At 58.4% G+C, this 67454-nt stretch overlaps 5 protein-coding genes across 8 annotated transcripts in view; 3 read left to right on the top strand and 2 right to left on the bottom strand.

Moving 5' to 3' along the window:
- The first annotated feature begins 353 nt into the window (after positions 1-353).
- Positions 354-9252, top strand: NDST1 (N-deacetylase and N-sulfotransferase 1). Its single transcript, XM_009481334.2, has 14 exons — positions 354-863; positions 1492-1974; positions 2201-2288; positions 2517-2671; positions 3609-3794; positions 4131-4259; positions 4436-4618; positions 4852-4948; positions 5103-5226; positions 5739-5913; positions 6149-6319; positions 7903-8012; positions 8920-9022; positions 9133-9252. Exons 1-14 carry the CDS (start codon positions 354-356, stop codon positions 9250-9252), a joined length of 2634 nt encoding a protein of 877 aa, XP_009479609.2.
- Positions 9253-32271: 23019 nt separating this feature from the next.
- SYNPO (synaptopodin) lies at positions 32272-45810 on the top strand. Its single transcript, XM_075715767.1, has 3 exons — positions 32272-32746; positions 41857-43754; positions 45055-45810. The coding sequence occupies exons 1-3, from the start codon at positions 32272-32274 to the stop codon at positions 45808-45810; spliced, it is 3129 nt and encodes a 1042-aa protein (XP_075571882.1).
- Positions 45811-49122: 3312 nt separating this feature from the next.
- On the top strand, positions 49123-53662 carry MYOZ3 (myozenin 3). Its single transcript, XM_009486386.2, has 6 exons — positions 49123-49303; positions 49719-49873; positions 50144-50218; positions 50320-50467; positions 50746-50917; positions 53500-53662. Exons 1-6 carry the CDS (start codon positions 49123-49125, stop codon positions 53660-53662), a joined length of 894 nt encoding a protein of 297 aa, XP_009484661.2.
- A 2053-nt stretch (positions 53663-55715) lies between these two features.
- Positions 55716-63904, bottom strand: RBM22 (RNA binding motif protein 22). Of its 3 annotated transcripts, none has more exons than XM_075714994.1 (11): positions 63814-63904; positions 63024-63077; positions 62040-62069; positions 60859-60991; positions 60469-60569; positions 60127-60299; positions 59357-59557; positions 58681-58845; positions 58174-58262; positions 57500-57631; positions 55716-56803 (listed from the first exon to the last, which is right to left on the bottom strand). In XM_075714994.1, the coding sequence occupies exons 1-11, from the start codon at positions 63865-63867 to the stop codon at positions 56673-56675; spliced, it is 1263 nt and encodes a 420-aa protein (XP_075571109.1). In that variant the 5' UTR covers positions 63868-63904; the 3' UTR covers positions 55716-56672. The 3 variants fall into 3 exon arrangements, with proteins under 3 accessions (XP_075571109.1, XP_075571110.1, XP_075571112.1); XM_075714995.1 differs by lacking the exons at positions 63024-63077; positions 63814-63904 and adding exons at positions 61331-61503; positions 62861-63008; XM_075714997.1 differs by lacking the exons at positions 63024-63077; positions 63814-63904 and adding exons at positions 61331-61507; positions 62861-63008.
- A 1424-nt stretch (positions 63905-65328) lies between these two features.
- DCTN4 (dynactin subunit 4) overlaps positions 65329-67454 on the bottom strand; it is a 13028-nt gene continuing 10902 nt past the window's right edge. For both annotated transcript variants that reach the window (XM_075714920.1, XM_075714921.1), the window contains 2 exons: positions 67181-67278; positions 65329-66447 (listed from right to left, as the gene is read on the bottom strand). In XM_075714920.1, coding sequence (XP_075571035.1) covers positions 66234-66447; positions 67181-67278 — 312 coding nt within the window. In that variant the 3' untranslated portion in view covers positions 65329-66233. The remainder of the gene's footprint in view (positions 66448-67180; positions 67279-67454) is intronic.

The raw sequence follows: 67454 nt of genomic DNA on the forward strand, positions 1-67454 counted from the left end.
GCCATGCCCGTGTGCCCGCCGCGAGCCGCGCCGAGGCCGCCCGCCGCCCCCTCGCCCCGCTGAGGCCACGGGGCTGCCGCTGCTGCTGCCACCACCGCGGGGATTTCAGCTCGGCAAGGGGACTCTCGGTGCGTCTGCCATGGTGACATGAAGCGGACAGCGAGGGACGCCGGACTGCTGGAGGGGAGAGAGCCTGCACAGGCGGCCTGCTAGTATTTTAATTTATTAGTAGCATTCAGTTTTATTTTACCTATTTTTTTTGATTGGTTGGTTGCTTCTTCCCCTCCCCGGGGCTCGCGAGGGGAGGGGGCGGGCAGGGGAGAGGGGCCCCACCTCGCCCCGCGGATGCAAGGATGACTGTGCTGGCCAGGGCCCGGCGGGGTATCCGGCAGCTCTCTCCGCAGGTGGTGTTGCTCCTGCTCTTCGCCTTCTGCCTGCTCAGTGTTTTCGTCTCTGCGTATTATTTATATGGGTGGAAAAGGGGCTTGGAGCCCTCTGGGGATGTGGCGGGGCCAGACTGCGACGAGCCCAAGGTTGCCCCTTCCCGCTTGCTGCCGCTGAAGACCCTCAAGGTGGCCGATTCCTCCCGCACGGACCCCTTGGTGCTCGTCTTCGTGGAGAGCCTCTACTCCCAGCTGGGCCAGGAGATCGTGGCCATTTTGGAGTCGAGTCGCTTCAAATACAGGACAGAGATCGCCCCAGGGAAGGGGGACATGCCCACGCTGACTGACAAGGACCGGGGACGCTTTGCCCTCATCATCTACGAGAACATCCTCAAGTACGTCAACCTGGATGCCTGGAACCGGGAGCTGCTGGACAAGTACTGCGTGGAGTACGGTGTGGGCATCATCGGCTTCTTCAAGGTAAGGGGGTGTGTGGGGCGAACCAAGGCCCTGTGGCCAGGCCAGGGGTGAGCGGGGGGCTCTGGGGTCCCGGTGCTCTGCAGGGGCTGTGCCCTGCCCTTGCTTTCTGCAAGCAGCCCGAGCTGGTGTGGAGCCGGTCCTCAGCCTAGCATGGGGTGCAGGCTTCTCACAGATGGCACCATCTTAGCCCCCTCCCCATGGAAGGGCTGTGTGGCTCCTGGGTGTTTTGGGGGTAAAAACACACCTCTGGGACCAGTCCGGTTGCTTTTATCATCCTGTTTCCCAGTATTGACCCTTGCTGGGGTTCAGCAAAAGCATGAGCAGGTATTTTGCTTGGCAGCCCCCTGCCCTTCTCCTGCCCAGGGCTCACAGCGCAGGGCCTTTGCAACGTTGTATGTGAGCAGTATTGGGTGTGCAAGGGGGACGAGGCTGCCCCATGCTCAGGAGAGGAAGCGGGGGGACCCAACACCTGGATCTCCGGGGGTGGTGTGCTGCCTAACCCCTCGCCATGGCCATTGGTGCCCCGGTGAGCCCCTGCCTGCACAGCCAGGCTGGGTACTTGGTGTGTCTTTCAACGCCTCCGTCCTCGGCATCCTGTCTCCTCCAGCTCCTGTCTCTCCCTGTGCAGGCCAACGAGAACAGCCTGCTGAGCGCCCAGCTGAAGGGCTTCCCCCTCTTCCTCCACTCCAACCTGGCGCTGAAGGACTGCAGCATCAACCCCAAGTCGCCCCTGCTATACATCACACGCCCCAGCGAGGTGGAGAAGGGCGTGCTCCCGGGGGAGGACTGGACCGTCTTCCAGTCCAACCACTCCACCTATGAGCCAGTCCTCCTGGCCAAGACCAAGTCGGCGGAGTCCATCCCGCACATGAGCGTGGACGCGGCGCTCCACACTACTGTGATGCAGGACCTGGGCCTCCACGATGGCATCCAGAGGGTGCTTTTTGGCAACAACCTCAACTTCTGGTTGCACAAGCTCGTCTTCGTGGACTCTGTCTCATTCCTGACAGGCAAGAGGCTCTCCCTGCCCCTTGACCGCTACATCCTGGTGGACATCGACGACATCTTTGTGGGCAAGGAGGGCACGCGCATGAAAGTGGAAGATGTCAAGGTGCGGCTGTGATGTCCTGATTGTGTGGGCAGGGGATGTGTGGGGCTGGGTGCTTGTGCCTGCTCTGGGATGCTCCAGGGATGAGCTTTCCTGCCCCCAGAGCATCCCCTGGCCCCATGGGAGCCCCTCTGCGAAGCTCCTGGGGACACGGGTCCTCGCCTTGGTGTGGCAGCCATCCCTGTGGCCGCGTGCTGAGGACATCTTGCTTTCTCTCCTCCCCTCCCAGGCACTATTCGACACACAGAACGAGCTGCGCACCCACATCCCGAACTTCACCTTCAACTTGGGATACTCAGGGAAATTCTTCCACACGGGTGAGGAGGGCAAGGGTGTTGCTTTGCCTGTTGGTGCCATACAGCTGGTGTTGAGCCACAAACCAGTGCTCAAAGAGGCTGAAGTTGGGGCTGCAGGAGGGTCCTCGGGCATCCCACCCCACTGCCCCCCATCACCCGGTCACTGAGAGGGGCTCCCCCTCCCTCTGCCCCAGCTGCTCACGCGTGGCTCTGTGTGCCTGGCGGTGACAGCAAGCATCATGCCCGCAGGTACCGATGCTGAGGATGAAGGCGACGACCTGCTGCTGTCCTATGTGAGGGAGTTCTGGTGGTTCCCCCACATGTGGAGCCACATGCAGCCTCACCTCTTCCACAACCAGTCGGTTCTCGCTGAGCAGATGACATTAAACAAGAAATTCGCTGTCGTGAGTAAGATGCCGCCGGTGGGGGTGCTTGTGGTGAGGGGAGGATATGGGAGAAGGGGGGCAAAGAGGCAGCAAGCTGCCTGGGTTGCCTGTTGAAGGGGAGACATCATCCATACACGACAGCTGAGCCTAGGGTTGCGTGCTCAGCCCGGCGTGGGTGGATGGTGTGCTGGGCGATGATGCAGGATCCTGGAGCGGTGGCCATGTGCCGGGAGGCTCCTGCTGATGGAAACTCCCTCTGCAGGCCGAGCTGTCGGGGACATGTTTGGTGTATAAAGGCAGGCTCTGACCTTCAGCTTGGTAAGGGGTTGTCCATCCTCTTGGACCATCCTTTATCTGCCCTGGATAAAGCCAGCATTGAGACCAGATCATGCTCTGATCGACTGGTTTGTTCACAGCTGTCTTGAATCCAACCCAGTAAAGCCAGACCCAGTGATAATAATTCAGTCCTATGGCCTAAGAGAGGGATCTTCAGGCTAACTTGAATTCATTGTCTGATAATTAGAGGTACTTAATTAGAGAGAGACTGGACCGTCCCTACTTGGGATGGGCAGTTGTCCAGCTCCGAATTTCCAGGCTGTTTTATATCTACTGATATAAACCAATTGACAGTCCTGTGTAGATGTATCTCCTCGTTCTCCACAGAAAAGCTTTGCTGCTGTTGTTTTGTTGGTGACAGCAGAAATGGCGGGGGTGAGGATGGTCCACGTGAAGCAGAGGAGCGAGCGTCCACCCAGCATGTCTGCTGCTGGGCTCCCTTTCATGGAGACAGCCCTGGTTAGGAGAGGATGTGCAGGCACAACCCTGCCCTGGTTGCTCTCCAGAGGCACGAACTGACTATTTGTGTAGTTGGGAATGGGCAGTCCCCTGGGGAGAGATTGGTTTGGGACGTTGTGGTTTTGGGGTCTCCATGGTCTCCCTGCTCTCTTCTCTGCAGGAGCATGGCATCCCCACTGACATGGGGTACGCCGTGGCCCCCCACCACTCGGGCGTCTACCCTGTGCACGTGCAGTTGTACGAAGCTTGGAAGCAGGTCTGGTCAATCAAAGTGACGAGCACAGAGGAGTACCCCCACCTGAAACCTGCTCGCTATCGCCGTGGCTTCATCCATAATGGCATCATGGTAGGTGGCCAGGCTTTATCTCTGGTGTTTCTCTCCTCTGCCTCCCCACCAAAACCCAGGACCTCGGCGGGTGGTTTCTGGGCAGCTCAGATGCTTCAGTTTGAGGGGGCTGTTGCCCTCTGCTCATCCTGCATGGGGGAAGCTCATGTGAGGACAATTTTTGGCTTCTCCATCTGTCCACCTCCATCCCTTGTGGGCATCAGGATTCAAGTCAAAGGTGGTGAGAGGTAGTGGAGCCAATCCTGAGCTCTGAGGGGTTGAGGACCCCCTTTTTGTTTGGGAGGAGGAAGGGGACCCAGCCCTGGGTGCTCCATCCATGTCTTTCTCCTGCCTCAGGTACTCCCCCGGCAAACCTGCGGCCTCTTCACACACACCATCTTCTACAATGAGTACCCCGGTGGCTCCAGTGAGCTGGACAAAATCATCAATGGGGGTGAACTGTTCCTGACTGTGCTCCTCAACCCCGTGAGTACTGCCCTCCGGCTGCCCAGGGACAGACGGACAGGTGTCTCTTGCAGAGCCATCCCCCAGTGCCACTCTGGGCAATCTCCCCAACATCCTCGGCCAGGGTGGGAGCTGTTTGCATGGGATGGCTGCTGGGTGAGGCTCTGCTAACCCCTGCTCTGTCCTCTCTGCTTCAGATCAGCATCTTCATGACCCATCTGTCCAATTATGGTAACGACCGCCTGGGCTTGTACACCTTCAAGCACCTGGTCCGCTTCCTCAACTCCTGGACCAACTTGAAGCTGCAGACGCTGCCGCCCGTGCAGCTGGCACAGAAATACTTTCAGATCTTCTCCGAGGAGAAGGACCCACTGTGGCAGGTACCCCTTGTGCCTGGAATGGGGGGAATAGGAGGTGTTTCGCCTCTTTGTGGTAATGTGGGCGGTGCCAGGAAGGAGTTTGCCCCATAGAGCTGGAAATAACCCCAGTCTTTGCTCTGCCCGCTGAGCAGTGTGGCCTCCATGTGCGTCTGCTCGGGCTGGAGGGGGCTGAGCAGTGGTGCGCGGTCCCTTACAGGCTGCCCTGTCTCTAATCCTCCCCTGCTGTATTTCAGGATCCCTGTGAAGACAAGCGTCACAAAGACATTTGGTCCAAAGAAAAGACCTGTGACCGATTCCCAAAGCTTCTCATCATCGGGCCTCAAAAAACAGGTGCTTCCCTTCACCCTCAGTGCCATGAGCATGCTGGGAGGCTTGCCAGGTCCCGCGTGCACCCCCAGAGAGCCTCTCTCAGCCCTCCTGTCTTGAAGCAGAGCTCGGAGGGAGGTTTGGCCCAATTCAGCTCTCGCTTTCTGTCTATCCGAAGGAACGACTGCCCTTTATCTCTTCTTGGGGATGCACCCGGACCTGAGCAGCAACTACCCCAGCTCAGAGACCTTTGAGGAGATACAGTTTTTCAACGGACACAACTATCACAAGGGCATCGACTGGTAGGTCTCCCCGCCGCAGGGGCTGAGCTGGGAGCACCAGTTCCTTCGGGAACAGGAGCAGCGGTGCCGCGGGGTTTTCCATCAGCCTCACAGCCGCCAGGCTCTCAGTGGAGGGTACCTGGGTGCTGCAAGGCGGGATGAATCTTGCACAGGCTCTGCCCTTTGCTCATGCACTGCCTTCAGGCCATCACACTGCCATGTTTTATCCCCGCGATGTCGTCCTGAAGGCAAAGGCCACTTGCCAGGACTGAAAAATGCCCTCGGCAGAAGCTGGGTGCATGTGTGTGCATCTGCTACCCCCCTGGTTTTGGGGTCTGTGTGGGGTATCTGGTGAGGCCTGGCCCTCCAAAATAGCTGGAGGGAATTGTGGAGCCACAGGCTGTGTGTCAGACCTGGAGGGACCCTGCAGGATTAGTGCATGGTACAGAGTGTCTGAGATGTCACCTGGAAAGGGGAGTTCTGGGAACATCTCATGGTGCCCGTCCACCTGCCTCACGCTGTGCCTCCCCCAGGTACATGGAGTTCTTCCCCATCCCTTCCAACACCACCTCCGACTTCTACTTCGAGAAAAGTGCCAACTACTTTGACTCAGAAGTGGCTCCCCGGCGAGCTGCGGCCCTGCTCTCCAAGGCCAAAGTCATCACCATCCTCATCAACCCTGCAGATCGAGCCTACTCCTGGTATCAGGTGAGCTCTGCCCGCCTCTGCCTCTCCCCTGGCTTGGGCAGCCCCGTGGGGCAGTGGGCCAGGGGCGTCCTCTGTCAGCTTGGTTTGCGTAGTGGGGTGGCTGCGGGCGCTGCACTTTTTGGCTGAACAAGATGTGTGAGGACATGGCGTGGTGGCCTGGGAGCCATGGTGCCTTGTGGGCAGCCCAGGATTTGGGTTGCCCTGCAAATAAACCTGCCTTGCTCATGCCCGACAGCACCAGCGAGCTCACGATGACCCAGTTGCCCTGAAATACACCTTCCACGAGGTGATCACAGCAGGACCCGAGGCTGCTCCGAAGCTCCGGACCCTGCAGAACCGCTGCCTGGTGCCGGGCTGGTACGCTACCCACATCGAGCGCTGGCTGAACAGCTACCATGCCAACCAGGTAGGGATATGAGCACCCCACTCCTACGGTGGCAGCACCCTGGGGAGCCCCCCTCGCCCAAGCAAGAATGCACAGGGAAGAGAGCTTGGGTCCCAAGTCAGCTGCGAGGGTGCTCCTGTGGGAGCTGCGTTTCTTATACCTTAATAACCACGGAGAGAAGAGTAAAAGTACTTGGGAAAGGTGCACAGGGCAGATATTATGCAAGAAGGAAACCCCTGTACTGTGAGGTTGTTGATGGCCACACCTCAAATACTGTGTCCAGTTCTGGGCCCCTCAGTACAAGAAGGACATTGAGGTGCTGGAGCGTGTCCAGAGAAGGGCAACAAAGCTCGTGAAGGGTCTGGAGAGCAAGTCTTATGAGGAGCGGCTGAGGGAACTGGGATTGTTTAGCCTGGAGAAGAGGAGGCTGAGGGGAGACCTTATCGCTCTCTACAACTACCTGAAAGGAGGCTGTAGTGAGGTGGGTGTTGGGCTCTTCTCCCGAGTAGTTAGTGATAGGATGAGAGGACATGGGCTCAAGCTGCATCAGGGGAGGTTTAGATTGGATAATAGGAAAAATTCCTTCACGGAAAGGGTGGTCAAGCATTGGGACAGGCTGCCCAGAGAGGTGGTGGAGTCACCATCCCTGGAAGTGTTCAAAAAACAGGTAGATGTGGCACTTTGGGACATGGTTTAGTGGGCATGGTGGTGTTGGGTTGATGGTTGGACTGATGACCTTAGAGGTCCTTTCCAACCTTAATGATTCCTAGTTTTTACTTTCATTATAAATGATCCAGCCACCAAGCCAGGAAACATGAAATTACTACTGTACCCTTAATTGGTTTAGTGGTGGACTTGGTAGTGTTAGGTTAATGGTTGGACTGGGTGATCTTAAAGGTCTTTTCCAACCCAAACAATTCTATGAATCTATGGACGAAGCACAAAGTCCTTGTGCCGCTCCTGGGCAGGTAGGTCCTTCTGCTGGTCTTCTGGCAAAGAAGGGTTGAAAGGGGGCCGTGGGGTGGAGGACTGTGGGTGGCTCTGCAGGGGCACCCACTGCTTGCCCACGACTCTCAGCCACAGACCCCCGCAGGGCTTCCCTGTCTGCTGTCACCGCGGCATCGAAGCAGGACAAAAATAGCGGGCAAAGCTGCCCGTGGTTGGAGCTGCCTGCAGGGGAAACGATGGCTGGGTGCCAGCCCTGCTGTGACCCGCACTGTGGAGCGCTGCTGGCAGTGTATGGGCTCAGTCCCTGAATGATTTTTCTACTGCCGTTTAACCTTATAAAGTCTATTAGTTGTCTGCTTCTGGCATAATTGCTGTAATGCAATCCTGGCTGGCTGTGGGTTGCGCGGCCCTGAGCCGAAGCTCTGATGTTGCCCTGGATGGATCCTGATCCTGGCTTTTATTTGCATTTAATTTCCCAACACCCAGTGTAAGTGAACACATTATGGGGCATGTTAGCATTCAAAATGGGACCCTGCACAGGCTGGTGGCAAATTTGGCTCCAAGATGGCAAAAGGTGCGGTGAAGGTGGTGGTGTGCCCCAGGAGAGCAGGGCTGGGAGCCAGCGGCACCTCACCGCCCTGCCTTGCTCCTTGCAGATCCTGGTCCTGGACGGCAAGCTGCTCCGAACGGAACCCGCCAAAGTGATGGAGACGGTCCAGAAATTCCTCGGCGTGACCAACTTCATCGATTACCACAAGACCCTGGCGTGAGTCCTTCCCTGAGCTTCTCCTCCCTCTGACCTGCCCTTGCTCCCAGTGCAGCGGGGTGCCCCTGGGGACACCCAGCACTGTCCTGGGACAGCCCCCAGCCCTGGGGCTCGCCCCAGAGCTGCTGCTGGTTTTGATGAGATCAGGGTTTCACCCGAGGCTCCTCACCTGAGCTTTCACAGCAGCTCCTCATTGCTGTGACCTGCACTGGGGTAGCTGCAGTCAGAAATAACGTTCAACAAGCACCTCGCTTTGCTGTGCTTATCCAGGCACCATGGTGGGGATGGTGGTGTCACCCCAGGCAGCCCAGGAGCAGCTCTGGGCTCCTGGAGCGGAGTTCAGGGGTGCATTCATGCCATTTGTGATAGTGTTGAGCCCCAGCACCCCGGCTCCTTGTGCATGCACTGCAGAGAGCAGCTCTTGCTGCTGGCCATGTTGCTCCTCTGCAGGTGCCACCCCGCTCTCAGCCTTCCAGACATGAAAGCCCACCATGGGAAGCAGGGGCCTCCAGAGCTCCTAGAAAAACAATAATTTACCTCTGCCCTGGGCTTGCCTGTATACTTGGCCGCTCTGGGTCTGCACCCAGGTGTCGTGGGGCTCCTGAGAGCATCCAGGCCCAAAGCTGCCACAGAAAATAATAATTAAACCCACGTAGACCCCCATGCTCCGTCACAGCAGGGCGATGCAGTGATGAATGAACCTTGGCAGGCCGCTGACTGTGTGGCTGTGTGGGGAACTTGTTGTACAAGGGGGACGATAACGAGATGTTAGCTGGGCTGCGAATTAAAAAGAGGTGGAGAGCAGCTTCCATGCAGGGCTGGGCAGCAGCAGGGCTGTCGGGCAGCGTGCTTGCCTGCGGCAGGCGTGGGGGAGCGAGAGGGGTGAGGAAGAGCTGTCGGTTCACAGGTTTGATCCAAAGAAAGGGTTCTGGTGTCAGCTTCTGGATGGAGGGAAAACGAAATGCTTGGGAAAGAGCAAAGGGAGGAAGTACCCCGAGATGGATTCAGATGTGAGTATGCAGAAAGCCTCCTGGGGCAGTCCCGAGCGGGGCCAGGGGGCCGTGCCGGGGTGGTGGGCTCAGGGCTGGTCCACCTAACCCTCTTCTCTGTTCTGTTGCAGTCGCGCGCCTTCCTGCGGGACTATTACAGGGACCATAACATAGAGCTCTCCAAGCTCCTGTACAAAATGGGGCAGACGCTGCCCACCTGGCTGCGGGAGGAGCTGCAGAGCACCAGGTAGCTGCCGCCCGCTGCCCGCCCAGCAATACCTGAGCGGGGCCGATCCCCGCGCCCGGCGGGACCTTCCTCAGCAATACCTGGCCGCCGCCTTGGAGGGGACCCCCAGGAGCGGACGGCTGTGCCGGAGGCTGCCCGAGCGGCGGCCTGGCTCTGCGGTCCCTGTGCTGCCACCTCTCCACCTACCCCACACCCGTTTCTCTTTCGTTTTATTTTTCCTTTTTAATTCCTGTTGGTGAGGTCCCTTCCCACCCCGCTCCGACGTGGGGAGGTGGCACAAATTCCCCCTTCCTCTGCCCAAAATGGGCCCTGACTCCCCTGGGCCTGAGGGCAGCAGCAGAGCCATCCCTCACCTCCTGCTCCGAGGGTGGAGGAGCCACTCTGGACAAGCTGGAGGTGACTTTGCTGAGCTGGAGCAGAGGAATGGAGCTGGTGGAGACCCAAAGCACAGAGGGATCCAGATGCGCTCCTGCCATCGGCCCCGCGGCAGGAAGCAGGAGAATTTGCAAGATTCCCCTGACACCTACATGGAAAAGCTGCGAACAAGGCAGATTTTTCTTTCAAAGACGGGCACGATTTCTTTTGTCATCTCCGTTCGTTTTCAAGCTCCTCAACCTCTTCTTCCCCTCCGTGGGCAGCGTGGTGGGACTGTGGCCGAGCAGGAGAAGGGGCCGGCGTGCTGGCCCCGGCATGCTGGCCCTGGCGCGCTCCCCGGCACGCTGCCGTCCCCCCCAAATCCCCCCTTGCGATCTTGTACACGCGTGGTGTTTCCTGTGGTAAAGCCGAGCGGCGCCTGGTGTCCCCCGGCACGGAGGGGAGCCGGCCCCTGGGGACAGGGCAGACGTTGGGATAACGGCAATTGGAAGGATGCTGAGAACTTCAAACCTCTTGAATATTAAAAGCGAAAGTATTTTAATAATGTTGGGGTGTGGGGAGGGGGGAGGGTTCGTTTGGTTCTCATTTTGCAGGGGGGTTGTTTTTCTTCGGTGCCAGAATTTGTACCTAAACCCTGAAGGTTTTACATGGTCTCTGGTTGTTACACATGACGTGGACGAAGGTCCGTGGGGAAACGGGGGGCTGTTTCCCAGCCGCAGCCGTGTCTTTATACCGGTGGTGCTGTACAGAGCCGCAGCCCCGGCTCTGCCTCTCCCGCGCCCCGTCCTGTCCCCTGGGTTTTGCTGCCAGGGTTGGCAAACGAGACCAAGCTCTCACGGGTTTACCAGGCTAAGGGCCTAAATTTCCCCTTGGATGGAGCCGCTCTGCAGGATGCGGGATGGCAGCGGTTGCTGCCAGAGGTGGACGCGGTACCCGGAATGCCGCCCTTGCCTCCAGAGTGGGGACAGGGCAGTGGTGGGGGGGACGCGGTGTTCCAGCCCGGGTGACGGAGGGGTCCCGCTGGCAGCCAGGGTTCCCACCCGGTTGTTTTTGCAGGAGCCCCTGTACCCTTGCGTGGGGCCGTGGGGGGCTGCACCTCCCTCTGCCCCTCCGGGGGGTTGTGTTGGGAGAGGCTCCCGGGCGCTGCTGTAAGGTCCTGGTTGAATCAACTGCTAATAAATCGGGGGGGCTCTGGTTTTACTTGCTGGTTTTTGCCTGTTTTTCTCCTCGCTGGCAGGATCCAGCCCTCATCCGGGGGGGTCCCATCTGCCTCCAGGGACTTTTGGGCCCATCTTTTGCAGGGGTTTGGGGAGGCAGAGGGTGTGCATGGGAGCAGCCCTCCGTGCACGAGGTGGCAGCAGCCATCTAGTCCTGGATCCGGACGCGCTGTGCAGCCGCCCGCAGCCTCCTGTTCCCAGCATGGGGCCGCAGCCAGCAGGGACAGCATCCAGCACCGACTGCGTTAGCACTGGGGCAGGGATTTGCAGGGGGGGGGCCGGGGGGATCCCCGCTTCCCTTCTCCCCCCCTGCCTGATTAGCCAGTCCCTGCCTGCCAGAGCCTGCCCACCCGTCTGCCGCCTCCCCACCGCCTTCTGCAGCCCGGCCCCTGCGAAGCGCTGGAGGAAACGAAGACGGAGCCTAATTAATCCCAGCCGGGTTTGTTTGAACCTGTCGGAGTGACAAACGATGTGTGGTGCCGCAGGAGCCGCCGGACGGAGGAGAGGGGGGCTGCGAGGGGAGAGCCGCGGGCTGCCTGCCTGCCTGCACCCCTGGAGCTGCCTGCCTGCCTGCCCACACCCCCGAGGCTGCCAGCCTGGACAAGGAGGCTTTTAATTTTTGGCCATGCTGGAGCAAAGCCAGGCCATGCACCCTACACTGTTACCCCGTGGTTCACTTCCCGGTGTCCCCAAACCCAGGAGGGAGCGGTGAGGCTGTGCCCGGGGCTGGGCCCCAGCCCTCATCATCCCCATCCAGGGGCTGCCCTGGTGATGTGCAACCCGCCCTGGCTCAGCCGAGCTGCCCAGGTGGGACCAGCTGCTGCCCAGCTTGGCCCCGAGTTAATTGCTTGTTAATTAATGGGGCCAGGAGCACAGCTCAGCCCTATGCTCAGCCCTGGGCTTCCCGGGGAGGATGAGGAGGGTTCTACCCTCCCCTGGCTGCAGGAGAGCCAAGGGGGAGGAAGGCTCTGTCCCCCTCGCCCATGGCCCGCCTTGGCACCAGTGATGTTTTCTAGCTTCTGCGTCTGCCGAAAATGTGCAAACTTGGTGAAAACTGTGCCGGGCTGGGCAAAGGCCACGGGCTGGGCAGTGGTGGCTGGCATGGCCCAGGGGGGAGCGGGAACCCTGGCCAGCGTCCCCACTTGGGGCTCAAACCCCACCGTGCCCCTAGGCTGCTCCCCCTCCCCAGATGGGGGCTGCCTGGGGCCATCCCTGCTGTGGCCCCATCCCACAAAAATGCTTGCTGGAGACCCCCAGGCAGCCCCTTCCCGGCTCTGAGCCCCCAGGGGGCCGGGGGCTGTGTGGGGAGGCAGGTGGGAGGCAGCACCCTCCTGGGGGTCCCGGAGGTCTCAGAGCTGAGCCTGAGGCCGCTCCAGGCCCTCCGCAGCCTCAGCCCGCGGGCAGGAGGGGAGAGCAGGGCTGTGGTGGTGGCTGTGGGGAAGGCTGGCATTCTGCCCGCAACGAGCCGCCGCGGGGTCGGGTCCAGCCCCGGGGGCTGCTCTCTGCACCTCGATTCATCCTGCAGCCGTGCCTTGACACATCCCGTATCCTCGGCCTGACACATCCCGTGTCCCTGCCCCAACACGTCCCACATCCTCCCTGGCTGCCTCGGGATGTGCCAGTGAATCCCCGCTGCAGGAGGGACCTGGAGCCCGGCAGTGCCCGGGCCGCTGTTTGCGTGGGGCTGGGCAATGCTGGCTGTGCCACAGCCCATCGGGCGGGCAGGGGGGGATGCGGGCAGGGAGGATGCGGGCAGGGTGGGATGCAGGCGGGGGGGGATGCGGGCAGGGACGGATGCAGGCGGGGGGATGCAGGTAGGGGGGGATGCAGGCAGGGAGGGATGCGGGCAGGGTGGATGCGGGCAGGGTGGGATACAGGTGGGGCGGATGCAGCCAGGAGGGATGCGGGCAGGGTGGGATGCAGGCAGGGAGGGATGCAGGCAGGGGGGGATGCAGGCAGGGAGGGATGCAGGCGGGGGGGGATGCGGGCAGGGTGGGATGCAGGCAGGGAGGGATGCAGGCAGGGGGGGATGCAGGCAGGGGGGGATATCAGAAGCGGGAGGGCATGGCTTGTCCGGCCAGGCATGGGGCTGGGTGAATGCAGGTGGCCTGTGGTCCTGCTCCCTGCTCCCAGAAGAGCTGCACAGGACAGGGCCCAGATCCTCCCCCCGGGTGCCTCCCAGAGCCGTGGGGTGGCTGTGGTCCTGCTCCCCCAGGCAGCCGGCGCGTGATGCCCCGTCACCCCGCAGCCACGCAGAGCCACCCGCACCACACCGACACCGAGCCCCTGAGCGCCCGGGGGTCCGTGAGGGCCGGCTCCTGCCCAGGTCTGAGCCGCTATGCCGGCTGCCGTGCCGCCTGCCGCGAGGGTCTCGCCGGGACAGGGATTTTGGCAGGAGGGCTGGAGGTGCAATGCTGTGCTCCCAGAGCTCCATCAGATCGGTTAGGGGCGTGGGAGCTGAGGGAAGAGGGAAAAGCTGAGAGATTCCTGGGTTCCTGCCAGGATCACTGGGGGGGTTTATAAGCCTGGAAGGGCAGATGATTTACAGAGCCCCGCTCCCCTGGCAGCTCCATTTGCTACTAGAGACCACAGCTGAGCCACGTACGGCACAGCCCAGGGCAGGGTGGGCATTAACAGCCCTCTCCAGAAACAGGGGACCAGAGTGAAGTTCCCAGTTCTGTAGCCTTGCTTGATTTAAAACCCCCATTTCTTGCCCAGCCCTGGGAAGGAGAGGATGCAGAGGGGGTTCACGGCGTGTCCAGACAAGGAACGAGGTGGCAGTGCCGACAGTCGGGGTGCATGCATGCCCTGGCCGGCTCCTCCTGCCCCGCTGCCAGCGGTGCCCCGGCTCCATGTGGGTGCTGGGGACACGTGGGGTGCAAACCCCCGCGGGGGGACATCATACCGTCCATCATCTACTGAGCAGAGTGGGTGGTAGGACAAGGAAAGAAACCTCTTGGATGGCTCAAAAGCCATCTCCTGTGTTGGCTTCCCAAAACGGGCGGAGGCGGGGGTGCTTGGCAGTTTTTGGGTGGGATGGGTTCCTCCTCCAAGTGCTCCCTGCTGTGTCCAGCCTTTACAGTCTGCTGAAGCTTGACATTTAAAGCTTGATTTAAATGAGACTTATTAAATCAGAGTTATTCAGTGAAAAAAATGTCTATACCATATTTTTATGTTGGGGAAACTTCACTGTGACCCTCCCCACCAAGCTAACGACCTCCTATTTCTGCTCCTTCAAAGAGGTACATGAAAGGGGCCGATTCCAGCAAGCATGAACCTGTCCAAGACCTCTGCTCTGAAAACCTAGCGAGGGAGTTGGGAAGGGGCATGGAAACTGCTGTCTCACAGGGAGAAACAAGGGTGGGTTTGCACCCTATAAATAACAGCACTGACTGTGGAGGAGCCCCTTGCTCCCCCGGGAAAGGCATCCCCAGACCAGATGGCTGGAGGTTAAAACCAGATGATGCAAATATTTCACACTGCAGCAGGATTGCGAAAGCGGCGATGGCTTCTCCTTCTTCCGTAGCCCTTTCCTCCAGGCTGGGGACCTCCTCCCAGGGCACGTTGTCACAGAGGTGGGGTGCAGGTGGGAACGCACTGGGACCCGCGTGGATGGGGAGGTGGCAGAGGTGCTGCTGGTGGGGCTCTGGCTGTGGTCAGGCTCCTGCTGGGATGATGGGACCCTCGTGGAAGGCCAGATCTGGGGCAGCCGAAAGCCTCCTGAGACCCCATGCAGTGTTACCCAGCAGTGCTGTGTGCTGGGAGGGGACAGCAGCCGTGCCAGCCCCGGAGAGCCGTGTCCCTTTGCATGACCCCTGCAGCTGCTGGGACGTGGCCTTGGCTCTCCAGCCCTGGCACTCGCTGCATCCTTGTCACGGGACCTGCAATGGGAGGGCGGGACGATGCCTAGGCAGGGGGGAACAGTGCGAGTCACCAGGTCCTTGAATAAGAGCCATGCAAAATATTTCTTCTAATGCCTCTCGTGATTTTGAAGTGACGTATTTACACTTTGCGATAAAATAATGCTAAATTCTGGTGTCTGAAAAATGTCAATGTATTTTTATTATATGTTCAACTACCCTTTTTGTAATCACAAAACAGATAGAAATCTTTTTGTATAAGTTGTACATTTATAGGTCTTGTTTTGAAGATACAAATGTATAGAAAATCTTCTGTATGCTAGAAGACATTTATACATAAGATATTTACAACGCCTCAGACTGTAAATACGAATCGCCCATTTAAATGTCACAGCCGAGATCAGAAAACACTGGAGATACAAAATAGACTTGAAATATCAAAGGACAGATGACAAAAAGATGTTTCTTCCATCTGGGAAAACTGTCTTATAACCAATTTCCATTAATCCTGGCTTTCTGGTGGCTGTAGTTAATCCAGTTCTGAGAGTGGGATTTGTTTTAAAGAGGAGACGCGGTGATGGGCAGCTCGGGGCTCTAACCCCGCAGGGCTCTGCTGGGAGCCGGACCCCTCTAGCCCTGCGAAGCTCCTGGGCTGATGCCCCCCCCGCCAGCATCCCCCTCATCCCAGCCCCACGCCCCCCCTCACTCCCCACCTGCCGCCCCCCCCCCCCGCCGTCCTGCATCCCTCCCGCAAGGCCCCTTTGTCCCTTCCCGCGCCGTGTTTTATTAAAACCAGGTGTCAGAGCGGCTGCGAGCCCAGGGGAAGCTGGGGCCACTTCCCGGGGGTCTCGGGGCAGGGAAGCGGGGGGTTGTCCCCCCACAGAGGGGCCTCAGGGGCATGTGGGGATGAACTGGGGGGCAGCTCCAGCTCCCCAAAGAACGGGACTCCCCGGGGACCCGGTGCTCGGTGGCTTTCTCGCAGCCAGAGCCAGCGGGGTCGGCACCGAAGGGGTGTCCCCATGTCTTCTGGCTCCTAATGCAAGTGCTGCCGGCTGGGAAAGCTAGAACCAGGAGGGTTTTGCACCAGTGGAAAAAGATAGGGGCTGATAAGGTGGTTCTGGTTTAATAATGCAGGGGACAGCTGGGAGGCAGGCGGAGCGAGGCCGGGTCGGGAGGCTCAGGGAAGCTTTAGGGTGAGGAAGGGCTGCGAGGTGATGCTGAGCCCTGGAGAAGAGCAAAGGCAGGCATTAAACGACGCTCCAGGCGCTGAGGGTGTGCAAAGGGCGACAAAATGCGGATGGCTCTAGCGGTCCTGGCAGCTTTTCATTCAGCAAACCCAGCTTCTAGCCATGTAAATGCAGATGTAACTTCTCTGGGCTCAGGGAGCGACAAAAATCATGCCGGTACCGGCACGTTCCCACCACTGAGGGGCTGGCACTGCCGTGGAGGTGTAACTCAATGCACATAACATATAGGCTTTAACCATTTTAATACTTTCCCTCCTCTTTTTAAGCCCTGCAGGGACTCAGCGCTGTTTGTTTGCTGGTGCAAAGCTCGCTTTTGGGATGCTGCTTGCCATGGGCTGCTCGCCTTTCCCCTGCCCGCTGGCCCCAGGCAGGGATGCTGCCTTCCCCAAAGACCTTGGAGCTGCCCAGAGCATCCCCAATGAGTCCCTGTCCTTGTCCCTCCCTGGGACAATGTCTGCAGCTCCTTTGCAGGGCACTTGGGGAGCGAGAGAGGACAAACTCAGGAGCCAAAGCTGCTAGAGGGGCTTTCCAGCTCTATGTACGGAGCAGGGAAATGTTAAAGGGTTTCCTGCTGTCACACATCTGGGTTGAGTTTCACCACTGGTCACCACAGAGCTGCTGCTGCCGGAGCCGCTGGGGCTTGGAGAGCCGCGACATGGGTCCCAGCACCGGGGCAGGCGGGGAAGGGTGCTCGGGGACGTCTTCCCCCCCTTGCATGGGGGACTCAGCGCTGCAGAGAGCCCACCTCAGCCCCCATCTTCCCAGCCCTTCCTCTGCAGCCGGGCATGAGCAGCCTGGCCCCACCAGCCACCCAAGCGTGCCGGGCTCACCGCAGCCACCCCCGGGGACCCTCCGGCTCCTCGTCCTTCCCTGCCACCTCCACCCACCCACCCTCACCTGGGTTTGCCGGGATGTTTTCTCCCTGCCATTGCTTCCATGCAAGGCATTGCCTCCATCCTCCCCTACCCCATGTCCCGCAGGGCTGGTGGCCACGCGGGCACCGTGCAGTGCCACAGCCAGACCCCGCAGCAGAGAGGGAACGAGCTGGTCCTGTCCACGTGCAATGCCACTGCTACACACACTCCCCAGCAGCACACCATCCTCAGGGCCACCGGGAAGATGCTCCTACTACCCCCGTCCTGCCCATGGAGGCTCACAGCGGGACCAGTGAGCCGAGTGGGAGGACAACGCTGCCAGCAGCCACAAAAGCCGGGCTGGCTCCTTGCCCCGCTCCAGATGTTGTGCCGGGGAGAGGCTCGGGCATCCAGCTCACAGCTGCTCGCAGCTCCCAAAACACTCCGGCTCCCCACTCAGCAAAAAGGAGGGTGAAAGTGGGGCTGCCCCTGCCTGCAGCCTGCTCGCCGGCCGGTGCAGCCCCAGCACCTCCTGCTGCTCCCAGCCTGGCAAGGGCAAGGGGGGACAGCAGCTGCCCCCTTATTTTGGCAGCGCTGGGCGAGCAGTTGCTGGGCTCCTCCTTGACATGAATTCACAGCCGCCGCTCTGTCTGGTACGCCGGAGCGTGCAGTGCCATCACTGCCGGAGCCGAGATCTGCTGGCTCTTGCAGCAAATGTCCCCAGTGGGGGGGTCCCGGCTGCGCACCCCCCGTGCAGGTGAGCAGGCTGTCCTCGGGGACCGCTCCGGTGCGGGCACGGGGTCCCGTCGGCCAGGGTGGGCTGGGAGGGAGCCCTGCGACGTGAAGGTGGGTGCAACCCATGGGTGCATGGAGGCCTTTGCAGGGGGGGTTGCAGTGGGGAGGTGGCGAGGAGCGGCGCGGCGAGCTGGACCCCCGCTCCGGGCTGCCAGCGCGGTCTCTTCCCTGGGCCACACACAGCCCAGGGATATTTATACAGGATGGGAGCGGAGCATCCAGCCCTGCGCAGCCATGTGCCTCCCTGTGCAGCCCCCAGAAAAGCCATACGGACCCAACACGAATCAAACGCCTCAGAATGAGCCAGAATAAATATTTTACGGTAAATTACCAAGGCTAATAATTATAAAAATCTGTACTTATGACCCAGAGCCAGGGGAAGATTTCCAAGCAGCTGGCGACCACATGGGCGACGGTCCCGCCGTGCTCCCCGGCCGGGCTGACGGACCCTCCCCGCTCATGGGGAGCAGGCGGGGGGCAGGGATTGGGGGGTCTGGGGGTGGGTGTCCTCCCCTGGCTCCGGTGCCGGGGTTGCTGGCGGGTGTGTGAAGCCCCATGGAAGGGCTAGAGACAGATTTCCTGCAACGGTGATTGCTGCTGGGGGTTTGGGGAGGGGGCAGCACAGGGAGGGCTGGGCTTCCCACCCGGACAGCCCCGCTCTGAGAGCCCTTGGGGTTATCTTATTGCAGGGCCGGCCCTGGCTGGCCATGGGCTGGGATCATTTTACCCGATTGACTGCTCAGAGGTGACTTTTGGGGTGCAGCCACCCCTCCTCTGCCAGCAGGAACCAGCTCTGCCCTCGCCCCCCAGCTCTGCCCATCCCCAGGGTTGCTGGGACGGGACCATCCCGGGGGGGTTTGGCCCCGTGCTCAGGGCTGGACGAGGCGTGTGCCGGGCGAACATCCCTGTCTCCGCCTCGGATGGGGACCACAGCCTAGGGAGGGGATCTGGCAGAGGGTGTGGGAAGCTCTCGCCACTTCTTTTCCTCCTCCAAGCATTAATTTGGATCACCGCAGCAACAGCGTGGGCACGCTCCTCCCCAGCATCTTTCAGCCCCTTCCCTCTCCTTGCAGGCCCTGGTGTGACCATCCCCATCACGTCTCTCTGTCACCTCGGCTGCTGCCTTATCCTCATCTCCCTCCGGAGCAACTGGAAGGAGGCGTGATTTGAGCAGCCTGGCCCCACTCAGTGCTTCCCCCTTCCCCCAGCTTTTTTCCCTTCCTCCTTGCCCTGATTCAGAGAAAAAAAATCGGCTGGATTTCAGGTCAGCACCCAGCTCTCCCTCGCTCGGCTCCTCCGGGCCGATGACTCAGTCGACGGCGGCATCCGCAGCTCCATCCCCGCTTGGCTCCGCTCCCGCCCGGCACGGCTTCAGCAACAATGGTGTTGGCCTTGAGCGAGCTTACGCAGAGCGGCGGGCTCCCTCTGCACCCGCTGGGGCTTGATTTAGGCAGAAAGCGGGGTCAGAACAGGGAGGGAGAAGCAAGGAGGGGGCGAAAGGGGCAAGCCCCTGGCTTGTCCCCAGCCGGGGGGCTCAGAAGCGTTTGCTGAACACCTGCATGCACTGAGGGCTGAAGGGGTCGTTGCTGGAAGCGGGTGGATGTTACCGGCCCTGGATCTCTGCAGGTGGGTGCGAGCATCCCGCCTGCACCCCCTTGCAGCAGCTCCCGGTGCTCAGCAGCACTGGGGACAGCACCCAACCCCTCCCCGCCCGGGGGTCCAAGAGGGGCTGGGGATGCCCTGCCTCACCCGAGAGCTTTGATCTGCTCCCGGGGGGATGTGGCTCCCAGCCCCTCGGGACCGCTACCCTCCGTCCCCCGGGACGCTCGGGAGAGCCGACCTGGGCTCAGCCTTTCCTCTGTGTTACTGAGACGTGGGCAGGCAGCGGCAGCCCTTGGCTGAGCGCGGACCTTGGCTTCCAGCGATCAACAGGAAACGGGAGATGGATTTCTCGGCAAACCGGGCTTTCCATAAACAGTCTGAGGGGCCGACCCGCGACAGCGGGAGCAGCGCAGAGCCAGGGCCGGGCTTTACAGCTGTTTATCGCATTTTTCTCTTCTTGTTTCCTCCCTGGCTCGGCAGCTCAGCGTTCCTCTTGTCCCGCGTGCAAACCAGGACCGGGACGAGTGCCATCAGATGGGCTGCTGCCGTTCCCAACCTGGTGCACCCGGGATGCTCCTGCCAGAGCGGGATGGGGACAGGCAGCATCCTGTGGGTCCTGTGCCCTGCTCAGCTTGGGTGCGAGGTGCCAAGGCCCGCCCCCCCCTTTCCAAACCATAAATCCAGCTCCTGCCAGGCTCCCTTTGCTTCAGAGCGCTTAACCCAGCTCCGTAGCATCAGGGCTGTCTGCCCCGGGCCAGCCGTTAGCTAACCAGACCTCACTGGCACACAAGCCTCCAATTTCTCGGCAATCAGGACTTAAGAAAATACAAGCTGACCCTGAGAGGTGAGAGGGGACCAGGGGGGTGATGCCGGGCTCTCCGCCTGCTTCTCATTAGCAGCAGCTTGTTCAGCGCCGTCCGTGCTCCCCCGACCAACCCTGGAGAGCTCAGCAGCTCCGGTATTTCCCAGTGATGGTTTGCTCATCTCAAACAACCATGAGATGAGAGATTTAATTGTAGAGCATCCCTCCATCCATCTGTCTGTCCCTCCTGGCAGGACAGAGCTGATCCATACCCGTGCACCCTCTGCGACCCATACCAATGTCCCCAGGCGCTGATCCTGACCCAAGAGGCAGCTTTGGGGGCTGCCCCTGTCCCCATCCCGTGCACGCCCTGTCCCATGGGACAGCGGGGACTGTGTTTTTGGGTGGTGGAGGTCGGTGCGGGGCAGGGGGGTCAGCCGGCGGCGTGGGCCCCGTTTGCCAAGCTGAACAAAGGGGCTTTCTTTCGGCATTGGCTTGGGGGGAGCATGGCCCGTCTGGAAATGAAGCCGCCTGCGTCAGAGGCAGACGGCGGCAGGACGGGGGGTTCTTCCAGAGGGCAGGAAAAGAGGCGGCGGCGGCGGCGGAGCTGTGCCGGAGCCCCCGGGGAGCTGCCGCCGGGAGCTGTGCAGGGGCAAGACCTCGGGACCCTCGTGCCCCCAGCCCCAGGTTGCCCACAGCCGGTAGCAGGAGGATGCTGGGTGCCCGGGGCCGATGCACGGCCACCGTCCTCATCCCATGATACCACCATGATGCCAGCGGTGCTGCCAGTCCACTCCACAAGCCAAGCACAACCCCCAGCTTTGCAAAATATATTTTTTTTGGCTCTGAAAGGCACAAAAATGCCCCATGGAAAGGCGAGAGCGGGCGCACAGGCAGATGTTCAAGCAAAGAGTGAGAGACCTGGCACGACACCAATTCCGGCAGGTCGGTGTCGATGGCAAGTGCCAGCTCCTGGCTCCTCCCCACCACGCCAGGTACAGCCAAAACCTGCCCACAAAAGCAAGCTGTGCAACCCACCAAAACACAAGCAGCTCTGTGGAGCCGTACAGGCGTCGCTGGCGCAGCCATCTGTGCGTGTTTTGGCACTGAAATGCACATCCTATTTCCATGTGATGGATGTGCAAGAAAATGTGTTTGCCTGCAGAGAGGGGATGTGGATGGCGGGATGGGGGCGGGAGCAGGGCTGGCAGGGGAGGCGGGATGCTCAGGTATGGGGCTGGCCAAGGAGAAGCACTGCCTGGAAACGGGCTCGGCTGGACGGAGGCTGTGTTTGGGCGGAAAGCTGCTATGTGGGTGTGTTGGTGCATGAGGACGCTGGGCCGGGGAGTGTGTTGAAACAGAAGGGTTTGATTTTTTCATTTGAAATGGCTTTTCTGATCTCTTGGAATATAAAACGAAACGTTACCAAAGGGGAAAGAAAAAAGTGGGGGGGGAAATCAGCACTAACCATTCCTTCCCACCCTGAAAAATCCCCTTTGCAGTCACATTTTTTGCTTGCTTGTTTGTTTTTCAGCCTGGGAGTGAAGCTGTGCCTCAGAGGTTCACGTGTCCCCATGCTGCAGCTCTGCCAACCCCAGGGCTGCCAGGCGGGGATGGCCTTTGGGGAGCTGGGCTGCGGGGATGCTCCTGGCCAGGGATGCGCCAGTGTGTGGGACAATGGCAGTCGCATTGCCTGGCATTTTCAGAGGAAAGAAGAAACCTCATGGACGTAGCTCAGTGCCCAAATATTACAGGAATGCAACCAAACGGTGCGTGATCCTGCAGCAAGGGATGCTCATGCCCGGGGACCACGAGCTGGTGCCCCCAAGCCCTTCATCCCAGTCCCAGTTAGCACAGGGGCAGGGGGGATGCTCCAAGGGTGATTCGTGCCACCGCGCCTGACCTGGCTTGACAACACAGTTGTGCAGTGGGAAGGTCCTGCAGGATTCACTTTTGCAGCTGTTAATAAAGACAGCAGCTTGTCTGGGGGCCAGCTCTCCCAAGGAAGGATGCTTCCAGCCGTGCGGAGCTTTTGGGGCTCCACCCTGACCTCTCTACGGGTAACGGGTGCAGGCGAGGGCTGCGGGTACCGGAGGTGCTAAGCCACGTGTGGGTCCCTGGCACAGCCCGTGCCCCTGCCTGCCCTGCCTGTCTCTGGGCAGCAGCCAAGAAGGATTTGGATCCATATCCCTATTCCCACGGAATTTAGCCCCCGGAATTCCCATTTTTTTTTTTTATTCTTTCTGGCAATACTTGGTTTAATTTGTCCCTGGTGAGGTGTCGGAACCTGCCGGGCGGCGTGGCTGGAGCCGTCCCAGCTACAGCCGCTGCTATCCCACGCCAGCCACCGCGTCCCCCACGCAGCTCTCCCCGTCCCTTCTCACAGTGCAAAGGGCACCCAGGAGTGCAGGTGCCGACACCCCCGCCCCAGGAGGGTGCTGGGCCAGCCTGCTCCAGGCATTGCCCCCGTCTCCACAACTTCCCAGCTCCCCGCCAGCCCCAGGAGCGCCCCAAGCCCCAGACCCTGCCGATTAGAGACGTTTAACATTCCTCCCAATGCCAAAGGGATATTTTATCAGCAGGTTTTTTTTCCTGCAGACTATTTTCTTTTCACGAAAACATTAAATGGCCTGAGAGATAAGGAGCAAATTTATAGCAGTTCACACTGAAGCAGCCAAGACACTGGCAAGGAAAAAATGCCTTCCCTCCCGCTACCCGCCTTCCCTCGCACGTTCCCCACCCCAGCCACTTCCTCTCATTCTCTCCAAATTCTCCTGACTCCCACGACAATCTCGGCCGCCCCGTCCCGTCTCTTCCTGCCCCGCAGCAGAGCTCGCTGTGAGGTTGCCCACCGAGCCAGAGACCGTGGCATGAGGAGGTGCCGGCACAGTCCTGCTTGCCATGGTCCCAGGGATGCTTGTGAGGACTGCCCGCATCCCGGGGTGATGCAGCCCCGTGTCTAGAGGATATACAGCCTGGATCCATCCTCGTGCCAGGGCTTCTGGATCCAGCCTGTGCAAAGCCTGCCTTGCCTTAAAAATGAGCCAGTCTAAAACCGGGTTAATGTTAACTGTGGGTCTGGGTGAGACCTGCAAGCCCTCCCCTTCCCTCCTCCAATAAAGCATCCCTTGTTCCATCCCTGCCGCTGGGAGCTGCTCAGCAAACCAGTCCTGGGGCTCACAGAGCTGTAATGTTTAACTTACCAAAATCTGCAATAAATTTTCCTAGCGGCCCCCAATCAGCTGGCCCCCATCCGCCGGCGCTGCAGGTTTATGAGCTCTGAAGACCTATAAAGGCCTTTTACTGGCTGCGTTTTTTATTTCAAATTAGAGTGTGACTGGATAAACACCGGACAAAGTACCGATTTACCAGGCACCCCGCGTAGCGCGGGGCGGGGGGCTCCGGGACAGGCTGAGCTGCAGTCCGTGGGATGGACAACGTGTCCCTTCACCCTGGCCAAGCTGGGCTGACGCCTTCCCCTGCCCCGGCTGGCTGAAAGCACCAGGGCTGGGGAAGGGGAACCAGCTTCGGGAGCCCCTGTGGGTGCCAGGGCAGGGGGTGGGCTCCACTGAAGGGCCCCAGTGCTGAAGGGTCCACCCAATCTGGGGAAAACAGAGCACATCGGCGGTCCCCTCTGTCTCAAACCCCGCTTGGAGGTTTGCCACCAGCCGATGTCTTCTCCTGCCCAGATGGTCGAAGCTAACATCTCTTCTATGGGAATAAGGGAGGGATGCAATGCCAGGGACCCAGATGTCCCCATCCCACGTTGAGGTGGCATCTGCAGGAGCAGTGCCAGCCACCCTCTGTGCGAGGGACCTGGAGGTGTCCCTTCCCTGCTGGCAAAAGTGGTGTCACCCTGTTCTACAGGCACCATGGTCTGTCCCCAGGTGCCATGGAGGGAGACGGAGGGGTGAAATGGGTGAGCAGCATGAGCATATCCAATGTGGATATTTTCCAGCCCTCCCCTGCCAGCACCTTGCCTGCTCGCTGCTCCCGGGGATGCTCTTGTGTCCTCGGGATGTGGGCGGGGAGGGGACATGCCGCCAGCCCTCCCCAGCCCCATTCTGCCACCGTTAGTCACAGCTCCATGGGACCATGGGTCTCTGCCATGTCCCCAGGATGGGAGGGATGTTTGGGGTCTAGATTGCAGGGCCGGTTCCCTTCCCTTCATGGCAGGGACACGCAGCATGTCCCAAAACCAGGGACAACCCTTTCCTAGCCTTGAGTTTGAGGGGGTTGGCTGCTGTTTTGGAGGGACAAAATCATGCAGGGGGGTGAATCTGGTGAAGCCGAGCAGTTTTCCAGGCTGTAATTAAGGGTTCCCCCCCCGGCAGGCAGGGGTGCTGGGGCAGAGGGGCCGCTTGCTGCCGCCTCCAGCCCCCCGGGACAGACACCGTGCCCTGGAGCCGAGCGTGGGGCCGTGCTCCCAGCCGCTGTGAGCGCTGGAAGCATATAGGTGGTTAATGCCTTCAGCATGTATGAAATATCCCATATGCTGGGAAACAAAAGGGGCTCTGTGCTATTAAAGTTTCATTTCCCCACTCCCCTCCTCCCGCCCCTCTCCCCGCTGTTCACCCTGCCCTGCGCGGTGCGGCTGGAGGAGAGCAGGCGAGGAGTCCCGGGTGCTGCCGGCCCCCAGCTCCCAGCTGGGACCCCGGGGTCTTGGCACGGCAGGGGGAGCGTGGGCTTGACCCCCCCAGGCTCAGCCGGAGCACATGGAGAGCAGAGAGCTTTGCTTCCCCACGGGAGAAAAGGGAAGGGGAAAGAGGTGAGCGCGGCGAGTACGAGCATCCCTGGGCTTACTGGAGTTGCCCTGGGCTCTGTGGCCGTCCCAGCGGGATGCTGGCTGGGGACGGCTCTCGGTGCCAGGACGGGGGGACGTCCTGGCAGAGCAGAGGGTGGAGGTGGGCTTCCCTGAGACCCCTGGCATGTTTTCCCCATGACAGAGGCTTTCTTGGCTCCTCGGTCCTGCCTGGGATGGGGGACCTCCGTGCCAGAATCTGGCCTGCCCTTGGCTGGGGTGGGCTGGGGATTTGGAGCGGGGAGCAGCCCTTTTCCCCAGGACCCCTGGGGAAAGGATGAGCTGCAGTGGGACTGTGCTGGAGGGGAGAGATGAGGCGGGGGAAGAAGAGGGAGAGCAGCACCGAGTAGGGGGTTTGATGGCAGCGGAGCCAGCCCAGGGAGGCAGCCATGTGCCCCTGGGCACCCCATCAGTGTCCCCTCGCAGGGACAGCCCTTCCTTGTGTCCAGACCCCTGGGGATCCGCAGGGTTTGTCTCCAGCAGCTCCCAGGGCTGCTGGCACTGGTCCCCTGGAGCTCCTGAAGGGGTTAAGAGAGGAGAGGAAAAGTGGAGAAAGAAAACAGAGGGTTGGGAGAGAGCGGCTCGGTCAGGGGCTGTTTGCACTGGCTTGGATGTGTCCTCGGCATGTTTATTCCTACTGCACAAGCACTTTTGCCAGAATGAGAGCCAGACTGCTGAGCGCACACACACGCATGCTGCTTCTGTCGCTCACGCGTGCACCGCCTCATCCTAAAATGCTTCAAAGTCGCACCCTTCCTCTTCCACCTCCTGCCCATTTCCCCCTGCTTTACAAATCGCACGGGGACCCCTCCGAGTAGCGATAGCCAGCAGCCATGCCCCGGCCTCCGGGACTGCTGGAGCCCAGCCGAGCAGCAGCGCTGCTCTCCTGCCTCGCCTGCCCCCACCCCACCCGGTCCAGCCGGGCTTGCAGCCTTGGGCGAGCCGGATGGGAGCAAACCTCATGTCCCAAGGCCACTGGCCCGCTGTGCCGCTGGGGCCAAGGCCTGGGAACGGGCATGTGCTGGGGTTTGGCTGCTTTCCTGGGCTGGAAAGAAAACACCCCCCTCCCCAGGATGCTCTTTGTTTCCCATGGACCGTCCCCGACTGACTGACCGCTGCCCGTGGGGCTTGGAGGGGCCAGACCCTGCGTTCGGGTGCACTCAGTCCCTGTCTTCTCACTGCCCTGCTAAAATGTCCTTGATTCTGGTCCTGGTGGTCCCTGGGCTGTATGCGTCCCTCTCTCAGGTCCCATCCTCTAGGATCAGAGCTGGGGACCGAGGGACTGGCCAGGGCTGCGGGTGCAGGAGCTGGCGGGGAGCTGCTCCCTGTCTCTTAGCAGCACAGTCCTGTTCCCCATGCGCCTCCTCCAGGCTTTAGGGCTTCAGGGATGCCTGGGGGGGGGTCACAGCAGGGAGGACGTGGCTGCCAGGGCTCGGCAAACTTCGGCCGAGCCGCCGGCTCTGCCATTGACCTTGCATTTACACGTGGGCAAGTTGCATGCTGTGATCCAGGCAGCCCCGGGTCGTAGCCCCTCGTTTGTCTGTTTGGGGGGAGCTGGGAGGGCTGCAACAGTGGCAAACACAGCAGTGAAATAGGGCAGTGGCTCGCACTGAGCTGGCCTCTGCGATGGCCCGGGAAGCTCGGCAGCCCCTGGACCCCAGGGGGCTGAGATACTCCGGCTGTCAGTCGCCCCAGCTCGGGTGGCCCCAAGTGCACAGAGGTTGCTTAAACTGGCTTTTCAAGCCCCTGTGGGTTTTTCTGCTTAGTTGATGGGTCGTGCTTTATGTCTGCTGAGGCTGAGCTCCCTGGGGCCGATATGGCTGTGGGATGAGCCCCAACCCCGCTGCAGGGTGAGCCCCAACCCTGCTGCAGGAGGCTGTCCTGCCCTCCTCACCCAGGCAGGTTTTTGGCACAACCGAGAACAGGTGCCCCAACAGCCGGGGGTGACCCCATCCCCACTGTGCTCGCCTCCAGGAGTGGGATTTTGTTTAATTAGCAAGCAGTCATCATCACCCCCCCAGCAAATGTTCGGCGGTATCGCTTGGGAAAGGCGTGAAGGGGCAGCCGTGCCAGCCCTCCCTCCGGCATCTGCTGCTGGAGCTCTGCGGGGAAATTTGGGTGTGGGACCTGCTGTGCCGGCGAGCCAGTGCCTGCACAGCCGGGGCCATTCCCGCTTGATGGATAACGAAGGCGAGCTGCCCGGGGCAGGCAGGGAAGTGTGGAGCGGCGGGGTTGGGAGCTGCCTGTACCCGGCACGCCAAGCCGGCTCACCGCGGCATGCCTTGGGTCTGCTTTGCAGCTGTGGTGGTGCCGGCTGTGGGGAGAGCCCTGCTGTGCTGCCAGCCGGACTGCTGGACCCCAACCGGCGTGACCCTCCCTGCCGTGCCTCCTCCCAGGCGGCTGTCTCGGCTCCGCATGTCCCAGGGCTGGAAGGAGCCTCCGGTTCATCGAGCAGCCCCGAGCGGGTTTATAGCAGCGGGGCTGGGCTTCCCCGCCCTGACTCCCACCAGCCCAGAGCTTGGTCTTTAAGGTCGTCTTGTCTCTCAGACCTCCCTGGTTTTTGCATTTTGTTTGAGCTTTGACAAAGCCAAGCCATAGTTTCATCCCTGGCTTCCCAGAGCGATCTGCTGGGGCTCCAGCTGACCGCCCTATGTCCCCAAGCAGCAGTGGCCAGGGGTCCCTGGGGATGGCCACACACCTCGGTGGCACCTTGGGCTTGCACTGAGCTGCAGCCGGGGGGACCTGGGGTCTGCAGTGCTTGGCAGACCTGGTGCTTTGCTCCCCAAAACTGCCCCGAGAAGGGCAGCTGTGACAGCCAGGCTGGGGCTGTCCTCATCCCCGGGAATGCAGCAGCTGAAGCTGAAGTCAGTCTCCAAGATAAGCAAAGGGCTGCACAGGCTGGGACCTGGCCCACGCAGGCAGCTCCTGGGGTGGTCTGGATGGGACCCCCCCAGGTCAGACAGCCCTGTTAAGGGTGATGCGGGGGAGTAGATTGACTTCTGGCCCCAGCCAGGAGGGCTGAGCAAGGTCAGTGTCACTCCGCTGGAGTGCACAGGCTGTTGTTCAATGGATGTACATCCCCATGGAGCATTGGGGTTTGCTGAAGCCCCCCAACAGCCTGGGGCTGGGAGGTGGTTTGAACGGTGGGAGGAAGGGAGCGGGTTTGCTGAGTGCTGTAACCTGACAAAAAGCACCCCTGGGAGCCAGGGCGGTAGAGCGGGGGCAAACACCCACCGGGGCTTGGCGTGGGATGTTTGTGCTGGGGTACAAAATGCATTTCACCCCAAGCCCAGCCCAGGCTGCACCGTCCTGCTGTCCAAGGGACCAGCATGGGAGCAGAGAGGTGAGCTGCCCAGGGTGACTGCTGTCCTCCCAGAACAGTGGAGGGACAAGCCCAGGGCCCAGGAATCATGCACTGGTGCAAAGAGACGCAGAGCAGTGCAAAGGGATGCAGAGCAGTGCAAAGGGACGCAGAACAGACCCTGCAGCCACATTCAGCCCTTGCTTCCAGCGTGGGGTGGAGGAGGGAGGGGACATGGTCCAGCTGTCCGGGATGCCGCTGTCCTCCCCTTCCCTTGCTCTGCTCACCGCTTAATAAAGACAATTCCTCCTCCTTTCTGCTGCTGCTTCTCCCTGCCAGCTGTGGGCAGGGGATGAGGGTGCAGGTCAGCGTGGGCACCTGGGTGCCAGGACTGGCAGCCCTGTGTCCCCACAGGCACGGGGTGACCACAGGGGTTGCATGGGGACAGGCACTCCTGAATGTTGTTTTTTCCATCCTGGTTTCCGTAAAGGTAGTAAATCAGTGCTGCAAAAGGCTTTTGTTTTCCCCAGCACGCTGCCGGCTGCTGTGCCTGCCAGCACCTGCCTCCGCTGCAGGAGCCAGGATATGGCCATCCCTGCCCGCGCTCCCAGGGCTTGCTCTGGGGACAGGGTCCGTCCTGGTCTGGTGAGACTGGGGTCCTGTCATGCCAAGGGAGGTGACCTGGCATCTCCTCTCTCATCCTGGCAGGGATTTCCAGGGAATCAATCACATCACATCCCAGTTCCCTTGCACCCCTTCCCTGGGTGCTGGACCCCTGCAAAGAGCACTTGGCCCCTGCGGAGAAGGTTTTTCTCCATCCATCCTGCACAGCGTGGCCACGTCCCTCCCATTGCCATCCCCTCCCTGCTGGGAGCAGTCCCGGTCTCCCATGGAAGGATTTTGGGGTGGCACGGGGTGACACCAAGCTGGCCCCAGCCCTGCAAAACTTTGCGGTTTAGCGGTGGGCTCCTCGTGCAGGGGGGTCACCCCACAGGCAGCTCGGCTGTGCCTCCCCCCAGCACGCAGCTCGGCAGCACATCCCGGCCAGGTACCCGGAGAACCGGGGGGGGATATTGGATTGCAGCAGATGGGAGAGAGTGCGGGCACAGGGTGACCCAGGCATGACTCTAAATGCCGCTGGGTGACAGCTACACCGCAAAGACGTCTCCCGTATCAGCTGTGGAGGCAGTGCTCCCTTAAAGAAACACAGGGCCCCCCCAGGGAGCTGCGGTTGCCTTTCGGGGATGCAGCCAACCCAGGCTCCTTGCCCCGTGCAGTGCCACGGGTGAAAGGTGCCACAGGGCGGAAGGTGCCCCAGGGAGAAGGTGCCCAGCTCCCCCGAGGGGACATTCAGCTGCTGGCACAGGAAAGGTGTGAAGATCCCCAGATGTATACATTGCGGCTGGGCTATTTTGGAAAGAGATGGAGCTGATCTTGTGACTGGAGCTGGGGACTGCAAGTCTGGACAGCAGGGTCCTGCCTGAGTGACAGCAACCTGCTGCCTGACCTGGGGGAAACCCGAGAACCCCCGCTGTGCTGGGGACAGCTTTCGCACCCCTTCCTGCCCCCGTCCCGGCTTGTTTAACGATGACGAAAACCAAGCGTTGGGCAGCGATGTGGCTGAGGACAACACAGGAAACTCGGGGACAGAGCCCAGGCTTGGGTGCAAGTCTGACCCCCTCTCTATGGCATCCCTGTGGCCGGGCCACCCGCAGTCCCCAGGGCTGGCCTGAAGCTGCACCCCATTTTTTTTGCAGCTGTGCCACCTCCTGCCCGTGCACCGTGGCTGGGACAGGACCAGCCCAGGCCACCGTGGTCCCCCGGGTCCCCCGGCTGGGTGCCGGGAGCAGATGGAGACGAAGACTTTCTGCAGGCCCTGTCTCCCTCAGGCTCGGAAGCCTGAATGCCAGCAACGCCTGCCAAAAATATTTGTGTGGGAGGTGGAAAGTTAACTTTAGTTTTCCTTTTTTCAATGGCGGGGGGGTGGCAGGGTGTGAGAAAGGCAGGCAGAGGGGCTGTGCATCACCCGCCAGAGAGTGGGCAGGGAAAGATAGCGGAGCAAAAGGTCTCCCTGCTGCCAGATTTCAGAACTTTGTGAATTGAAGGATTTCTTCTCTTTTTTTTTTTTTTTTTTTTGTCTTCCCTCCCCTGGCACCATTTCGCAGCTTCTCGTAGGGCCTCGCTGCCGCCGGGGAGCAGGAGGTGCTTCCTCTGGGGGGCACGGCCGGGCAGCAGCTTGTTGGGGCTGTGAGCTGGGCACCAGTGCCCGACTCGAGCATCCCTTGCTCCCCAGTTTGGTGCTGTGCCCTGAAATGGTCCCCGAAATGACCCTCACACCCTCTACAGCCTCATTGTGCAGACGGGGGTCTGCACAGGCGGGCGGTTGTTACCTGAGCCTGGTTTTGAGGACGTGGCTGGTGATGCTGCTCCTCTTTGCTGCACCCGGGGCACATATACCCATCCTACCCGGCCGGTCTTTGAGCAGACAGGATCAGCCCCACAGCGTTTGCTAGAGATGCACATTACCTGTAAATATTCCCTTCCTGTGCTGCTTGCAGAGCCCAAGAGCCGTGTCCCGGGGGGAAGGCGGCTACTCTGCCAGCAGCTCCGCTGCTGTTCCGCCACCGTTCCCCCGCCGCGGCGCTGGGCTCAGGCTGGTCCCCAGCGAGGCGGCAGACGCGTGACTCGGTATTTCGGCGGTGTGGGCGGCCCCATCCCCGCAATGCATCCTCAGGGAACGCCGCTGCTCGGGTCTCACCAAGGAGGGGTTTGCCTAGGGAACACCAGGATCGTGGGCGCCCATCCCTGGGACATGCCCATCTGCAGAAAACGCTTCCGAAATGGAAAGGGATGGCTTTGGAAGATGTTTTTCAGGGTGGTACGGGCTTGCCCAGCAAACTGTCAAGGCAGCTCTGGTGTAGGATGGGCGGGAATCGTGCCACCCAAGAAACCTTCTCCCTATGGATGGGGCGAGGGGGTGGGAGCGGGGAGGCGGCAGATCCGCTCCGAGAGGATCTCTGCTGACCTGGGCTGGGCTGGGGCTATTTTTGGCAACTTTCTCTTTGTCCTCATTTAAGATAAGCCAGCACCTTCCAGCTCCCACAACTTGCCATGTTTCTAAGGAAAGATGTGGGTGGCTTCCCGCAACTACTGGGGCCCCGAATTATGTAAAGGGTGAGATTCCTTTTTCAGAGAGAAACATCGAAATTTTCCCCCCAGGTTCTCCTTGCAAATCCGTGTCGAATAATTGCAGCAGAGCAAGGCAGGAGGAAGGATTTCAGAAAGGGCAGAAGATTTCCTTTGGGCATTGTCAAAAAAATGCAGTCTTGCGTTTGGGAAATGCCCGAGCGCCTGTTCGGCAGCAAAGCTTTCACTGGTTGTTTTCAAATCTGCCTTCGTTTCCAGAATAACTTTGCTCAGGACGGGAAAAGTTTTGCAGACAAGCTGTACGAGCCCCTGATGAAGCTGCAGGGTGTATTCCTGCCTGAGCTCAACCCGTGGCATTGACCTAGTGCGTTTTCTTACTTCACTGAAAAAACTTGCCGGTCTGAGCCCAGCACTGTGGCAGGGGAACAGCAGCAGAGCTGTTGGCAGAGTACCCGCCTTCCCCTGGGACACAGCTCAGGGAGGGTTTTGGGTCGAGCAGAAACCTCTTTTCCTCCTTGGCCAACTGTTAGGCTGGGAAACCCATCATGGTCCCTGTGCTGTGGGCTCTGTGGGTCTCCCAGCAGCAGCGGTGCCCAGCGGGCGCTCCCCTGGGACCCAGCCTTGCAGCGAGCGTGGCTGGGTGATGCTGCACACATTCCTCATGGCACAGAGGAAATCAGTGCATGCACAAGAAACCTCAACGCTCCCCCTTCCCTCTGCACAGGTCTTTAGATGCTGCTCCTCTGCCCACCTGGACAAGAGAAATTCCTGCAAAATCCTCCTTAGCAACGTGTGTCCTCCAGACAAATCCCTGCGGCTGGGTCTCCAAAAGCTGCCCACTCCTGTGGCGTCGTGCCTGGTCCTCCTGCCTGCAAGAGGAGTAAAGCTGGGCTTGCTTTGGCCATCTTCCCTCTCGGACGCTGCCCATGCTTCCAGGGATGCTGCCAGGAAGGAGCCAGCCCCTCGGCCATGCGGAGCGGGTTTGAAACGCCGTGGAGTGCCAGCGAAGGGAAGCAGCAAAGATGCTGAAGGCAACGCTCCGGCAGCCCTGCCTGCACACCCAGCCCGGCTGCCCCACACCCGGCGAAGCTGTGCCAAACCCGTGTGTCTGCGGGATGGCCGAGGGGGACACCAAGGGGGACACCGGCTGTTGGCAGGGGAGGGGGAGCAGAGGGGGGCAGAGGTGCCATCAGCTCCAGGATGCTCCTGCTTCCGAGCTGGTGGAGCAGGAGGGATGGACAGGGCTGCTGGGAGGGAAGGCAAGTGGGAGCTGCCGGCAGGAGCCCGGGGGGCTCAATGGGGATGCGCCGGGTCCCGCACTGGACGGCAGCAGCCTGGCCTTGGCGGCTGAGCCCACAGCCCCCGCAAAATGCCCTGGCTCTGCCCGAGGGCTGCCCCCCGCAGCAGCCAGCCCCGTGGCCGACCCCAGCCACGAGTGGAAAGTGGTGAAGATCCAACGGGTCCTCATCAACCCTGCCGGCGAGCCAAGGAAAGCAGGTAAGAGAAACCCCCTTTGGCCACCATCCCACACCCCAAAAAGCACCGCTGTGATCCCAGGGCCGCATCTGCCACTGCCCGGCACAGCGGTGGGAACGCCCAGCTTTTCCCAGGGCAGGACCTCCACTGGGTTAGAGGTCCCAGGCTCCCAGCAAGCCGCTGGGACTTATTTAGCTTGAGATGATCTCTCTGGTCTTAAAAATGAGGAGGAATCCGTGGCTTTTCTCAGGAGGGGGGTGGGAAGGCAGTGGGTGGGTTCCCGTGGTCTCCAAGAGCTCAACTGCACCCCGAGCACGGCACCAGCGGGGTGGGCTTCCCGGCCCTCACCCCGGCCGTGGGGCTTGATGGGGCCCTGCCAAAAGTGGGGTGATCAGGTCCAGCTCCTGGGGTGCTGCCTGGGACAGGGACACCTCTCCCCAGTCAGTCGGGGCGGGGATGGCCAAGCATTCTTTATGTGGCTTGGGGCCACCTCTCTTTCAGCCCCTGGTTTAAAAACTGAATGCTTTATTTCAAGCCGGTGGGTTCCTACGATGCTCTCTGCCATCACCTCGCTTCACAGCCCTGTTTCGCAGCCGTTCCTCTCTGTGACTGTCCCTTTGGTCACAGTGACACAAACACAGGCGCATATCTAGGGTTACCACAGCCACTCCTGCACCCGGACCTCCCCACCCCAGGGAGATGCTCCCACAGGATTAGACCCATCCTCTTAGAAGCATCGGACCCATTTTTAAACCCCGCTTCCACTCTTCCTTCTATTTTGTTCCTGCCCAGCTGTTATCTCAGCTGCCACGCGGCGCCGGGGCAGGTGTGTCACTGTCCCCACGGGATGGCCTTATCGGCTGCTGCTGCTCTGCCCAGAGCCTGCTTTTCCCAAAGCAGCCCCCAGGATGGGGGAGGACAGGACCAGCTGGGGATGCTCGACATCAACCTGGTGTCCAGAATCCGTCCCTCGCCTTTTTGGGGTGTCAGAAGTCCTCAAAACCAGCGGCTCCCTGAATGGGACACGGGCTGGGAAGCTCAGCCAAGGTCTTTGGCTCACTGCTGTCCCAGCAGCTCCCCCGGCCGTACGGGCGTCGTGTTTCAGGGCTCAGCACACAAACCAGACAGACCCAAATAGTCTTCCCATTTCTCACTCTGCTCTGGGATGGCAGATCTGCGGTGGGAAAAGGTCAGGCCTGACTCTGTCCAGGCTCAGCATTTTCCTAAGCCGCACCACCATCCAGCACTTTTGCTGCCAGCCTGGAATTTTAAAGTAACTCAACAGGTTTGTTGGAAAGAGTTTGTCTGTCCCGTTTCCTCCCCCTCCAAGTGAGATCACCACCAGCCACTGCCTGCAGGACCCGTCAGACTTTCCAGAGCCTCTGGGCAGGATGTTGCTGAGGGTCCTGAGCGCCGGCAGCAGCGCAGGGACCTTGCAAAAAACCTGCGGGTTTGTGACAGAGAGGTTTGGTTCAGAGCAGGGATGGCGGCAGAGGAAGGAGGGAAGGGCAGGTCCCCACGCAGGTGGCAACAGAGCTGCCTCTGCAGCAGATGTTTGCAGGAGCATCCCTGGGAAGTGCCGGAGATTTGCTCCTCTTCTTCTTAGCTGGCTGGGGGTAAAATACACCCCCTGCCCCATGCAGCTCCTGCAAGAGAAAGGGGTGCAACCATCCGCACCCAAAATCACGCAGCGGTGGTCCCGTGAGCTGGGAGCCAAGCAGGTGCCCCCCGAGCAGTGCAAACCCACCCAGGCAGGTCCCGGGTGCCCCTTTGGTCCCCATCCAGCAGCCCAAGGCCAGGCTGGCTGCTCCCAAATATCCGGCACAGCGGCCCGAGCTGGTTGGCACTTCTCGGGGCAGGCTGGGGAGCACAGGAGCCCCGGGTAGAGGCAGTGGCTGGGAGATGCAGGAGGCAGGACTGGTTTCTCTGTCTGGTGTGCAAATAAACAGAGGGTTTTGCTCCCCGGGGGCTGCCAAGCCAGCGCCAGTCTCCCTCAAAAAACAGAAAAGCACAAAAAAGCAAAGAGGGGCAGGAAGAAAGGAAATTAGAAAGGCAAAAAATAAGGCCAAGAGCTCATCCTGCGGTGTGGACAGGCGGAGGAAGGGGGTGAGGCTGGTCCCACCCGCAGCGGTGCCCGGGAGATCCGCAGCCCCTGCGGGAGCAGGGTGGTGGAGGTGGGAGGTGATGCTGGCTCCCCGGGAATCATCTCGCCCAGAGCTGTAGTCCCCCCCGTCCCCGGGAGCAGACCACCCCTGGCAGAGAGGGCTTTCCATGTTCTTCCCAGGGGATTTTTGTCCAGCTCCAAGTGCCCCAACTCTTTAGGCAGGGGGGAAACTGGCAGCAAGGGGAGGCCCTGCTTGCCCTCCAGGTAAGGTGCTGCGGGTCCCCAGCAGTGCTGGGAAGAGGGAGAAGGGGTAAGGGGGGCGTGGGGGGGATGCTCAGGGCTGGGAAAGGGAGATGTGCGCGGCAGGGAAAAGGGGGATGCGCAGGGCTGGGAAAGGGGGGGGTGCCCTGGGCTGGGATAAGGGGATGTGCGGGGCAGGGATAAGGGGATGCCCCGGCTGCGGGCTCAGGACAGACCCAGCCGGGACGGGAAGCGGCGGGGCAGGGCCGCCGGTGCCGCCGGGGAGGGGGACCCGTCCCGTCCGGTCGGTCGGGCGGGGCGGGCAGGGGCAGGGCCGGCGGGACCCGCCACCCCCCGGCCCCGTCCCCCGCCCGCCGCCCCCCCGGGCCCGCTCCGAGGGCGGAGCTGCCGCAACTTTCCTGCCCGCCGCCTCCTCCCCGGTGCAGTCGGGCTGCGAGGGGCGGCGGCGGCACCGGCACCGGCACCGGCACCGGCACCGACACCGGCACCGCGGGTAGGGCCGGGGCTGGGGAGGCGGCAGCTGCCGCGGGCGGGGGGTACCGGGGGGTGGCGGGGGGAAGCCGGCCGGGGGGGGCCGGGGCAGGGACCGGGGGGTCGGGAGGTGCCAGTGCAGGAGCGGGGGGGGGGGGGGTGACTGGGGGTGCAAGGGGGGTGCTGGGATCTGGGGATGTCCAGGGGGGCTGGCAGTGCACGGGCGGGTGGGGTGGGGGTGCATGGGGGTCCGGGGGTGCACGCCCAGAACCCCCCGTGGGGTGCTGACGGTGGGCGAAGGGCAGGCGAGTGGAGCTGCAGACAGCCCGGCGGGGAGACGAGGGCTGAGCGGCGTTTCTCCCTCGGTAAATTATCCAGGTGGGAGTCGGTTCCCTCTGCCCACACCCGAGGGTCTGGCATGGGGCGTGGGAGGCACAGTGGGGGGACGTGGGGGGACGTGGGGGTCCCCCCCGGGGCTCGGCAGGGTCGTACCTCCAAGCTCTGCAGAGCGTCTTCCCAAGCAACGTCCCCTGTCCCCCCCAGTGGGGACGTGTCCCCTCCCCTGGCCATGCCACCCCGCTCTGGAGACACGAGGTCTGTCCCTCGGCTTGGCAGCCAGCGCGATGGATCCCTTACGGGTTTTGCAAGGGACAGGCGAAGGCCCCGTTTCGTCCTGCTCCCCTCCCCTCTCCGTCCATCCCACGGGGCCAAGCCAAGCCAGATGACCTTCTCCCGCCAGGCCAGCGCCTCTGGCTCATGGCACCAGCCCGGCGGAGCTGTCACCAGGGCCCCAGCAGCCCGGGATGTGTCACGGCGAGTTTGAGCACCGGCGGGCATCGGGGGGCTGGGACTCACCTGCCAGGCGGGATGGGGTCCCTGTGGGACCCGGCCATGGGATGGGCTGGCTCTGCTGTGTGCCAGGCGCGTGGATGGCAGGGCAGCCTGGAGGAGGTCTAGCCCGGTTCCAGCCTCCTTTTGCAAAGCCAAAAGCTTAAATTTGGCTGGCTTGGGGAAGGTTCTGCCTCCACTTTTGTGGTAGCAGCAGCCTCTTCTTCCCCAACATGGATGCACGCAGGGCTGGGGCTGCTCGCTGCATCCCCTTGGCTTAGCGTGCCCTGGGAAAGCGGGGCTGGGGCAGGGGCAGCCAGTCCCTATTAAAGAGCAAAAAAAACCCCCCAGCCCCTTTCCTCCTCCCCCCAGGTGGCAGATGGGTGCCCCAGGGCTTGGTGCTTGGAGACTGCCGGGCCATTTTCAGCAGGATTTGGGTGCTGAGTGCCAGGCAAGGCTGGGGCACGGCTGCAAGCCGGGAGGAGCGTTGGGAGGCAAACAGCTCCAAATCCAGCAAAGCCCTTGTGAACAGAGCACAGAGAAAACTTGCAAGCGCATCGAATTTTCTCGCTGTGCCAGACTTTGTCACTGGCAAAGGCACCCGAGAGGAGAGGCCCAGCACGGTGCACCCTGCCAGGCAGGCGAGGTTGCTCCCACCACGGCACCCACCGCTTGAGCCACGGCTTTTTGGGTCTGCAGGACTGGCACGGACAAAAACTTCATGGAGGTTTTATGTCTGGGGTATAGGAGGGTTGGAAGCTGGGAACGAGGCAGAAAATTGTCATATTTTTATCCCTGTTTGAATCATATCTGTTTCTAGCAAGCTCGACCGCCTGTCTGTGCTACCCTCCTTGTTTTCCTAGCAGCAGATTATTTGGGATAACTCTGGGAGCTGGAGGGAAGCACGGACTTAAATGTGTGCAAGTTACCGTGCATTGCAAAAAATCCTGCACAGCTGTAGTTGGGGCAAAAGGCCAGTTGGCTTCTCTGCCAAAAAACCTGCTTACATTTCCTCGGTGTCCAAAGCCCTCAATGTTTGGGTGAAAGCACTGGATTCCCCCTCCCCAGCACTGCCTGGCTGTAGATGCGCGTTCGAGTTCGTGGCAGGGAGGTGGCTCGGCAGTGCCATGTGTCCCTCTGGAGATGGGGTTTGTCTTGGTTTAATTCTTGGTTTTGCCCGTGGGATTTTGCCAGCAAGAGGCACCGTTTGGGTTGACCCACAGCAGCCCAAGAAATGTTCAGAAAGGCAGAAGAGCGCCTGCTGGTTATGGATGGTGGCTGCTGCACTGTGCAAAGGTGGATTTGGGGTTTCTGGTCTGTGCTCTGCCTGGCCCTGGACAGCCCTGGTCCGGTGGGACATCCTGAGCATCATCCCGCAAGCTGGCCAAGGTGGGCTGCAGCACTGGGATGGCCGAGCATCCAAACCAGGAGCAGGCTAGGGATAGATTTTGGAGTCACCTGCCAGCCTTGAGTCCAAGATTTCACATGGTTTGTTGTATCCCAACGGACCCACTGGGACTCCGATACCTCTTGGCTTCTCCGTACAAGGACTTCTCACCGTCACGTCTGGTGCTTGCAGCCACCCAGGCCTGCAAGATGGAAGCTTCCAAGTTGCTGGTTTTCTTTATGTGACAACCCAGCCACATCAAGACCAGCAACTGAATCTGTTGGCTCAGAGAGCCCTGGGGTGTCTCCCCTCCCTGCAATTTGGGGCCAAATCCTCATCTTATTTCAGCTTTTGGAGTCAATGTCAGGGCAGGGTGGGCCACAAGCAGGGTCTGATACGTCCTTGTCCTTCACCATCGTTTGGGGTCAGATGGTGACTCCAGCCTTTGCCGGCTGGACTTCAGATGCCCTGCAGTAGCTCTGTGCAGGGGGACCCATCCCTTGCACGGAAAGCTGAGCTGGAAGGAAATTTTTTTTCCCCATCTGGCCAGGAGGGGAGAGCAACAAAAATGCCTTTCATCACCCTCGTCATCCTTGCTCTGGAGGAGACAGCACAGTACGTGCTGCGGGAAGGATGACTGACAGCTTGCTAAGAAGCTGTTAAGCCCTGCACTTGGGAGATGTTGCTGGACCCTGGAGCAACGGGAAACGGATGGAGCAAGTGCCTATATAAATATATAGGTAGAGATCTATAGGCTCCTCTGTCTGGAGCTGAAATGCATTGCGCCAAAACAGCACTCAGGGGCTGTTGGCCGGCTGCTCATGTGTGCCGGCAGTCCAGCGATCCTGTGGGGCACAGGGAGCATCTCCTTCCCTGGCATCCCTGGACCGCAGGGCTGGGGGCTGCGGGGGGACCCCCCCAACGCAAGGATGCGGCAGCAGAGAGGGCTGGCGGGGCTGGATTCATTGTTCTTGGGAGAAGCTGGGACATTTGGAGAGGGAAGATGTTTCCTTCCCGAAGGGCAGCGTGGTGGTGAGCCGGTGCGCAGTGTGGGAGGGAAGGAAGGAAGAGTGGAAGAGCGCAAGAAGAACCGGTCACCCTTTGGATTTTGGACTGGACTCCCGTTAATGGGCGGAAGCTGGTTTCCATTGCTGCGTGAGCACCGGGTGCCCTTGGCCGTACATAGTTTTGCTTTCGCCTCCTCCCCGGGACGCTCGGGCTGCCTTCAGCCCTGCACCCCTCCGCCTCCTCCCCAGCACCTGGACATTTTCAGCACATTGAGCTCCCTCCTGCCTGCCTGGGACTGGGGAGAAGCACCCAGGCAGAGTCCACCCGAGGCTCCCCGGCTGACAGGGGATGGCAGGGAAGGATGAAGGTACGTTCCCTGTGGCCGAGAAGGGAGCGAGGGGGGCAGGACCCTCCCCGGGTGATGGGGGTCCCTCCGGCCGTCGCGGCAGATGGCTAAAGGCTCTCGCGCCAGGTCGAATAACCTCATCCTATGGCTCAGACCGGAGGGGAGAAGGGAGGGAGGTGGTCCTTGCCCTTTGGCTGGGGATGGGATGTCACCCCGGGTTGAGCGATGATGAGCCACATTTGCAGCGATGCCCGCAGAGCTGGGTTGCAGGGCTGCAGGGTCCGTCTGTCTGTCCGTCTGTTCATCCTCTGGGCCGCGTGTGGCTGTGCAAGCAGGGCAGTGTTCAGGGTTGTTCTCTGCAATTTCCTCTGGCCTGCTGGAGGCTTCGGTGCTCTCCATTTGTGCGATAAAAATTGGATGTGAAGAGCAATTATTACCCCCCCATCCCCATTAGTATCCTGAGGGATTCACTTCCAGTGGGCTCGGGTGGAGCAGCCCGGGAATGGTGGGCACCAGCTGGGCAGGAGCAGAGGGGTTTGGAAGCATGTTGGGGATGGAGGGCCACGAGGCCATGATGGGAGCAGATGCCAGGCAGGGGATTCCAGGTTGGGGGCTCCCACCCAGGAGCACTCCCTGGCCTGGAGGGATGCCCATGCCGGGGACAGCAGCAGGGGATGGGGATACCTGGAGGGCAAAATCCCAGGGGACAAATCCCGGCGCTGGTCCCGGCTACACAGGAGTGTATCCGGCAGCTAGTCCAAGCAGGAACGGGCTGGCCAAGAGCTGAGTCATCCCTCCAGCACGGAGGAGATCCCCCAAGGCCCCTTGGTTGCTGTTAAAAGGCAGTAGCAAGAGCGAGAGGCTGTGAAATGGCTCCGCCGAGAGCTCGGCTTCTTAGGCGGCCTCGGCCTCTGAGAAAGCATGGATGCTCGCCTCGGAGCACGAATTTCGCAGACATCTGGAGCCTGTGGCTTATTTCTCAATGGCTCCTTGGCCGTATTTCTCCTCCGTTTCAGAGATAAAGGCGGCGAGGGTGACCCCGTGGAGCGGGAGCCGCGGTGCTGGCCGCCCTCCAGCCAGCCTGGCCGGAGGAAACCGCAGCCCCGCTCTGTGCCGCCGCCAAAGCAAATAGAAATGGGGCGTTAAACAATGCCGGGCGCTAACCGGGAGAGATGTTGGCCGCCGGCATCGCTGCTGCGGACGGGCTCCTTGTCTCCAGGAGAGAGTTTCCAGTGGCATCTCTGCCTCCTCTCCCCCATGCCCAGCCAAAACACTCCTGTCGAGCAGCCTGAAGGCTTCACCCACCCTCCTCCTCCTCCTCTCTGGCCCCTGCAGGGAGGCAGGGCCATCCTGCGTGCCTTGGCAGTGCTGGGGCCAGGGCAGGGAATTGCTGGGTGCTGAGGGAGGCAGGAGGGATGAAGGGTGAGGAAGAGGAGATGCCCAGCTTGCAGCAGCCCTCCTGCTTCACCGTGGGCTCGCTGGAAGGATTTGGCTTAGTCATTCATCCCTTCCCTTGCTGGTAGGCTGAGCCACTGCTGAAAATATCCTGGAAGGCTCCCAAGCGGCACAGAAGGCAAGAAAATGAGAAACACATGAAGGAAGGGATGGGAAAGGAAGGGAGGAGAAGGGGAGCGGGTGTTGTTGGTGCCCAGAGGAGCGGGGCTTGGGGCGGGTGGCCCTGGCCACCCACCTCCCTGCGGGGCCGGAGGGGGGGACACCCCATCACAGCCATCCCGGCAGCGCGTTTGGGAAGGGGCTGCACCCTTGGTGGGCGCTGGCGTGATGCTGATGCTCCACACTGGTGTCTGTCCCCGAGCAGTGGCCTCGGCGGGGCTGGGGACGCTGCCTTTCCCGCGGGTGCTTCAGGGCGCACTCATAGGAAATTGCTCACCCCGAGAAAATGCATTCCCGGCAGCTCCACATCCTTTTGGCCTTCGGGAAGGGCTGGTGCCCTGACCTTTTGGCCAGCACACGGGAAGCCCAGTGTGACTCCCGCCACCCGCTGCAGGGCTTTTGCTGGGCTTTTAGCACTTTGCTTTTAGCACTTGTGTAGGCTCCCAAGGTATGAGGTTGGTGTCTCACTGCGGGCTGTGTCTGTCTGGCCAGTCGGGATCGGCACAGCTTCTGTCGGCTGCTGCCATCTCGTGTTGCTCCATAAATCAGACCCCACATGGGGCTGGCCACCAGCTTCGCCATGAGGTTACGGCAGGCTGGCATCTCCCCGCTGACGCTGGGTTTGCTTTCCTGCCCTCTCGGGGCTAAGCATGCCGGGATTTGGGGCAAGGGGCCGGCGGACACATGCTGGCCCCTTCCCTGCCCACTGCCTCTTCGAGCCGGAGGCCAAAACCATGTGAGCTGCAACCTGAGACCTGCCGAAGCCCTTGGAGAAATTCCTTTCCCATACAGTCACAACGGCAGGACAGGAGGAAAGGTTCCTGAGTGTCCCGTGGTGTCCCCTGGGCTTTGCCGTCTGTCCCCCCGGCATGCAGAGCTGCAGCTCAGCATCTCAGCGAGGGCCGCACTGGGTGCCCATCACCCCTGGACTATGACATCTCCCCTGGCGTATCCCAACCCTGGAGCATCCCTCCTGCCTTCCCCCAGCTGCCAGGGAAGGGATTGGGATGCCGAGGGATACCTGGAGGAAGGGCTGCCAGACCTGGATGGGGAGGGCTGGGATCCCATGTCCCAGCTGAGCCCCCCCTAACCCCTCTCTCCCCTCTGCCCAGGTCTCTCCCGCAGTGCCAGCCTCTCCGAGAAGGAGCTGAAGGAGGCGAAGGCGCAGAGCCGGCGGATCGCAGCGCAGCTCACCACGGCACCTGGCCCCAGCTCCAAGGGCGTCCTGCTCTTCAACCGCCGCAAGCAGCGCATTGACGGGCTCGCCGGGGCTGGGCATGGCGGGGGGCTGCCGCTGAGCCCTGCGCCCCAGCCTCGGCAAGCAGCCATGGAAGAGGGCGAGGGGCAGGGGACAAAGCCGGAGCCCAGCCAGCCCAGCACCCCAGGAGAGGAGCTGCGGGCGAACGCCTCCCCGTGCCGGGAGCCGCCTGCCGAAACCCCGCAGGTCCCGCTTAGCATCTACCTGAAGGAGAACATGGCGTCAGCTACCACCAACAGCATGCAGGAGCAGGCTGCCAGTGGGATGGAGAGTGGGGTGGGGGGTCTCAGGGATGCGGGAGCCGCTGCGGGGCCGAGCACAGTGGCTCTTGCCCTGCCGCAGAGCCCTGAGGAGGGGAAGAATGGCAAAGTGCCCGGCGAGGTGCCCAGCACGCTGGTGGAGACGGCCACGGGGACGGCATCCCCGGCCGGCCAGCAGCAGAACGGGGCGTGGAGCCGGCAGTACTATGAGGTCCATCTCACCTTGGCCAAGCCCAAGCCTGTGAAGAACCGGACGGCCAGACCCTTTGGCACCCAGGCGTCCCCCGCCAAGGGCCAGCCTGCGGAGGGACCCCCCACCCCCGAGCTGCCCCCGCCGCCCACCTACGCGGAGACCCTGAGCAGCCCCCCGCCACTCACCCGTGTCCGCTCGCCCCCCGCCTACTCGGCCCTGTACCCGCCCTGGGAGCAGAACATGCTGCCAGGTCCCCCCCTGGTCTGCGGGGTGAGCGGACCAAACCCCCTGCCCAAAACGGGGATCCTGGAGGAGTCAGCTGCCCGGAGAGCCGGCAGAAAGTCCATGTTCACCTTCGTCGAGAAGCCGAAGCTGGGCCCCAACCCTGATCTGCTGGACCTGGTCCAGAGTGCAGACAGCAGGAAGAAGCAGAAGGAGCAGGGGGAGCCCGGTGCCGAGGACGAGCCCTTTGCCCTTGGGGCTGAAGCTGCCAACTTCGTCCCCAACAGCATGGCCAGGGGCGGGCAGCACCTCCCGCCGGCCGAGGATGCTCCGGCGTGGTCCTCCTGCCTCAAGTCCCCCACCATCCAGCCGAAGCCGAAGCCGCAGCCCAGCCACAACCTCAGTGAAGCGAGAGGGAAGGGGGCTGAGCTCTTCGCCCGCCGGCAGTCCAGGATGGAAAAGTTCATCGTCGAGGCTCCCTCCCAGCCCCAGCTGCTGCGGTCCCCATCACCCACCATGTCCCTGCCTCCCTCCTGGAAGTACGATGCCAGCGCTTGCCTGTCACCCATGGTCTCCAGACACCCCTCCAAGAGTCCCTCCAGGCCCTCCAAAACCCCCCCGGCATCTCTGTACGGTGGCAACCTGATAGAGAATGAGGTCTCCCAGAAGGAGCTAGAGATCTCCAAGCACCAGCCCTACCAGCTCCAGTCTTCGCTCTTCATCCTCTCCCCATCCAAGGGGCCAGCGAGGTCCATCCCGCGGGAGGTCCCTCCACCCAGACCCTCTCTTCCTGACGCCTACCCCTACCCCCAGCAAACCTCCTGCCCGACCTCTCCATTGCCTCCTTCCCCCGTTTGGCACCCCCCCGCTGTGCCCAGCACTGTCCAGACCACCTCCAACCCCTTCCCGGGCACCGCCGGGGCTCTGCCCCTGACTCGCAGCAGCCGTGCTGGTCCTGGAGCCCCAACCGAGGTACTGCTGGCCTCCCCGTGCCGCCTGCTGCTGCCCCGAGCGAAGGGGGGCTTCCAGGCGCCCCGGCCCTCCTACTCCACCAGGAACGCCGGCATTGAGCCGCAGGTGTGGAAACCTTCTTTTTACTACAAGTAGTGGTGGTGGAGAGAAAAACATGGGGGTTTTAGGCTTCCCTCCGCCAGCTGAGTCCTCCCTAACTGCTCACAGGTGTGCCAAAAGCCAAACCAGCCACAAAAAAGGGGGAAAAAAGAAAAGGAAATAGAAAAAAGAAGTAGCTGGGAGGCTGCAGTGCCGGGACTGTGGGTGAGACAGGCGCTGCCGAACCCCTGGTCTAATGGGAGCTGAGGGGTCCCAGGGAGGTGGCGGGAGTTGGGGGCATAGAGCCCGCAGGATCCCAAAGAGCCATCGGGAGCCTGCCCACCCCGCCGGACCGCTGGCACTTTCTCTCTTCTCTCACCTGGAAACTGTATGGAGCATCGCATCTCTGGCTCCGTCCTTTCCTTGCCTCCTGCCTTTCTAGTGCTCCTGGCCGGCAGCTGCTGGCTCTGCCCGCTCACCCGCAGCCCCTCTGTCCTGCCGGCTCCTATCGGCCTCCTACCAAAGCAAACCTGGAGGGGACACACTGCCTTTCTGCCTCACTGTGCCTGCTCCTGTCTCCTTTGCTGCTCCTTCAGGATCTGTCCTCGTCTGCTTCCATGCTGCGACTGAGAGCCACATCCCTGGGGGAACGGCGGAGCCCCACGGTGCTGGGGACACTGCGGGGTTCCTGTCCCTCCCCACGCTGGGTGCTGGAGCTGGGGATGGGCAGCGCTGCTTGGCGCGGCCGGGAGCGAGGGATGTGCCAGGCAGAGGGTGCTCAGCCCGATGCTCGTGGTCCAGCCGTGCCTCTGCCTGTCCCTTGCTCCCACCGCTCTCCCCACGGTAACGAATTGCCTTTCGACTGTGCTTTTATTTCTCCTGCGTTTTTCTTTTTTTTTTCCCCCTCTTTCTGAATACACTCTCTGCGCTGTCAGACCTGGCTCTTCTCTTTTCTGCCGGCTGGGGAGCAGCTGCCGGGCGATGGACCCCTGGGGCAGCGCAGGGTGGGGGGTTCCATGCATCACCTGGAGGGAGGCTTTAGGAAGCTGCAGGTAGCGAGAGGTCCTGGGTCATATTTTGGGCAAGGATGGTTAACTGCAGGCTTAGCCTGCCCCGACCTCCTTGGCTGGTGAGGGGGTGCAGAGGCAAATGCATTTTTAGGGAGCCCTTGCAGGGGGTGCAATGCATGAGGATGCATCCCCAGTTCCCGCAGGGCTGAGCCAGCATGGAGGTTGTCCCAGCACCAATCCTGCCCCTGTCCCTCTGCCCTGCCCCCTTCATCCCCCTGAGTGGTGCCGGCACTAACCCGGTCTCTGTCCCCCTCCAGGAAAGGCGGCCGTCCCTCCCCGCCTCACCCACCTGGACGCCCCGGCTGGCGCGGTGCCCGGGCAGCCTGGACGGCTGGGCCAGCCCGGCCTCAGTGCCCGAGCTGGACGAGGGACCCCCCATGTCCCCTCCGTGGAGCGAGAGGTCCCTGTCCCCGCTGCGGCAGGACGCTGACCCCCAGGCCAGCCGGCAGATGCAAGCACGGCTCGCCAGGAACATCATCAACGCTGCCCGGAGGAAGAGCTCCTCTCCCAAAGCCGTGGGGCCGGAGGGCTCCCTGCCCTTCACCCCCATCCCCGCCGGCACCCGCAGCCTGCCCCAGTCCCCCCGGCCGGCGCGGCCGGAGAGCTCCAGAGCCCCAGCACCGCAGGCTGCCTGCGGTGTGCTGGGGAGCCTGGGCAGCCCCTCGCCCACCCACAAAAACCCCCTGCGATCACCCCGGGTGGATGGCCCCCAATTTTGTGCCTCCCCTGGGATGTCCCGAGCTGCCTGGGCAGAGGGTCACCGGCTCCTGCTGCCAGCTGGTGTGTCCCCCAGCCCCAAGAGCCCCCTGCCATCCCCCGTGGTGGGAGGGCGGTCCCCAGCCAAGCGCTGCACCTCCCGGTCCCCCACAGATTCGGATGTCTCCCTTGACTCCGAAGACTCGGGGGCCAAGAGCCCGGGCATCCACAGCTTCAACCTCTGCCCCCGGGGCTGGACCGGCAGCCTGCGGCTGAAGCCAGGGGGGCTGCCCTCGGGGGCCCCCTGCACCTCCTAGATGAGCCAGCCCCGGCCAGGCCACCCTCTCCCTGCTCCTACCAACTCGGGCGATGCCACCCGCTGACCCCCCAACCCACCAGGAACACCCCAACCCTCGGGGCTGAGGTCCCCAAAAACCGGTGTCCCCACTCGCTGGCGGAGCTGCCACGGCCCCTCGGTGTGCCGGCGGGGTCAGGTGCCCCCCACTGCCCGCCATTCCGTGGCCCCGCTCTATTTTTACCACCCTAACCTTTCGGGGCAGGACTGCGTGGTCAGCAGGCAGAGCAGGCACCGGGCGGGAGCCAGCCCCTGGCACGGCCCGCTCCGTCCGCAGTCCCGCACCACAGAGCAGGGATGGGGATGGGTTCGGTGGTCCCATGCGAGTCCCCTGTCCCCAGCGCCGGGGTGTCACACCCCAACACCCTGCAGCTCTGCTTTCCCAGGCAGCAGGGCCGGTGCTGCTGCCTGCGGGGTCACGGTGCACCCGCCACGGGTGGGCAGTGCCGAGCGGGTGCTGCGGTCAGGGCACGCTCTCCCAGCCTCTCCCAGCCTCCAGATCTGGCTGGTTTCAACCAAAACCAGATTTTGAGGAGGAAAAGTTATTTTTTTTATTCCAGCCCCCCAGTTCTTCATTGCCTTCTTTTTTTTACTTTTGACCCCTTCTCCAAGAAATTCCCCTAAACCCTTCCCTAGTAACCAAAAAGAGCCAAAGTTATTTATTGCCACATCAAAGGGACCATTTACAGGTGCCCTCCCACCCTGCCCAGGCAAAGAGGGACAGCTCCATCCTGTACCCTGTCACTGTCCCCATCCCCAGGCTCACCCCGTCCCTGTCCCCACCCCTGCGGGATGGAGGGACACGGGGACCATCGGGTGCTGTGGCAGCCAGGGTGGGTGGGAGAAGGTGGAGGGCTGGGGGGGGGGCTGAAGGAAGTGGTACAGGTTGCAGAGGGTTTGAAGGAGGTGTCGGTGCAGGAGGCGATGCTGAGAGTGTCTCGGGGACGAGCCGGTGTCCCCAGAGGGAGCCCTGCAAGGGGCTGGGGGGCGGGCAGAGGTCCCCCAAGGGCAGCAGTGTTGGAGGGAGGCTCGGGGGGGCGATGGGGAGAGGAGGGCATCGGGGTGGACAGTTACGTGGCAGAGCCTGGGGAGAGCAGTGGGTGCCTGGGAGGGCAATGGGATCCCAAAGCATTTGTCCCCACCCGGGGGTGAACAGGAGCCGGCTGGGGTGCCAGACGATGCTACAGCAGTCACCGCAACCACCCACCCAGGGGACACAGCCTTGGTGCTGGTAAGACCAACACTGAGAAAGGAGGATGTGTTTGGGCTGTTGGGGTTCTGGCACGTTCCCTGATCAGGGAGCCCGTGTCACCCCTTCCCTTTCCTCAGGACATGCTGTTGGAGCCAGCCCATCCCTGTCCCCCAGGGTCCCGCAGCCCTGCAGCCTGCCCTTCCCAGGACACAGCCCCCCCGCTCCACCAGCCACCACGGCCCACCTTCGCCACACTTGTATATCCAGCTCAGAAATAAAGTGCCGTAATCCCACCCGGCCTGGCCTGCCTGGCTCCGATCTGTCCCCAAGGTGGCCTGGGCACACGTGGCACATGGCCACCTCCTCCTGCTGCTGCATGGCCACCATCCTGGTCCCCAAGGATCAGCCCTGCTCCGTGCTGGGGTGACGGCATCCTGCTCCCCAAGGATCAGCCCTGCTCCGTGCCGGGGTGACAGCACCCTGGTCCCCAAGGATCAGCTCCACTCTGTGCTGGGGTGATGGCATCCCAGTCCCCAAGGATCAGCCCTGCTCCGTGCTGGGGTGACAGCACCCTGGTCCCCAAGGATCAGCTCCACTCCGTGCCGGGGTGATGGCATCCTGCTCCCCAAGGATCAGCCCTGCTCCATGCCGGGGTGACAGCACCCTGGTCCCCAAGGATCAGCTCCACTCTGTGCTGGGGTGATGGCATCCCAGTCCCCAAGGATCAGCTCCACTCCGTGCCAGGGTGACGGCACCCTGGTCCCCAAGGATCAGCCCCACTCCGTGCCGGGGTGATGGCAACCAAGTCCCCAAGGATCAGCCCCACACCGTGCCAGGGTGACGGCATCCTGCTCCCCAAGGATCAGCCCTGCTCCATGCCGGGGTGACAGCACCCTGGTCCCCAAGGATCAGCTCCACTCTGTGCCGGGGTGATGGCATCCCAGTCCCCAAGGATCAGCTCCACTCCGTGCCGGGGTGACGGCATCCCAGTCCCCAAGGATCAGCCCTGCTCCACCCCCTTTCTCAGCCAGAAATAACCACTGTCCCGTGGCCGGACCTTGGCATCTGGGCTGGAGCCCAGCACGGGTCGGGGCAAGTGGCAGAGAGCCCGGGGGTGCTGCAGAGGGCCAGCCGGGGCCACCTTGTGCTGGTGGCCACAGCTTGGCTTCAGCCTCATCCCCAGTGCAGCAGGAGAGCATCTTCGTTCCCCGGCATCTGGGGTGTCACCTGGCCAGGTAGGGGAGGTGAGGTCCCACGCTGGGGTCAGCGGGTGGGTGCATGGGGCTTGGGGACGTCCCAGCCTTGGCAGTGGGGACATGGCCACCATGGGGGTCAGGTAAGGTCTCCCCAGAGGGGGGTTGAGGGAAGGATGGGGCGCAGGTCCCATGCTTGCCGTGCGGATGGTTAACGTTGAACTGGGAGCTGGCAGGGAGCTGCGTGCCAGGCAGCTGTGGCTGCAGCCCTGCGGGGACCCCCTGCTCTCCAGGGCTCTTAGGGGAAGCTGCGCAGCCCCAGCCCCAGCTGAGGGACGCCAGATGCACTGAACAGGGCCGAGCCACCGCCCCGCTCCTCACACTTGCTGAGCCGAATGCCCTGGCTGCACGGGAGGGTGCTGCTGTGGGTGGGTGGGCAGCCTGGGGGGCTCGGACCAGGGCTCGACTCCAGCTGCCTTCCAGCAAAGAAGCAACCCAGCCCAGCAGCCCCGTGCCCGTCTTGCCGCTGGCCAGGCTCGCCGGCTCCCCAGCAGGGTCAGGATTGTGGCTCCTGTACCCTTGGGACCAGCGGCTGAAAATAGCTCTGCTGAGGCAGAGGTGTTGGGGCGGGGGGGGCAGCCAGGGCTCCTGCTCCCCTGGGTGCTGCTCCAAGGGGGCTCAGGACATGAGGACACCTTGCTCACTGCGGGCAAGGACACAACTGGGGACATTTTCTGCCCTAAAGAAAGGCAGAGAAGAAAGGTGACAAGCAGGGGCTGAGGGGTGGCATGCTTTGCATATTTCCCTTCATCTATTGAAGGGAATGGAGAGTAGCATGGGGATGATGCTGGCCAGGGGAGGCGTGCAGGGATGATGCTGTCTGGAGGAGATGCTCGGCCGAAGCCTGGCCTCTCCCCGTGGCACGCCTGGGGCTGATGTGTCCCCATGCTCGGTGTCACCTCAGAGCTGCCTCTCTCTTCCAGCCAGACAGGATCCATCCCCCTCCCGCAGAGCTGCCCCAGGCGCGCAGCAGCAAGTGATGACCATCATGAAACCGGGCCCTGAAGACGGTAAGGGGGGGCTGGGGGTGCCGCCGGTGCCGGGGCAGTGCTGCCCCTCCCACCTAGGGGCCAGACCCAGCTCTGGTTGAAGCCCCCGGACCCGCTCCCCAGGGTCTCCGTGCCTGCTTTCTTGCCCCTCTTGCACTACAGCCCCAAGGGGCGGCAGTTGTGTGTCGGAGGCTGAAGGGGTCCACGTGCGGGAGCAGAAGAGGCTGTTTGAGCCTCCGGAGCTGAGATAGCTCCCCAACAATTCCCCCCAGCAAGGAAACGCCAGTCCCCGGTGCAGCTTGCGGCGTGGGTGCATGGCCGAGCTGCGTGACAGGGACCCTGGCGAGGGGACACGCTGTCCTCACGCTGGGCACGGGGGTCCCCGGTGCTGCAGCAGCCTCAACTGTGGCTGTGCGCTCTCCCCCGGCCCCCCCAGTGCCCCGGCTGGACCTGGGCAAGAAGATGAGCACGCCGCAGGACCTGATGATCGAGGAGCTCTCCCTGCGGAACAATCGTGGCTCCCAGCTCTTCCAGCAGCGCCAGAGGCGGATGCAGCGCTTCATCTTTGAGCATCCCAGTGGCTACAAGGAGGTGGGTCTGCAGCTCATCCCCCCGGCTCCGAGCGGGACAGCCCTTCCCTGGCTCTCGCAGCCTTTGCAGGGAAGCGATTCCTCATGGGGCCGGGGGTCTCTCAGCAGGGTGGCTGTGCTCAGCTGCCCGCTCCGCCGAGATGAAGGGAGAGCAGAGATGGCTTGGTGGGCTGGGCATGGAGATGGACAAGCATTAGGTTCAGCATCCATGGAAAAGCAAGGGTGCTGGTCCCCCTCTGCACCCACTAACCCCTCTCCTCACCTTCTGCAGCTCCCAGGGCTCGGGGTGGGTGGCTCACACGGCACCAAGACAGGCGGCCCGGAGGGAACAGCAAATGAGTGGATGGTGAGTAGGCAGAGGAAGCTCCAAGGTGCTTTTGACAGCCTCCTGAGTCCCGAGGGGGGCAGGGGGAGCTCCCCGCGCCCCGCTGACTGTCCCCTCCGCAGGCAGGGGAGGACGCCGGGGGCCAGCAGAGTTATCACTCCGAGCTCCACGTGGCAGCATTGCCCCAGGGTGGCCCCCCCGAAGTGCCCAAGAAGACAGAGAAAGTCTTGCAGATGAGCAAAGTCCTCAACCCCGATGCTCTGGCCCCGGGTAAATGCCGTCTACACCCCAAAGCCGACACCGTTGTAATCTCAGTAATGTGGGGCTGGAGGCAGCGAGCTGCTGCCTGCTGAGGGGTCCTCCCCAAAGCCCTCCCCCAGAGTTTTTGTGTATATAAATATATAACATACTACATTTATGTTATATATATGGAATCCTGTCCCCAACAGCAGGTCCTCCGTGGCCGTGCAAAGGCAGGGCTGTTCCCAGACCCCTCTCCCCTGCTCAGGACCTTGCAGCAGCCCACGCTGTCTCTCCCCCCCATGCAGGATACTCGGGCCCCCTCAAAGAAGTGCCCCCTGAGAAGTTCAATGTCACCGCCATCCCCAAGGGCTATCACTCCCCATGGCAGGAGCTCCTCGGTGACAAGGACAACACTGTGCATGGCAAGAACCAGCCGCCCATAAGACCCCTTCCATGGGACTTCAGGAGCTTCAACAGGTAATGCTGGCCGAGATGCAGGCACCACCAGCCTGCTCATCCCTTGGCCAAGCCCCTCAGCCTCAAGAAGCACCCACCATCCTGCCAGGGAAACGCAATGGTCCATGCCCTCTTCATACACCACAGGGGAGCAGCAAGGGCTCAGCTTGCTCTTTTCCTGCTCAGGAGGCTCCTCGGTGGCTCCTCTGCAAAGGTCCCTGCCTCCAGCAGCTCCCCAGATCTCGTCTTAGCTCCACCACGGGGCTTGCACAGGCTTAAGCAGCTTGGTCTCATGGGGTAACCCCAGGGATGACAGCTGAAATTTGGGAGGACTAATTCTCATGCACATGGTCCTGGAGAAGGAATTGCTGCTGTTCCCAGCTGGGCTCAGCTCTGGGCTGGGTGGAGGAATGGCACAGACACTGCCAAGTCTCTCTCCTAATTTCCTTAAGGTATCCAAGCAGCTGCTGGAAGCGGTGGGGGTATAAGGTTAATCTTCCCACAAGGTGCTAAGAGGTCACCAGATTCTTTCCAAACACCTGCTTGAGATTGAAGCCTCCAGGCCCGTTTCTGGTGGCTCAGTCTGGCAAGCTCCACACCCTGCGCCTCCTGTGCACCCCCAAATTACACTGGGGTCAAGGTCAGGAGCAGAGACCGCCGAGGAAAATCTCCACTCCGGAAAGGTGTTTGGTGGGGGGATTCAGGAGATGGAGAGCTGGTGGTAGCAAAGCACCAGCAGCCCAAGGTGGAATATTAAGGACTGAACTTTCAAGCTGAACATCATCCCGGGGAATCTGCAAACTGAGGTCCTGGCTCCCCTCCTCACTGAAAGCCTCTTTCATGAGGATGAAATAATGCTAGCCTGGGGCTTTGCCGTGGGGCCTGGTGAGGTGCACAGCACAAGGCTGCTGAACACTCAGGTCCCCCCCATGTTTCCCCTTCCACACCAGTGAAAGCGTGGCAGCGCACTGGTTTGCACTGGAGTGGAGCTGAGGGAGACGAGGTTAACAGAAGGGACAAGAACCCATGGGCAGCCATGGGCAAGTGTGGAGAAGCAAACAGGCTGAATTAGCTATTCCCTCAGGATCCCCTTCCCAGTTACTCGGCCATCTTGAGCTTTCCTGGAGCAGTAACATCGGAGGAGGTGCCGTAGGGGGAGAACAAGGAGCTGCTGCAGACACTTGGCTCTTTTCTTTCAACATTTAGCCATGTTCCTGCCTCAGTATTTATTTATGGACAGGGACTGAAGCAAGGGCATGTTTCTTAATAATGCTTTACCCCGTACCATTTCTCCCCTCTCACATGCTGCCTTTCTATTTAAAGTCTTGAACTGTTATTTAATACAGATGGATGCTAATTTAACACCAAGCCTCTCGCCACCTCCTCTAATGCTTCACTGAGGCATGAAGATTCAGAGAGCCAATCTGCTTTTAACTGGGCTTTTCATGATCTTCCAAGCTGTTGGCTTTTAAATCGCTTCTCAGTTCATCAAATACCAAACTGCAGAAAAACAAGCTTTTTGGAACAAATCAGCTAGCGAGAAGCCAGTGGTCTTGCCTAAAGCTAGGTGAATCCCAGCACAGCTTATGTGGGTCACAGGGCAAGTTCACCATCTCAACAGCAACTGCATTAAATCAGACTGATTTATTCCCAACTTTAAACATTCAGGCTGCGACACAAAGACCTTCGACCACCTTGCTAAGGTGTGCTGCCTTAAGAGAGAGTGAAAACCAAGCTTTGAAAAGGACTGTCTTTTCCCAAAAGGGAGAAACTTTCTGGAACAAACCTCTCCCATTTACCTTTCCCCCCTTATTTCTCCCTAGGACACTGTTGCAAAACAGTGCCACGTTACTCATGTTTGAGCAGCGCTTCCCAAAGCAAACATTCCCAGCTATGCCTCATTCATAGCTCAGCTTCCATTTGCTGCTCCAAAACCAACATTCTTGGCTTTTTGGGGGCTGGCACTCTCTTCCCCGGTCTCTTCCCACATTTCTCCAGAAAGGGATGACAGCTCTTGCCCCCACACTGCTCCTCCTGTTAGTCATAGTTCAAGAGAAGCTGTCCCAAAAGGCAGACTGGAGCCAGGGCCAAGAGAAAGACATTTGCCTGCACATGTGCTAGAGCAATCAGGAGGCAGCACTATCAGCCTCAGCGCTCTGCAGAACACGTTAGCTGCAGACAAGTCACTTTCGAAAGACCAGGGGGTTTGTGTCACCATCACCTGCTCTCTTAATCTAACCCCTTTCACACGCAAAACGTCTCCACTGCCGTTGGCGGAGCCCATCAAGACAGACTATGGTAAAGGTAGGAACACGCTTCTTCCCTCCCCTGCACAGCCAGTGACGCTGGGGCACCAAACCCCCTCTCCAGGCCTGCCAAAGCTCAAGTTGAGCTTGGCTCTGTACGAGAGAAGCACCTCACCGGGCCAGCAGAGACTCTAACGGCATCCTGGGGGGAAGAGGAGGGTTGTCATTTGCTACAGCCATTGCTCGGTTGCTGCTGGGCTCAGAGTTAGTAAATCCAGACCTGCTTTTTGCAGCACCTTTAGCATATGCACAACCTCTCCTCGTGACATGCTAATTCTGCTTTTTCTCGTGCTGCAGGACTCCCGCCCCATTTGACAGAACACTGGTCAGCGACCTGTTCTCCATGCCTGCAATGGAGCTGGATAACCTGAGCGTTCTGGAGGTGATTTCCCACAGACCCAACTTCAACAGAGTGCCACAAGGTTGGGTGCGGATTCTACCAGAGAGCGATGAGCTGTAGTACGCATGCTCCCTTCCCCATCGCCACTGATGCTTTTATCGCTAGACTCAAACATACTTCACACAGCAGGGGAGAGGGGAGTAAGTATTCTTTGTGAAAGCTAAGCTAGTGGTCTCAGGTTGTCGTCGTCTTCAATGGGATTTGAACAAGCTCAAGTCTGGGACCATTTTGAATTCCCCTCGTACCAGTCATTGTCACAAGGGTGTTTAGTGCTAAGCTAACCAGCCAAGTTCTCATCATTAATGTGAGCAGATGCCCGTAAGCTCCTATACAAACCATCCCATACAGCCTGTCCTCTTCCCTGCCTCGTGGAAACAGCAGGACCACCAGCTGCAACACACCAGGCTGTCTCGCTGCTTCTTCATCGACACACAAGACCTGCTCCGACAGCTGGTGCCTTTGCAGACAAATTCTTTGGGACAGCTCTACCTCTGTCATTCTGGTCAGGACGGCGAGAGGAGGTGATAACTGAAGAACACCAGCAAAACAAGTTACCGGGGGCACTGGCACATTAAAAGCAGTTACCTTGGGCTTGGCTGGACAACAAAAACAAATGAGGAACCGGGCATCTGCCTGTTTATCAACACATGTACAGCACAGCCAGGATAGATGGGAGGGGAACACTGGGAGTTGGAAACTGGTGCCCGTTTTCCACAAGCTAGTGGCTAGCACTTGGCAGCTGTTATTTTCCCCTTCCTACTGCTATTTGCATGCCTTGCTTAAACATCTAAGCCCTTTGATTGACTTATGCCAGATTTGCTTCATATAGTTGGTCAATAAAGATCAGGCCCTGCCTGGACCAGCTGCACTGCAAAATTGCACCAGTCTGAAAGATACTGCCAGGGTATTCTGGCAGCTTCAGCATCAGTGGGGAGGAAAAGCAGCGCAGCCACGACTCCAGAGCAAGCACGGGCTTCCCCGCGAATGCGAAAATCAGCAGTGAGGATTCAACTGCACAAACATTTTCAGCAGTGACACACAGTGACACACGCAGCTAACAACAGTCTATAGGACAGTCATCAGAACATGTGGAAAACCCCACTAACAAAAATCTCTAACTTAATATAGGCTTTCTACCATTGCTTTTGTCAGGTTCTTAACGTTACCCTTATTTAACCTTGCAAAAGCAGAAGCATCAGGATAAAAGTTTCTTTTTCCACCACTGTGGTTAAATCGGGCAAGTAAATTTTGTTGTAAAAATGCAGTTAGCAGCTGCCTCCCTTGTGAAGTGTATTTGTAATGCTGTGCAGACAGATGCACAGAGCAAATCCCACACAGGGGTTCTGCTGCCACAACACACCATTCAGGCAGGAAACTTTCATTGCTCTGTTCTTCCCACAAAAGCAGGAGGGAACAAGCAAACGGAGAGAAAAAAGGTCCGTTCTGTAAACATTAAAAATTTACGATGCTCAACTGCTGTCCTGTTCCAAACCCACCTCCTCTTTGTCCATCAGCTGAAGAACCCGTGTACCCCTGGGGACCTGGCTGGAAATCATAAATAAATTGCGATAATGTAAAGCCTGCTTGCATGGAGATCTGTCTGCATGGTGCTCACGGACCCTGACTGCAGAGACTCGGAGCCAGAGCAGTGGCAAATGCTGCAGCCCTCCCTGATCCACCAGCAGGGCTCTGCCCATCCTCCAACACTGCCCTGGGATGGCTCTTACCTGACAAAAATTAAACTAATTACCTGCACCCAAAGCCCAGCTCTTTCTCCAGAGAAAGCCAAGCCTGCCTGCCAGCCGTGCCCCTGGTGCCACACATGTTATGCCACCTCCAACAGCCTAGCAGGGCTGGCAGCATCACATGTGCCTTCGGTGGCAGCATCAGTGGTACCGGTGGCACGGTACAGCACAGCACATAGAACAAAAAGTGGACCTGTGGTCATTGCCCACTCTGTATCTTGGCTTTGGCAGCAGCCAAATAAAAATCAAAGTCCTCAGGCACTGTGCTCTAGAAAGCAGGGTCTAAGCAAAGTGTTGAAAAATTTAGGTATTTTAATTTTTTTTTTTTTAAAACAAGCAAATGAGGCTTCAGAACAGGTCCTGTCATGTTTTGCTTTACAGAAAGATGTCCACAGATCCATTACAAGAAAGCAGCTGACATACAGATAAACTTAAAATCCTCCAGCCATGTGTACATACATCTTATTCAACAGCAGGCTCCACGCAGGACACAGTTGCTCCTGGACAAACACTCAAAAGCCCTAATCATGCTCCCAAATATACCCGGGACAAGCCCGCAGCTGCACCGTGTCCTCCCCCTGCAGCTGCCAGCAACACAAGCCCAGCCTCTGGGGGCCACCGAGGGGGCCTTCACCAGGCTAAACCAGGCAACTGCTAACCTGTCACTCCACGTCACGCCTGCACTACCCGGCAGCTGCTCGCATGACCTGATGCTTATCTTGCTCAGGACATGCAGGATTAGAAGCGAAGCATCAAAAAAGGTTCTGGTTTTTGGGTTTTTTTAAAAGCAAGAAGTCAGGAAAAAGGAGGGAGGAAAAATCTGTAGCAATAGTAAGGCAAAGCTATGGGTTTGGCACACCCAATAAGCTTGGTTTTCAGCTCTTATTCAGTCCTGGTTTAATACCTTATTAGAATAGTAAGTCCTTAGTTAACTGACAGAGAACAGTCTCTGGTCACATTTCAACAGTCCATAGTGTTCAGACTGAGGACATCAAATGGGCTTGAAAAGGGTTTGGTTTTGTTTTTCCAGAAGTTTATTTCAAAAGTGTGCAAACGGGATACACGGATAGCACTGATTCTGGTACACCTGATCCACAGACCCCCGACAGCCCTTCTGCCTGCCCTCCCCATCCCCCCCAACACTACATGAAAGATCTGGGATGTATCAACGATCCGATTAGCTATTGGAGACACGGAGCTCAGCTTGCCCGGTGTCTGCAAGCAGGGAAATAAGGCTTCTCTAGCTCACCCACAGCTCAACATATGGCGCTACCATGGTAACTAGAAAATAGCATTTACTTAAACGACGAGGGTGGCACGATGTGCTAGGGGCTGCTGTGCTTTCCCGCGTGGGCACCCATTCTCTGGGGATCTTGAGACGGGTAGTGAATGGGGCCTGGGGCTCTCATGAAGGGAGGCGGGGGCCCCATGGCATGGAACATGTGTGGTCCAAAACCTGCAGAAACCAAGTTGGCAGCTTCAGACAAAGCAACAGAACAACCAACGCAGACGTACTACTGCTTGAAACTACCGAAGGAAAACAGCTGGCTTACAGCTGTGCCTTAGAAAGGTGTGCATCTCCCATGACTCTTCAAATCCCCAAACTCTTTCCCCTCTTTCCAGTACAACTGGGGGCAATCCTTACCCAACACACATCCTTACTCACAGATAAAAGCTGTCGGGGACCAGACAGCTGTCTGTAATGCCAATCTAAATGCTTTCCACTCAACCATGGAGCAAAGCAAAACACATCCACAAGAGCCTGTCATCCCATAAAGAGAGAGTCTCCAGATAGATATATACACACAGCCAAACACAGGCTGGCATTCAACCAGCTGCGGAATTACCCTTTGAAGTTCAGGTTAATGTGGCATTTACACAGCCAGCAAAAGCACTGAGTAATTCTCAGTACCAGTAACAGGGATCTCTGACGTGCCTGAGAATTTGCAAGTGAATACATACCACAACAGGCAGCTCAGTGTAATTAAACTGTGCTGACAGCTTGTTTTAGATCGTCGGTTTACACTGCATGATCAGGGATGAGGAAAATCAACTTGGGGCATGCACTAGTGCTACAGCGCAGTCGAGCAAGGAGGACTAGGTCATCTAACACCAAGTTACGCACCCCCACTTGAAGGGGAAACACAAGTACCTGGAGGTGGCGGCGGAGCAATGCCAGGAGGAGGTGGCAGGGCAATGTTAACCACAGCTGGAGGGCCACTTGGAGGTAGGTTGAAGTAATTTGCAGAAGCCTCCTCTTCGGCAGCTGGAGGAGGCGGGAGAGCTGCAGAAAAAGTACACGGTGGTTATGGAAAACCTCTCTGTCAAGATATGCAGAGGTATCTGCCTTCAGAGAGGAGGCGCAATCAGTTCTTCCACAAGGGCAAACTGCTGCTACTACTGTACATCTCAACTGGAGCGAGAAGCAGGACTGACTGCACTGAAACTCCACAACAGTCACTGTTTTTCGTCACACAAAACCAGCTTTGCTTTTTCCATCATACAACACTCAGCAGATTAGGAAAACATTAACCAAGCCTTGAAAAGCATGGGTTGCCAGTACTTCAGACCTAAGCAACTTTAATTCAGCTTTAACTTTCACTCATTACATAAAGAACTCTCTTTTCATCAAGAATTTGCTTCTAGACAAAGCTCCCCTCCCATCCTAGTTGGATCCGTTGCAAACCTGCTGTAACTGCCTGCTCTGGGCTCACCAGTGCCTCTACCATCCTGAACTCGGTTACTGCGCTCAGAGGTTTAACACCAGCCCCTCTCATGGAAGCAGGTCAGTATTAAGTGTTTGAGAGAGGAAAGCAACTCCCTTACCTCCGGGAAGCCCTGGAACTGGCTCTAGCTTTATCCCAGATTCTGTAGTACCTTCCTTGTCCTTTTCTTTTCCTCTTGCTGCCTGGGACCTAAAAAACAGACAAAAGTCTGAGAACAAGGATGAGAAAAAGCAGGATAAGCAGATGTTCACACCACAACAGTTTCACATCATTTAATCCAGCTCCATTGCTTCAGACCAAATATGAAAAAGTCACAGAACATCACAGACAGCTGGTACAAAGTGTGCAGAGAGTGTTTACAGGAGATGGGTTAGAAGCAAAACTACAGAAACTCATCCATAACCCTCAACCAGGAAATCCCTTACACAATTTGTGCAATCTGTGTAATCTCCAACTCGGATTCCACTACTGAAAGAAAGCCAAACTGTAAGAGGACCCCAACTATTTACCAAATCATTATCTGCTCCAACTTAATATCCAAGACTGTATAAACAGAGAGAAGAGGCCTTGTGGCAGTATCCACAAGGCTTCCTCCTCCTGCACTCACCTTCCCCATTTGACATTGAGCCTGCGACCATTGACGATGAGTTTGTTGAAGGATTTCTCAGCAGCCACTTCTGCAGCTTGCCGGGTGGCAAACTGGATGAAAGCACACTGTTGCCTCTGCACTACAGTTATCGTCCGAATCTCCCCAAACTGGTAGAAGTGATTTCTGTGGGGGAAAAAAATTATTCCGACCATTCCTCCTAGCTGCAGGGTACATAGGATCTCATCATGTGCTGGAACAGACATGCTCAGATCACTTCTTTTCTGCATCACCAGTTCAGATTAACCATTAGAAATCAAGTCTCTTGCCCTGCTGTGCAATTATGGAGGAAAAAAAAAAAAAAAACCTCTGCAGCAGCTTTTCTCAGCAGCTAGCTAGAGAGAGGCTACCGGACTTTCTTGTAAGAAGTGTAACACAATATCCCTAACAGCTCAGAAGGATGACTCATCTTTTAAGAGACAAATCTGAATCAAAGCATTTGAAATGTGCCTCTTTATCTGTTCTCCAACAAGCTGGCACTCCTCTGCACTTGCCCACCAACCAGTTCCCCATTAAGGAAAACTGAAAACCGGATTTATTTTTTTTTTCCTTGCAAGAGAGATTTCCTTATTTGAAGATGAGCAGTAATCAAAGCATCAAATAAGAAGGCAAGGGAGATACAAATTCACAAACGCACCTGAGATCTGATTCAGTGATAGTATCTCCGAGCCCTCCAACATACAGTGTAGTAATAGTCTTGTCATCAGGGGGGTCTAGACGAGGCATGGTTGACGCTCGCTTCAGAAGTTTATCAGCCACAGGATCATTAATTCCATAGTAACGATCTTTGATGTTCTGATCAGCCAGAGGATCGTCTGGATCTGTAGGCTTCTCATGTCTAAGGTTCAGAAAACAAAGCATTTCATAACCCCAGTCACAGCTGCATCAGATTAAAATGACCATAACTGCTACCTTCCCTTCTAAAGGCCCCTGGTCACTTATATGCTTAGCCCTGTTCACATAAAATGCCAAAATGGAACAACCCCGAGAACTTAAACTGCAGCCAGGACTGCCTCAAGTTCTGAATGAATGGCACTTCTGACAGCTCAGCATTCAACAATACAAAATACAAGAGCTGGATTTCAAATGGCCTCTTGTTCAAATACAAAGATCTCCAATTGAGGGGACTGACGCCATAACAGGAAAAAATGAACTATGTAAGAGAAGAGCTGCAGTCACTGCTTCAGCAAAACACTACAGGACCACACAGCTAATTCCTCACAAACGAACTTGCCACAACAAAGATTCATTCACTGGCGCTGCGTGCCAACTGAATGCAAGTTTCGCACTGACCCCAATCATAGTGTTGCATCTCATGTCCACTGCAGCATTTCCTGTTCTTCAAACCCTAAGGGGAGCTCTATCTGACTGTGGTGAACAGATCAATTGTTTAAGCTAGATTTGTACCTGTAGGGACACTCTTCTCCTCTCTTGCATTCTCCTTTTACCCAGAAGGAACAGATGTGAGGACGATTACGTTTATAGTAAGGAGTGGTCCGAGCCAGCTTCAGCAGCATGTCGCTGGTAGAAGTAGCTTTTCCTAGCGCACCAACTGGTCTAGTGCCATCAGAATTAGATATCTAAACAGTAGTTAAAACACAAATAATTACATATATATATCACCATTGAAAACTAACGCACAGAACAAGAGCAAGCAAAGGACTGTAAGATAAGCTACATCATTGCTCCCCTTTCCTCCCCTATACACATCCACACACAGAAAGGATGATTATAACTACACTTTCTTACCTCTCGTTCCATGTTCTGGGTGTAGTACTCTTTATTGACATCAGACTTCGGCATTTCATCCTTAAGGGAGAGTCCTGCATCCCGGACTTGAATAGGCAAACCTAGAATGAAACAAACAAAAAAAAACCCCAAACAAACTCCAACAAATCCGTATGAAGCACAAGCTGAAAGAGCAGAAATAGTTTTTAGCCAGAGATAACTCATCTACTGCTCAGGTATACCATGCTGCCCCTGAAACTCCAAAGAGGTGAGATCATCAAGACTTGTTCTTCTCAACGACTGTCCAGAGACAGTCATGCCAATTACATGCACGCATTGAAAGACATTTCACCAACTTTTAGATGCAAGGAGACCAGCATCTTCTCTTAGTTTACATTTTTTGGTACATACCATATTCCAGGTCAAGTAGACAGGTTTGACAGACATTCTTCAGCTTGCTGCATGTCTGGCATACTTCTGTTTTCTTGAAACGCATACGAACACCAGGGCACCAGCGGAATACTGTGAAAGGCCTGGCACAAATCTGAAAGACAGAAAGTCGACACTTGTATCACTGTCACACAGCAATGAGGTTACCGTTCCAGTTCTTGCATGGCAACTTAAAAGTCCAAACACATCTAATCTCTTTAACCGTAAATACAACTTCGTCATCTTAGTGCTAAGATTCAGACTTCAAGAAATATTTGTTTCTATTTGGTGCCTTACTTTGACAGGAGAAAGCTTTAGGAAGATTTTTTTTCTTGTTGCTGTTTTTTGGATTTATTACAATAACCCGAATGCTGAAAGCAGATCTACTCAAAGGAAAAAGAAATTCTCCTTCATTCCAGGAGATGTCAGTAAAGAGCTATTAGAGATAAATTACCAATTATTTGTAAATCAGTCACCAGCACAGCAGCAAGCCCACTGAGAGGTTATGAGACTTCTGGTCCAGAAGATGGCCCCTGGTCTCTATCTTAGCCAGTGGAACGATGCATCTGCTTCTGCTGCATGTACGGTTTGAGGAAGGGAAGCATGATTTCACCACATACCTTCTCCCTACCTCAGATGACAATTGATAAAAGGGGCAAAAAAACCTCTTTAATTTCTCTCAGCCAAGACAACACTAAATATTTCTTGCTCTCAGCAATAAACCTGGCTTATTGCTTAGACAGCTAACAAATCACCACCTAGCCACGAATAACACATTCATAGCAAAACCTAAACTCTGGTTATTTATGCACCACTTAGGAGTAAAAACAAACTTGTGAGAGAAAATATGGTATCATTTAAAATGCTGAAATACCTTCAAATACAGTGTAACAATACTAGCAAAACCTAATTCTGATAAACATGAACAAATCCTAAGTCTGTCTGAACAGTCTTCAATAATTTTACTACTCTAAGACTACCTTTGTCTAACAAATTGCACAGTACACTGACCTAAAAATTTATGCAGTTATATAAACATTTTAAGTTGTTAACCCAGATAAGCAATTTTCTGAAGCCGACAGGATTTTTTTTAACATTAAAATATAATATTCCTAGATGTGCACCATCTTAGATGTTTGTTCTTCAAAAGAAAACAAACATACCTTGCATTCTTTTCCATATTTTTCTTTGGTCTGAAATATAATCAAAAACAATAAAAGAAAATATTAAATATCATTCATTCAACATAAAACATATAATTGATGTGATAGCACAGTGTTTTTTTCCTAATTATGCTGCATTTAGACTCACCCACCCCCATGTTTTGGGCTCACACCTTGGCAGCTCAACAGGACAAAAAAAATCTTAAAAGTCCATTTTTGTTTTAGGAACATTCATTAAAACACAGTATTATAAGCCCCACCTCATGTACTGATGAAAGGCGAGACTGAAATGGAACACTAATAGCTATTTTTAAGCAAAGTTGATATTGTTACGTGAAATAAGTACATGAAAATAAGCAGGTTTTGAAATATCACCTATACTGGCAGTAGAGTTATGTTTCACAAAAATATTGTAATCTCTCTCAAACTTGGTGGAATGGAAATGCAAAGGAAACATAATGTAAATGTAGGTCATACGCAACCAGACTGAGCACAGACGAAAGCAGCATAAATGGACTGACTCATCCTGCACAGAGGAAATCAAGGTAAACAAACAAGCACTTAAATTACCATCAGGCAGCCTTCATGAGACAGTTTTAACTTATTTTCACAGGCACATATCCTGCACATTTTAGAAATTGTGCTAAGCTATTTAATATTTCAGCAGTTGTTTCCCTGTTCTCCATGACACAGGATTTACCAGTACCAAAGCTTTGTTTTCTAGCATTTCCTGCACTCTAGACATTGAACTATATCATTTTACTCTCCTTTGTGACTGATTTATTCTTAAATCACAGACCTAATGCCATGACATCACATACCAACAATGGTCGGAACCAAATCCTGTTGTGCAGAACCAACTAATTAGGAGTGCACATGCACCTCAGCATCTCCTCCCATAGCCAGGCTTATTTTAGTCCCCAAACCCCAGCAGTTCTAGGGTCAACGCAGAGGAAAGGTCTGCACGGTCAAACAGGCACATACCATTCGAATATAAGGGTTTTCTCCAAGACATGTCTGGCACAGAATAGGGAAGTCCTGAATTGAGCAAGAAGAAAGAAAATCAGGAATTTGCCACAAACTTTCTCATCACAACAGCGTTCAAATCACACTCTGAACTAATATGACCGGGTTAAACCAATCGGGCCGTCTGAAAGATGCAAAAAGACTCATTCAAAAACAGTCAGGGGGCGGCTGCAAGCCACGACCCAAGGCCCATATTATGAAAGAACCAGGACCTGCTAGCTAGTCCCAGTTTGAAGGAAAACGTAAACAAACAAACAAGAAGCATATTCTTGAGATCTTAACTCTTCAGCGACCTGGCTGCAGCAGATGACACCACCCCCCCCGGCATCCCTCAGCATCCATTGTTTGCAGCGCGCCCACTCAGGCAAGGCCTCAGCTCGAAAGAACGCGGCCATGGGCACACGACGGGCCCAGCTCAGTTCCCCCCAGCTGCCGTGGGACCTCCCCAGCTACCGGACACCCCCAGACGCGGCAGGGAGGCGGGGGGGCCCCCAGAGCAGCACGCTCCCTTTCCCAGCCTGCCCTGCCCGTGAGGAGCGCCTGGGTAGCCGCGGCAGCCCCCTCCCGGGCGGGAGGAACCGCAGGGACGCAGCTCCCCCGGGCAGGTCCCCGCGCTGCCCGGGCACCGCCTCACCGCGCACCCTTCACCCTTCGCCCTACGGCCTTGCCCCCTCCCGCTCCCGGGCGGCGCAGGGCCCCGCCGGCCGAGGCCCGACCCCGCCTCTCCCCCGCCGCCCCGCGGCCTCACCGCGTCCTCCCAGTTCTGCCGGTTGTAGGTGTTGGAGCCCAGCGATGTCGACATGGCGGCGCGGCCCCTCTCCGCTCCCCTCAGCCGCCGGAAGCCCCCGCGCCGCTCCGCCTCGCTCCCGGCAGGCGGCGGAAGCCGGAAGTGACGCCACTTCCGCTAGCGACGTGCCGGGAAGCGGAAAGGCGCGGCGCGGCCGTGAGGTCAGCGGCGCGGCGCGGGGGGGCGCTCTCGGCACGGCAAACCCTAGCGCGCGCTGGGGGCGCGGGAACGGGAGGGCGAAACCACCGGGAACGGGGCGGGGGGAGCGGGGGCGAGACCATTGGGGAAAGCGGGGGGGGGGGGGGGGGGGGATGCTTAGCTTTTTTTTTATTATTTTAAAATAATTATTATTTTCTAATGAACCGCAGCGTAAGAACCAGCGCAAAGAATCCGAGAGCCACGTTTGCTTTATTGAGGGTCACTACACGACGTCAAGCAGTAAGGCAACAGTCGCCTGTCGGGAAGGGGCGAGTGCTCTGGGGAGCAGGGACAGACACGGGGACACGCCGACACCTTTCCTATCGCCTACAAGGACCTACGGGGAGGGAAACAACTCACCGAGCTAATCGGACCGCTCAGAAATAGCCTACATCAACGCACCTTCTCGTTTTCAGTGAGAAACCCAGGTGGGGCAAATGCCAGCCCAGCACCGACAGCCACCAACCCCAGTGGGACCCCAGCTCCAGGCCTCGGCCGGCCACCAGCTCGCCCCTGGAAGGCTCTTTTCCGTATTAGTGTTGCAAATGTAGCAGCTATTTTGGCTACCGAAGAGGAGAAGTCACGGCCAAAGGCTAAGTGCTTTGTTATCTGGACAGGTAAAGCCGCAGCAGGCGCTAGCACTAGACATTTAACTATGAACTACAAGTCTTCAACTCATGCCGTACACGTCTGCGTGTAACCTACACCAAGTTGTAAACGTGATGCCTTGCCGCTTTGAGACACACCGCAGGATCTAGGCTGTAAGGCGTGCGTCCCCCCAGGCACACCCAGGCAGGTTTCTCACGCTACGGGAGATGTTTTCGGGTGCTGCACCACCACATCCCCCGGAGCGCAGGCAGCCTCATCCCGCCCTCCCATGCTGAGGATTTGCAGCTCCAGGCTGGCAGAACCATGGCACAAGTGTCTTGAGCAACCACAGCCATAGCTGGCTGGTATTCAAGCCTTTCGCAGCATGGCAGCACATCGAAGCCCATCAGAAATGTGTAACAAAGTCAACGTCTGAACTGGGAATGCTCTGCAGGAAGAGCGATCTCACCTGCCTGCGCTAAGCTATGCAGTTACTGGTAATTCAGTGTCCTGGACACACTGCTCTTAATTACTGGTTTTAGCTTGGACTACAGCCAGATTACACCCCAGATGAATTACCTTATGGTACAGTGTATGCTAGTTAACGTATAACTGTCTTTCCACCTTTATACCTCCCTCCCTCCCACCCACCCAAACTGGAAAAAGACAAGAGTATGAACTCATGGCCTCTGTAGTTTTATGTATACCAGACCTCATCTTAACTCTCCCAGTTTCATACTCTGATTGCTACCCCTATTACCACGCATTAATTGATCTGAAAACTGCCAGGCAGCCTCTCTGGAACATCCCAGCCTCAGTCAAGAGCTGTACCAGAACCCAAATTCCCATCTTGTAGCGCATCATGCTACCACATCCACCTGCAATGCAAGGGGCTGACAGCAGGCTTGGTTGCCAGTCAAATCCATGAACACTACAGTACACTATGTTCTGAGGTTAAAGGCAAACCAATCATTTCCTTTGTGAAAACAGATCTATCACCTTGGCTAAGCAAGCTACATATGCTGGAGTGGTAGGGTTGGATGCCCCAATCTCCAACAGCTGAGGTATCCTATGAGGAAGCAGAAAATCAAAAGAAAGCATTGGGCTGCTGCCAGTATTTTACCAGTAACGCAGCAGACATGGCCACCTCTTAAAATGTTTGTTCAGGATGGGCATAGCTCTGTGCGATAAAGAATTTGTTCGCTATTGAGTATGTAACATCAGGTTTGTGGGCTGACATTGAAGGAAAAACAATACGGGTTCTTTTCTGTTGGTAAAACCGAATTCAGCCCGGTGTAGTGCAAATCTGGAGAGAGCAAGATCTTTCTCTGTGCTGAAACACGTGCTGCAAGTTAAACTAGCCTGTGGCGTTGTGGGGAAGCAGAGCGGTAGTTAGTGGGCACTACGACAAGAGGAGAGAGAACAAACCATCCCAAACCATGGCACCCTCAGCCACCTGCTCGCGGCCCGGCTGGGGCCCGTGGCACACACCCACACATCACAAAAGAGCTCTCGCAGAACGCTTCACTAGGTGCTTTCCTCGCTGTGACAGCCCGTCCTGTGGCCAGCCGTCGGGGCGCAAGCATTGGGAGCGTTTATGGGAGCACTGGACCGAGGCTGAGCTCCACATGATGGGTGAGCCAGACGACCCCAGAGGTATGATCACTTTCCTCGCTGGGCCGGATTAGACCGGTGAGGATTTTAAAGTCGTGCTTCATCTTGAAACTCACGGTCACTTCACCCTCTTCTTTCTGTGGGGTGACCTTGATGAAAACTCCTACCTTATTGGCTTTTCTGAAGGCAATAACACTGCAAGGCAGAAAACAAAAGAATGCTGGGTCAGCCAAGTTCTCAAACAATTGTTCTGAGAGATTTATTCTGACACCACATAAGACGGATGCTCAGTTTACGTCCCGTGGGCTGAATATGCCCTGCTGGAAGAGCTACCCTGCTTTGAAGCTTACTCCCTGCTGCTCTTTTTGCAGGGGGCCCACAGCCACCCCTGCCTCACATCAGAACGTGGGTGCCCCCCTTTATGCTGACAGCTGCTGGCACATCTGTCAAACAGAACACGCCTGCTTCGGCCCCGGGAGTTATGTACCCAGCTGTGCAACAGGGAAGGGCCATGGTGTACAGCTCAAGTTGCTCTGTAAGAGGCTGCAGAACCTATTCCATTTTGAAGGCTGCAGGCAACTCTGTCACACACCCTACTGTGTCGTTCTCACTGCTACCGTGAACCCCCTCCTTACAAAGGAAAGGATTACAGAATATTCCTGGAGAGAATTACTACCACCACGTATAACTCAACTGCTGCAACAGCACACCTTGCCTCAAAAGGAACAAATGTCTCCTGTATAGTCCAAACCACAAGCAGAAAGATTTGCATTGCTGATCTCTGACTCCCCCAAAAAACACCATCCCCCCAAAGAAAATCTGAAAAAAAAAAACCCAAACATGCTGAAGACATAGAGTAGAGTGAGTTACTTGGTTGAAGTGCCAAGTTTTTAAGAGACAGGATCCCCACAGGACAGATAACACTCACTCAGGGTCATCCTGGAAGTCCTGAGGCTCTGCCAGCTCATCATATTCTGCCGCAGCATCTTTGCCAGCCAGAATAAGCTCCTTCGGAGGAACTGCCACCTGAAACAGAACACGAAGAGAAGCAGCCTTTCAGCACCGATGATCGCCTGCACTGCGAGCAGGAGAGAGCCCTCCCCTTCTGAGGGCTGCTTTACTATAGTTTAACAGAAATGTGATTCATCCTCAGCTTTCCTCCACTCTGGTACCAGCTGGTTACAAGTGAAATCATGTATTTC

This window comes from Pelecanus crispus, chromosome 8, assembly GCF_030463565.1.
Source record: "Pelecanus crispus isolate bPelCri1 chromosome 8, bPelCri1.pri, whole genome shotgun sequence".
Classification (NCBI taxonomy): Eukaryota; Metazoa; Chordata; class Aves; order Pelecaniformes; family Pelecanidae; genus Pelecanus; species Pelecanus crispus.

Bases quoted from the DNA above. Each gene is read 5' to 3' on its own strand.
- NDST1 (XM_009481334.2), top strand. From the start codon at position 354: ATGACTGTGCTGGCCAGGGCCCGGCGGGGTATCCGGCAGCTCTCTCCG. The intron at 5,914-6,148 runs GTGAGCTCTGCC...CATGCCCGACAG, and splicing joins GAGCCTACTCCTGGTATCAG to CACCAGCGAGCTCACGATGA. The intron at 6,320-7,902 runs GTAGGGATATGA...TGCTCCTTGCAG, and splicing joins ACAGCTACCATGCCAACCAG to ATCCTGGTCCTGGACGGCAA.
- SYNPO (XM_075715767.1), top strand. From the start codon at position 32,272: ATGCTGAAGGCAACGCTCCGGCAGCCCTGCCTGCACACCCAGCCCGGC. The intron at 32,747-41,856 runs GTAAGAGAAACC...CCCTCTGCCCAG, and splicing joins CGGCGAGCCAAGGAAAGCAG to GTCTCTCCCGCAGTGCCAGC. The intron at 43,755-45,054 runs GTGTGGAAACCT...GTCCCCCTCCAG, and splicing joins ACGCCGGCATTGAGCCGCAG to GAAAGGCGGCCGTCCCTCCC.
- MYOZ3 (XM_009486386.2), top strand. From the start codon at position 49,123: ATGCTCGGCCGAAGCCTGGCCTCTCCCCGTGGCACGCCTGGGGCTGAT. The intron at 50,219-50,319 runs GTGAGTAGGCAG...TCCCCTCCGCAG, and splicing joins GAACAGCAAATGAGTGGATG to GCAGGGGAGGACGCCGGGGG. The intron at 50,468-50,745 runs GTAAATGCCGTC...CCCCCCATGCAG, and splicing joins CCCCGATGCTCTGGCCCCGG to GATACTCGGGCCCCCTCAAA.
- RBM22 (XM_075714994.1), bottom strand. From the start codon at position 63,867: ATGTCGACATCGCTGGGCTCCAACACCTACAACCGGCAGAACTGGGAG. The intron at 60,570-60,858 runs GTATGTACCAAA...GTTTCATTCTAG, and splicing joins TCTACTTGACCTGGAATATG to GTTTGCCTATTCAAGTCCGG. The intron at 57,632-58,173 runs GTAAGGGAGTTG...CTTTTTCTGCAG, and splicing joins AGTTCCAGGGCTTCCCGGAG to CTCTCCCGCCTCCTCCAGCT.